The sequence below is a fragment of the Dioscorea cayenensis genome, chromosome 8, assembly GCF_009730915.1.
Source record: "Dioscorea cayenensis subsp. rotundata cultivar TDr96_F1 chromosome 8, TDr96_F1_v2_PseudoChromosome.rev07_lg8_w22 25.fasta, whole genome shotgun sequence".
In the NCBI taxonomy this organism is placed as follows: Eukaryota; Viridiplantae; Streptophyta; class Magnoliopsida; order Dioscoreales; family Dioscoreaceae; genus Dioscorea; species Dioscorea cayenensis.
The window spans coordinates 3,762,697-3,832,931 of NC_052478.1; the positions used below are offsets into that span (position 1 = coordinate 3,762,697).

Here is a 70,235-nt window from a genome sequence, read left to right on the forward strand (position 1 = left end):
AGAACATACTGTGATTTTTTTTTTTTTGCAAAATAGATAAATCATAATTTATTAAGAAATAGGAAGAAAATATAACAGTCTTAAAGTAGAGAAAGTATAAAGCAACAAAATAGAAAAGACAATCTAGTAGACGCGAAACACACATAGGAAAAAAATAAAAACATAAACCAAGGTGCAATCTAGGGAATTATGCTTCCCTAGATAGCCAAACAAAAAATAGTCTAGCTGATCCCATACTGATGTGTGTCTCTCAGGGGCTACTCGGCTCACTTCCTCTAGGTTCAAAGAATTTTAAGCTTCTCTTCATAGCAAGGACTGATTTCTTAAGTCTCTGTCTTTTGTGTTTAAGTGTTGTAGAAACCTAAAAAATAAATATATAAGTAAAATTCTAATAATCAGGGTATGAAAAGATAGACTGTGATTCCTTACCAAACACTAAAAATATAAATGAATACAATAAATCATTATATTTTTTGTCTTGAAACGAGATACATCTTGCTCAAAAATAATTAATATATCTTTAGAGTGGTATTAGTTTATTTTCAATATTATTTCTTTCATTCCCCAACACATAGAGTTAAGAATAACAATTGATTATTTTCTATTAATGCTACTCCATTACCCGATTCGATCCTTTTTCTTTTTATCAACTATTCTCTATTCTCATATTACACAGAGTAATGTTTGGTAATGTGAATAAGAAAAAGATAAGACATGATTCTTCAAAATAACCACCAAACAGCATAATAATAGAAAAAGAAAGAATGAAATATTCTATTCCCTCATTTTTTTTTGAAGAGGCCTTATTCATGATAACAACTAATCAACCTCTAAAGTAGTTTTAACTTATTCTAAAGATTATTCCTCTCTCTTGAGAAATTGAAGACCAAAATAATGGTTGTTAATTCCTTATTTGTTTTATTTAGGTATCCAATTCCATTCTTTTATTTCATATTCACTATTTTTTTTTGTTATCTAATGTTTAGTAGCACGAGAACAAAGAATAAGAAATATGAGAATAAAGATACTAAATATAATAATCAGAGAATAAACATCCATTATACTGGAAGCTTAATTTGGCGCACAAAGAATAATATTAAATATAAGTTAATATCAGATGGACTAGCTATTCTGAAAGTTAAATAAAACATTTTATTAAAAAAAAAGAAAACAACATTATGTTCTTTCCAAATTAAAAAGAATAAAGCACTTCAATTAAGATAGAAAAGGTACAATAAAACCCCATAATAAACTCACAGATGAGCAATACAATAACTAATTAGCTATCACAGTGCAATAACTAACTAGCTACCACTAGATGCGGTAAGAAAGGAACCGAGACAACAAAAGAAGAAGAAGAAACACAGCAGAAGACAAAGGCAAGAAGCCCCTCACTAGACCATCAAACCTCGAAACCTAGCCCGTGCTTGGATGATGCACTTTTTCTGCAGTCTGAGTCTCCCCGAATACCTCCACTTGAGGGCCTAAAAACCCCAAACTCCTTCTGACAATAGAGATGGCATCCTCAAAGTTCTCTTTAAGTCCCTCAGCGACCGGAGAGCACCGAGATAAAATCATTCCCTAATTTTCAGATGTAATTATGAGAAGTAGCAGCTTATTCTTTTTTATTTTTACTGAAAATTAAATGCTACGGAAGAGAATTATCACACTTGCTCTTATTTGAATAGTTTACATTAAGTCTTCTAAAGCTTCATTCAGGGAACAGTGAGATATAAAGAAGTTAAAGCATGAAAGCATACTTTTATTTTTCATGAGGAAGTCTAGTTCAAAGGAATCACTAACGTGCAGTCATAAATATAGAGAATAGTTGATAGTTTAAATTTTCAAATGATACACAGCTTTGGGAATCACTTGTTAAAATTTTGAGTCTTTCTGAGATGGGAGATGTTTGATGATGAATAAAAAATTGTGTTTTATTTTATTTAGTAAATAGATGATAAATACTAACGTTTTAATAAAGTCAAGATGAGCAAATATGAAATTAATAATTCGACACATATGTCATTGGCATAGATTTTATTTATTTATTTATTATTTTCTGGTGGGTGTATTTCAAATCATTTCCAACCGTTTATCATGATTTGACATAAATTTGTATCATTTTTATGAGTAATAAAAAAAATAAAAAAATGTAATTTATGATACGATAGAAAGTTTTTTTTTTAATAAATATGAATAAATGACAATTTTTGACCATTATTGAGGAGAGGAAATGGACTTAGAATCTTTCAAGTATGAAGGAAATGAGTTGCCATTCCATTCTCTGCAAGAAATGAAGGTTGTGCAACATGAAGACGAACAATATAAGAATTGATGTTTTCTTAAAAATTATCTACTAATTTTATATTAATTCCTTTATTGCAATAGTCACTCTTTTGAAAATTTTTCACAACAATACATAGAAATTGGAAGTTAAATGTACAATTATGAATATGCTCACAAACTTATAATAATAATTATTTATTTTAAAATAAAAATATCTAAGTTCAAAAGCAGACTAAAAGACTTATTATCTAAAATTATTTAGTTTTATTTTGAAAACCAAGAGTGCCACGATAAAAAAAATTTTAAATGCAAAATTTGTTAATAAAAGAATAACAACGGACCAAATTTCTCATCCCGAATTGAAAATATGTGAATTGAATGATTAATTTTTAATTTTGTGTGCATGCTCCTGATATATATAGTGGTTGTGGTTTTCAAAAACTTAAAAAAAAAACCATTCTTATGTTAATGATTGGCATATCTGAATATTGAAACACCAAAAACCCTCAATTTATGGCTGACAACTCAGTTGATTAACAACCAAGATAAAGAAAACTTCATCCAGTTGGCAACCAAATCCCATAACTTAGAAGTGCGATAATCCCGGCGGTAATCTCACCGCGAAAACCCATAACCGTCAAACTTGAAGCCACGACCGCGAGAAATAAAAAAAACCGTCAGTTGACGGCGTTAGACTACCTGGCGACTATAAATAGCGAAGCTTCGTCGGTCTCGTGAACAGCGACGAGCAGCGGCGAGAAGCGGTGGAAGAAGAGCAGCTGATTTCTCGAGTGGCAATCGCTCGCCGGAGATCGAGATCTCAGGGATCTCGCTAATCGGACTTCGAAATCGCTGTAAGGTGATTAGCATTTCCTTCTCTTGCCTTTTTCTTGTTCGATCCTGCGAACTCTTTTTAATCGCTGGTTGTTGTTTCGCATTGTTTTGGTGGATCGGTGTTTGGGCGGGTGGGATCTGGTTTGTTTTGCTCGGATCTTGCTTTGATTTGGTTGGAAAAAGTGAAAATGTTTGAGTGTTTTTTTTTAAATTTAATCTTTTTGTCTTTCGGTGTGAGAAGTACTGCATTTTGACTGTCCTGCGTTTGAATTTGATTGCATTTCCTTAAAATCAACGAGATAGACTTAGAATTCCAGCGGTTGTGGTTCTTCTGTGGGTGCCATTGTGTAGATCTTCAGCAAGTTGTTGTATTCAGGTGTAGATGTTGGTGGATCCATTCATTACTCAGTGTCTTTGTGCATTCAATCGGTTGGTACACACTTGTGGTTTTAGTTCTAATGGAAGATTAGCTCTTGCTGTTTAGGAAAGTGCACTTTTTGCATCTGATTGATTATTCATTCAGTTGGGGCGCTGGCATTTGGTGCTATCCACTCCTTGTTCTTCTGTCAAGAAGAAGTGAGAAGCACTTTGGCCACAGCCTCAAGTTTCTGTGACATTGGCTGGCCGCTTGCTTGCAATTTTTCTGGAATTGCTTTCTTTGCATGTCTATGTTTCTTTATTCATCTCCAGCAACATTTACATCCTCATCCTGGCTACTGCTGCCTCTTTGTTTCATTTATCTTGTGAGCCCTAATTCGCCTTGCAGTTGTTATCAGGCAGTTTCACTATAGCCTCTATTTAGGATTTCATGATTATGTATTTATATTGAAAAATGGTATTAGTCACCACATCCATTTTGAGAAAGTTTTGGCGTCTTAAAATTGGAAGATGAGAAGATAATGGGAAAGACTTTCTGCTAAACATATAAGTTGATCCTCTTCTATGAATTATTTTGGATTGAAAGTTGTAGTGTGATTGTGTGAGTGGCTCATTTGGTACATTTTCACTATACAACACTTGTTGTATATGAAGTGATTAAAAAAATAGTAGCTATATAACACTTGTAGTATATGAAGTGATAAAAAAAGAGTAAATTTTTACCCTCATAAATACTAAAATATCCGTAACTTATGGCCATTTTTTTGTAGAAATTGACTGAAACAATTGATGATTTAAAAATGCCATATGATTTGATTTTCATTTTGTTTTCAACCCATCATGTGCTGACTAGTTGATGAATTTTCTCTCTATATTGCAGTCTGATGGGAAAAGAAGTTATAGAAATGTCTGCTGATGAAGAATTAGATAGTGTTCTTATTTCAACTGATGGTCTTTCTTCCAAACTTCTCGAAGAGTCTGCATTAGACAAAGTTATGATGGGCATTTCTGATTCCAGCATTCTTGATGAAGCTGTAGAGACTAAAGCCGAAGAAAAATTATTCATAAAGGAATCTCCTGATAAAGCTGCTTTAATTCATCAAGATAGAATTTGTAACAATGGAAATGGAATTGCTGCTGTGAACAACTCAAGTGTCCAGCCTGATGCACCAGAGATGGTATCAGTAACTTGTGAAGCTCAGTCGCCCCTTAATCAGAAGCAAGACTCTAGCATTAAACCAAAAACCAAAGCTGCCTCTGGAACTTCACGATCGAACTACACTGTTCCCCAACCATTTGCTCTTGCAACTTATAAGCGAGCCTTGGGTGGAATTCGGGATTCTATTCCTGATGCTGCTGGTAATGGAAACAAGCCTGCTAATCAGAGCAACAAGCTGATATCAAACATGACAAAAAAGAGTGAGGTAGATTTTCCTTTTCTTCTTCCTCACCTAGAACAGTCTTTTCTTGGAAATTATTTTCTAACAGTTTTCCAATGGTCAAATGAAATTGTCCATTTTTAGTTGGTTAACTTTGATCCCTTCACATTTAGCTTAAATAGTTTAAAGAGATTCTGAAGTACATGTCTTTTTTTCTTCTACACTGGTTCTGAATGCTTGCTTCTGAAATATGTTCTGGAGGAAGCCATTTTCTAATTGTAGTCTGGGAAGCAACTTTCCTGGAAACATAGTTTTTGTCCTTTTCTTTTAGGTGTCCAACTGTATGAAAATCAGCATTCTATACGGTAGTGGTTCTGTGTAATACACTACCTTTGGCAAAGTATTTGAAGCTTTTCTTTTCTTTTCTTTTCTTTTTCACTGAACAATATGGAAATTAGCAAATGTCGTGTAAGTGCACTGTTGTGTCTGTAATAACCGTTCTATGTTTACAATTTTTTCTGCAGAAAAAATTGTCTCTTGAATCAAGGAAGCCTCTTCAACCTGATAATACAATGCACCACGATGATGAGGATGCTTGCTCTGTTGCTTCTTCGTATCCTTTTGTTGTTTTATTTTTCTTTGACCAATGTTATTTTCTCCTAGAATTGCTGGGGGTTTCCTTAGTTTACACAGAACCACTGCATCTGTACGAGGAATGAAGGTTGGATCAACACTGGCATCTGCTCCAGTCTTTAGAGTCTCGGAGCGGGCACAGAAGCGGAAAGAGGTAATGTTTGTTGGTCATTATTTATTTTAATTTATGATGTTCAGAAGGCAATTAAGGAAGATCTTTTTCTGTCGTTGTTTTTTCCCCTGACAGTTCTACTCAAAATTAGAAGAGAAGCACCAGGCTTTGGAGGCAGAGAAAAACCAGTCTGAAGCCAGGACAAAGGTATGTTATTTTCCCAATCAAACATTCCGACTGTTGGGTCCCTTCATTTCAATTTAACTTGTATTTGCTCTCAATCTTCACTGTCCAATTGCATGTTTAGAATTTTAGGTGTTCCATGTAAAGCTTGTGGAATTGGTTTCAGATAATTGATAGGATTGGTTGTCTTAAGTCCTTTACTGAAATAGAGGACTATTTAAAAGGTATAGTATAACAAAAGGTTCATCTTGTGAATCAGATAACCAGTTGCTAAATTTGTTTTGGCGACAGCGGTTACTCTTATTGGCGTTAGTGAGTCAGTATATGCTCTGAACTAAAAGTTTTTGCTGGATCATCAGACTAATTTTTTAAGGCCACATTCCCTTTACTTGCCCCTTGGATGATACTTTTTACTCCCTCATCAATATTCAGGCCCTTGCAGTTGAAGTTCTTCTGAGAACACATTAGGGTAGTGGTGATGGAAGGAGCTGCGTCATTAATGTTAAATTGCAAGTTGTGTGTTTTTGGCGGAACTTTAAATCCCAACTAAGTTATTATATGGTTTTTACTGGATGCACAATTTAATCTTATTTATAAATTCTCATCTTTTCCAGGAAGAGCGAGAAGCAGCTATAAGGCAATTGAGGAAGAGTTTGAATTTCAAAGCAACACCAATGCCTAGTTTCTACCATGAGGGACCACCTCCCAAAGTTGAACTTAAAAAGGTAGTCATTAAAGTTACTCTTTAGTAATTAAAGTGTTCTAGAAATAAAATATTATAAGCAACATTAAGCTTGATGAACACAGTGCAATGCTCATAATGGACTTACAGAGTTGCAGTTATATCATTCAACATGCCAATATTTCTGGCTCAAGTTTACATTTCCTCTCATACCAAACTAGCGGTTAACCTGTCATTTACCTGAACCAGATCCTTTAGGAATATCTTGCACTTGTGACTCGCAAAAATATTTGGTAGACATGACTTATGCTGCTGATCATCTGTTACCCACTTTTTAGTCAGATTACTGGGTTAACATTTTAGATGAAGCAGACAAATATGCATTGTGAATTCACTATTTTCTTTTTTTAATTTGAATTGACTACAAGCATATGCTACCTAAAGAAAAACATGGCTTGCTTGAGGAGGTGGTAACTTTGTATAATTTTTCTCAATTATGGCCTGCCTAAAAGCTTTGATCAAGTTCAACCAAGAGTGACAACTGTAGCGGTTTACTTTGCTGTTCCTACTGTATCTAAGATATTAAAAGATTGATTATGGATGCCCTATCTAATTCCCAGAGTAATGAGCAATCTTCACATCAGATATTACAAAATCATTTGCTATATGATTGTTTGCAGATCACAAATTTTACTGATTCCTGTATAAGTTTTATTCCCAAGGCCCAAGTACTTGGCGTTTTACATTTTTCTCCCAAACTTGTGAATTATCCCCTTTGGATAAGATTCTCTGTTACAACAATGAGGTTGCACATGTAGTTTTCCTTTCACAACTGAGAAATAAATTGGCAAATCCACATAGCCTTATGTAGTTTCTTGGCTGAAATATATCCATATGTTGTAAATAGATGGGACTACTACAATTGTTGGATTGATGTAGTTTTTTTATGATCAGATAGCAAGATATAACTTAGCTCAATAAAAAGATGAGCTACTTATTGATAATATCTAAACAAAGGGGGAAAATGGTTATTTTCAAGTATATGGTTTGGGCTTTTGGATAGTTGTTAAACTGGCTAAAAATGCTTGATGAACTTGAAAAGTCTGAACCTTTTTACTGCAACTACTCTTTTCTCTTTGTTGGGAATAGGTACCACCAACTCGTGCAAAATCCCCAAAGCTTGGTCGAAGGAAGAGCTGCGGTGATGCAACAAATCCATCTACTAGAGATAAGCAGGCAGGAGACCGAAATAGGCTGAATCGTCATAGTTTGGGAAGCATAAAACAGGAGGCAAACAAAAACAATGGTCGAAAGAACAGCAACTCAAGTCATAAAGAAAAAGAAGGCTCCAAACCAGCGAAGGATGATTTGAAAGACCTTGATTGTGAAGTAGCAGAGCCCAAAGCTACCGATGATGTCTCTGTGAACGATAGTGATGATGTCTCTGTGAAAGTTATCGATGATGTCTCTGTGGAATCCTGATTAGGAATCGGTATATGTTTTAATTTGGCTCCTGCATCACAGAATTGATTGTCTAAAGATGAAGTGTTGGTTGTGACAGTTGCTTAATTTCCTATATGTGAAACTCTTCAGCAAGACTTGTGTGATGTATGATGTTGTAAATTTTGTAAGTTATATTACTACTCTATGACTTTGAGTCTGCAGGGTGGCTTCTTGACTTGGTTACCCATAAATATTCTGTTATAAATTCTATCATTGCTCTCTATTCCCATCTCTTGTAATTTTTTTGAGGTACAAAATGATAATGTAATAGTAACACAATGTGAATATCTGAAATCTTTAATATGATAACACATAAGCACCGCAAATAGCTCAAATTAAGCTTGTGCTAAAACAGAAAATTTATTCAATGATTAAAAATCCTTGTTTTTTTAAAAAAATATATATATTATTTCTGATGCGAAATATTGATTTAAGCTTTCAAACTTTTAAGCGGGAATTATTTGGTAAATAATGAAGTGAAAATTTTAAAATTTACTCCAAAAGGCCAGCTCAAACATCTCAAAGCTCGTCCATTCTTTGCGCGAGACCTCAACCCTATCGATACAAACCCTTGCCATGACCCTGGCTCTCCTCAGCTCCGCCCTCAACTTCAAACCCTCGAACCCCTTCTTCTCCAGAAACCCTTGCCTTCCACCTTCCCCGATTCCATTGCCTTTCATCTTTGCGGATGTCAAACCCTCCAAGAAGCAATCCATGGATGGAAGGACAAGTGCTCCTCGAGGGAAGAGCAGTAATACTAAGAAGAGGCCTTCGTATGGGACTTCAAGGAGATCAATAATCAAGAAGTCATTTAGCCAGGAGCAGGTTGTGTTCACTTCTCCGGTGAGGTCAGACCCCAGTCGTCGGCATAATCGGCGGTGGAATCGCCGGTCTTGTCTGTGCTGCCACTCTTGAGGAGAGGGGGATTCGTTCTACAGTCTTTGATACGGTGAGGAGCTTATTGTTATTCTTAATGCTCTTTGGTGGTTTTTCAGCTTGAAATGAATCAATGATGTTGATATATATATATTGGTCATGATTTTGGTAATTCATGCGGTTGAGAATGATAGAGAAAACACAGAAAGGATTATGTGTTAAAACCAATACGAAGCTTAGCTGAAATTGCATAAAATTGAATTTAGGAGGCTGGCTGGTTCTTGATATCAAAATTTATACTTAGTACCGTTTGATTGGACAATTAGCATTAATCCATTTAAGTTGGTTTAGAAATTTTTCATCCAACAGTGACTGAACGTCCATGTGGATGAGCTTTTATATATTTCACTTTGAGAAAAAGTTCTTTCTAAGGCTTTGGATTGGAGCTTATGGCAGAACTAGCCTTTTTCTTTTCCTTTTTATTGACCCTTTTTGCAGGAGATGCTGAACATAGATCTTGTGGTCCAAAAGTGCTTTTTGAATAAATTAAAAACTTTTGGCAGAGTCTTCAAAGCCATATAATATTCTTTAACTTGACTTCTTAGGAACATGGTTTTACTATGCTAAGAGGCCGTTTATGCTGGAAATGTCAATGATGATGTTCAAGAATTATATCCCTGATTGATGCTTATTATCTGCATGGAAAGTTAATTTGGAAATTTTATACTCTTTAGGGTATGCATGGTTTGGGGGGGAGGATGGCTACCAGATTGATTGAGTGTGAACAACAATTGGTATTTGATCATGCTGCTCAGTTCTTCACTGTTAGTGATTTGAAATTTCAGAAATTGGTTGAGAGATGGTTGAGTCAGGGTCTGGTTCGTGAGTGGAAAGGTCTAGTGGGAGAACTGGAGGTGGGTGGTCATTTTAAGCCCATACCTTCCTCAAGTCCAAGATACATAGGCGTGAATGGGATGAAACACCTTGCAGATTCCGTTCTTTGTCAGGTTAGAATTCTAATTTTATATTATTTTTACTACATGCCTTGATAATGATCAATATATATATATATATATATATATATATATCTACGACTTCAGTGAGTTGTTATGCATTTCGATCTTTCCTTTTTCTACTAAAGGTCAGATAGTATATTTTTCTCTGTACCTTGGAACTTCCTTTGCATACTCTTTCAACTTCTTTCTCAGTAGTTATAGCTGGTGGAAGTGATTAGTGCCTCATGTTTCCTCAGAGAATTTTACAGAGTTGTACTTATTTTCTCTGAGTAAGGCCCAAGGGCATTGATATTTTAAAAAATTTGTGATATTTTCATAAATGTCAAAGATGTCTTATTTTCTCCTATCATATACCTATGCAATAAACACATCTCTATTTGTCAAGTATTAGATAACTCATGCCTCAAAAGTATGTAGATGAAATTTTGCATGCTTTTTATTTTTATTTATTAACCAGTTATAGTGCCTTGGTTTTACACAGTTCACCTTTCTATCACCTGAGTCATGAGACATTGAACTTGCCTTTGGATTGATGAAAATTGAAGAAAAATCAAAGAAAAGAAGAGAGAATTTTCTTGTGTTTATTTGGATGAGGAAAGAAGTTTTGCGATAAGCAAATGAGCGAAAGTTATTACTCTAAAGTTCTGTGTTTTTTCCTTGATCATTTTTCTTTACTTTTCTTCTTTCCTCCATTTCCTCCATTTCTCCTCAATCCAAGCACAACCTGAATGAATGCAGATTCATAGATATGAAAATAACACATTTGAAAATGTACATAGTATAGTTGTGTGTGTCGGTGTGTATTTGATGGCTGTTCCATAATAAATTTATTTGATATTTTTCTTTGAGCATTACAACTTAAGTATTCAGCATCTGAAATATTACATTCTCCTACTGTTTGGCTATTTCTGAGTACATTTTTTTTCATTCTTTTTATTTGTACTAGAATTTTGTCAGTAACTGTGCAGTATGACTTATTTATATTTTTCTAAATTGCAATTCCAATTCAAATGCAGAAAACCATGGTCAATATTGTGAGACCATGTTGGATTAGTCAGCTTGATCCATTTAATGGGAGGTGGCATTTAAGCGAGAAAGGAAAACTACATGGACAGTTTGATGCAATTGTGATCGCACATAATGGTAAGTTGGTAACTAATCTGAATATTTTCCCCTTTTGTTTCCATGAGAACGCATTATTTTTGTCATTTTTACATGATTACCACAAACTCATTTCTGAAGAAATGAAACCTTTGAATCATATAATCCAAAAAGGCTAAGTTAAAGTTTGCTTTATTAGTTAAAGCTTTACTGTATCCAATCTTTGCTTTCATTCTATATAATTCTGTCAATCTAACTATTTAAAACGTTGAATTCAAGCTCCTTAAAACTTCTTATTGGGATGATAAGTCTAAAAGGATGAACCATAAAATGTTCTTCATTCAATTTCATGCCAAAATAATGCTTCTTGGTATGCAATTGTCAAGCCTAGTGTTGAGGTGCGCTACCATTGCTGCAATGTACTTAGAGGAATCGATGCAAACCTTTGAGGTTTAAACTACATTTCTATTGGGTACCGTATGGACCCTTTTTAAATTGTCTTCTGTTTTAGGTGTCTAGATGGAGGAATAAGGGCCCCTCTTGTTTGTCAAAACCTTGCCAAACCACCTAGCATTGGGGTCTGGCTGTTGCTTATCAGTTGTATTACTATGTATTGGGTAAAAAATTGATCCATGAACAAATTTCAAGCTTGAATTTCCTCTGAAGCTAAACCAAGATGATCTCAAACTTTGCGTTTCATATCTGTAAGTGTTATATATTCTTTTTATGCCTAACAGACGAATACATTTTAGATTTTGTTGTGAACAGGAAAATGTGCAAACCGTCTGCTTTCTTCTTCTGGCTTACCCTCGTTGACTAGACAAATGAAGGTATGCACAAACCTTAAACTGGAATGAACTCAACCTATTCTTATAGTTGTTGTTTTTATTACTCAACTGTTAGTCTTTGGTTTTTGCAGAGGCTGGAACTGAGTGCTATCTGGGCACTTCTTGCAGCGTTTAAAGACCCTCTTCCGGTTTCATGCAATGGAACTTCCTCAACTTTTGAAGGGGCTTTTGTGAAGGGTATTGATTCAGTTTCTTGGATGGCTAACAACACTAGCAAACTGTTCCCATCTCATAACGGCTTGTCACAGTGCTGGACATTTTTCAGCACAGCTACTTATGGAAAGCAAAACAAGGTTCCACAGGTCGGTATTATACTGACTTTGTTTTTATTGTGCCCATCAATATCATATTACAGATTTTGCATATAAATAACATTATAGTTATTATTTTTAACTTAGAGTTCTAGGGCCACATGGACAAGTTATCTTAATTGAATCTAAACACAAGATTGTTGAATTTAGGTGATTTGAAGATTAAATTGAGCAAACATTTCAGGGACAATGAGTGGCTTGAGCCTCTTTTTTTTTTTTTTTAATATATAATTAATGGACTTTAACTTGCATCTTATTATGCACTAGGAAAGCATTCCTGCTATCACTGCTGAGAAAGTGAAGAAAGACATGCTTGGGGGAGTAGAAACTGCCCTCGGTTTAACCAAGGGAACACTTCCGCTTCCATTTTACACAAGAGTACAATTATGGTCCGCATATATAATCAGTTCTGAAAGTTAATTTTGACGGATTCTACTTTCAAGTTAGTTCAGTGACATGTTTCTTTTCCTTTCTATTTTAGGGGTGCGGCACTTCCAACAAACACACCAGCAACTCCATTTATTTTTGATCCTCAGGGACGAGGGGGAATTTGTGGTGATTGGCTTCTTGGATCAAGTGTAGAATCTGCAGCCCTAAGTGGCATGGGTCTTGCCAATCATGTAAGTGCATGTTCATTTTCTTTACTTGAGATATTCAGCGTATTGCATACTTGAAAGCTTCTCGATAAAGGCCGTCACTTATTCAATCACCAGTAGTACTTCTTGCCGATCTTTAAAAAATTCTAAGTAATGCCATGGAAAAATTAAATGATTTCATTGAGTAAAAAAGCTATTTTATTTTGGACATGTAACACTAGTCAAATATTGAGAGCTCAATAGAAACTAATTCGCCTCCTTCATAGCTCATTCTTTTCGGAAATGCAGATTGCAGACTATTTCCAAAGTGAAGGAGCTCATTCTGATGAGTTTGCAGTTGGTCTACAAGATGCATTTCAACCTGTGGCTGGTCATGATATTGGTCAGTTCCCCGGCACCAACTATGGAGAACAAATATCTAAATCTCCAATCACTGTGGCTGTGTAACGAATCATCAGTAACCCGGTTCATATATCCATTGATGACTATACTTGAATAGGGTATGTGATTTCCCCCCCAAGGATATAAATTTATGTCTAAATCATTTGGTTGATGATCCAAGGAATTGATTTTATTTTTTAACATGAATCATTGGACCTTGGACTTGCACAAAGAAAGTGCCTTGGATTACATGTGAACTTGGGGTAGGGTTTGATGAACATCATTAGAACCAAAAAGTTTCCATGCTGAGATATAGGTGAACCATTACATAAACCATTTGGTTGGCCTAAAAAAAGAAAACTGGGAAAAAAAAAATACATATTTTACACTCCAGAAAGCAACCCCCGACTTACCTTTCTTTTGTTCCACTGAATGACTAACATTTCTTACACTCCACTAAATTAATGCAATCTTCCTGCAAGCATTTTAACATATCCAAGAACACATGTGAATATCTATGGTTGCGTATGATGAGATGCAAAAACAACATGTGAGCTGTTGCTATCAGGATTATCATCATAATAGCCTGCCAGCTCAAGGCCTGCTGTAAAATTCAGAACACTCAAAATGAAAGAAAACGCCTTCTGCCTATGAAGCCCTGTAGCAAGCAAAACTACAGAATGCTCATTCATGTGAAAAGCAATCACATTATGTGCTAACCACATGAGCCTAAGGAAATCTGAAATAAAGATGCCTTCCACATTACCTATTCATGCAGCGCTTTGACTCGGGCAGTGAGTTCTCTAACTTGATTCCTTAGCCTATCAGGGTTGCAGAAGAAATCGACAAATACTTGCCGCTCCCGCCCAACTTCATGAGGGTGATGCTTTACAATCTACAGAGTTAATACAGTGTATAAACATATTGTTATTATGTATACTTGTTGTGTTGATGACTTGTTTCTGCTCCACTTTTAACAATCTTTGCATTTTTGCATTGTTTTCTCAGAAAAACATGACCAATTAAACATTTGATCTCTCAATGTCACAGCAAGACTTATTGATATGGAAATGTATACCAGCATGACAAGGACAAATACCTCAGCCTTCTGACGGTGTACATCAGTTACTTCCTCAACAGACGCAGAGAGTTGTGAATTAACTTTCTCCATTTCATCAAGTGCACGCAAAAGGGCTGGGAATGAAAAAATAAAAGATTTGATACAACAATCCAAGAAAAAAACCTGATCAATTCATACACCAACCAAAAAAAAACATCCTGCATTATCCTTATGGAATTTTTACAAGACTTATTGTGTCTGTTGTAAATATTTGATTCAATCAGCAGGAAATGAAAATTTCCGTGTTTCATAAACAGCTCAATTTTCAAGCTTGTGTGGCCCTTCCATTTTGCAAGCAATGATTTTCAAATTTGGTATTTGTGAAAACACAATTTATGGTCTAAGATTCCAAATATTACTCTAAATTGTCAACATGAATGCAGAAACTGATGATAAAAAATAAAAAATATAAATTGGTTAGGAGAAGCAACTACCCTTGGAGTCAATAGTGGATCTGCGATAGTTGAAGATGCAAAAAGAAGCTGCTCCAAATTCTGAATTAATGTGCATCTGTAACACCGAAGGATTAATTTTGCACTTGCCTCATTTGAATAAGCCTACAGAGAAAATTGGCTTGCTTCACAAGATAACAAGAAAACATGCCAACTACTCAAAACACAGTGGGGGGCACCACATCCACTTCAACACAAGAGGGCATAAAAGGCTATCTTCACAATGAAGAGTTGTAATGACAATTCCCTCCCTAAATTAAAGGTCGAGGGTTTGAGACATATCTAGGACAAAGAGGTTTCTCCACATTTAGAAGAAGAAACACATGCAAACACATTCAGATTAAAATGAGAAGATGGCATCCTGCATAATGCTATGAAAAGGATAACTTACAATTTTAATGTGATTCGGTGCATGGTACTCGAAACAACAGATTTCAGTTGGGATATAAAAAATTTTCCCAAAGAAAAGGAGACGGGAAATTGATAAAAATGAGAAGATGGTTTTCTGCATAATGCTATGAGAAGGATAACTCACAATTTTAGTGTGATTCGATGCATGTTACTCAAGACATCAGGTTACAGTTGGCATATGAAAATATTTCTCAAAGAAAATGAGACAGGAAATTGATACGAAAAATAACTCATTCGATAGTACATCCAACTCAATGAGATTTAAAATAAGGAAAATCCAACATAATAATATGATTTACTATTGTTTAAGTTGCTAGATTGGCTTCTCCCCTATAACCTCTCTCTACATGAAATTCATGACACTACTCGGTAAGGTTGATGAAGTTGCAACTATTGTTCTTGATTCAGTTGATGATACCTTGTCTTCTCCATTATAACCCTGTTCATAATATCTAATGTTGTTTCTTTTCATAAACATTATGCGGTCTTTTAATTTGTGTGTTAAGATAATCTTAATGAAATCCTACATGGTAATGGTAGGAGAACAAAAAAATGACTCAGCAACTAACAATGCCAACTTTTTGAAATTCAAAAACCTGTGAGGGTTTCTCCTTTCCAAATTGAAATTCAGACTCTGTGTGTGTGTGTGTGTGTGTGTGTGTGTGAGTGTTATCATATTAAATGTACATATATGTTAATTCCTTACAGCTCATTAATGCATCTTCTGCGGTCCTCTGGAAGGGAATTGTCAAGCTCAAACTGTAGGGAAAGCAACTCGGACTGAAGTCCTGATATCTGCTGGATTATACCTTGAGCTGACACATAAGTCGGTAGTACAGCTTGAACATCTGCAAAGAAATAAGTAATAAGCTGGAAAATAATCTTCAAAAAAGCCAATTGCCGCACACTTATTCAGTTAAGAGTATGTAACAATTTTACTTGAATGAATGCTTAGAAGGTCCCGAACACCGTGCAGAAATGTATCTCGATCATCAACAGCCCCTTGCTCTTGTACATCTGAAGCAGCTTGTATTAAAGATAGGCAATGACCCTAATGCAGTGAACCCAAACCTTTTAAGGACTCACAAGCTATCAATCTGGTGGTAATTGCAATGAGAGAATGACAATAAAGGGTACACAACAGCGTAATCTCTATCAAGCTCATAAGCAGATGCTTTGGAAAAGGCAAGAGTAACTTCACAGATGGATTGGCTATTCTTTTCATAAAAGCCAATAATAGCAGAAAATGCCTTTAAATCAGTTCCACATAAAGCATTACCAACACAAGAAAAATATATGATGTCAAACTATTCTTAGATAGTTCCTTACCACACGACCATTGGCTGCTGATAGATAACCTTGTAACTCTGATTCGATAACCTTAAGCATGGAATATGCACCAAGCATAGCCTTTTGCTCCAGTTGGCAAGCTACTTTCAGAAATTGGTGTCTAGCAAGCTGATTGACAAGATGGTGTATGAACTGCATGATATCAAGTGAGGCCCAATAAGTTTCCAGAAAATAATGACATAACAAGAATATAGCTTTCCATGAGAACTAAGAATCCATGGAATCAACTAGTTAATGATAACACAGAAGTTGAGAACATCACACTAAAACAAAACCATTAAGTAAGACTACAGACAGACTTGAGGCTTCCCGTGCATGTGCGCGTGCACACACAAAGATAAATTAGATTGGTGGCCCACAACATACACAACATGTTGACATATGCTTTGACTTTGATTTGTCTCCCCCATAATATATGGCACAAATAATAAATTTCATCAATACAACACAAAAGATATGCTTTGACTTTGATTTCTCTCCGCCATACTATATAGGCACTAATAAGAAATTTCATCAGTAAACACAACACAAATTAGAATGCTAACTTTGTAAGAAGCTCATCTTCTGACCAAAATTTTGTTGATTGGGAAAAGTAAACAAACTTTCCAATAAAGTGGCTAGCAGAATCGTTTCTTTTCTTTTTTTTTTAATGCCTAGCAGTAATATTCCATGTTCATGAGTTACCATTTTTTGCTGGCCAATGTAATATTCCTGGCGCATCACTTTTAAATCATAATCCCCTGTAAGTTCACAAATGAGAGAAAATATGTTACACAGATGCCTAAATATCCCAAGATGTATATGATGCATACCAACATACCCTGTAAGATATATGTGTCTTGGAGCTGAGCAAGCTCTGAGCACAAGCGGGGAATCGACTAAACAGGAAAGAAGAAAATGCAAAGAATAATGAGCATAACCAAATTAAATTACAACAAATAAAATAAAACAAGTAAAAGATGCACTTAAATAAAAGTTCCATCACTCAATAAGATTACTTTCATGAATATTCAAACTGGAATATAATAAATTATATTCATGTATCACATAAGTCAGTGATTAAAAAAGCTATTAAAAGATTTAGACAAGTCTAGAGACAAGTTGATTTCACTTTTCAAAATATGTTAAAATATTTGAAGCAATAGCCATTAACAGTTCAGCATGCTTCTTCATGTAGTAATGTCTAAATATGGAATACGCCTCTGCCCAAAATCTTTTCTTTTGGGTTAAGAAGGTTAAATACTATGAAAATCCAGGTTGGAATCATACTTCAATGTTTTAGCATAAAATTGACCAAAAGTAACAATAGAACATCCATATTGGAAAACAGGTCGGAAAAATGTATATAACCTTGAAAGAAAATAATCAAGATCTTATTCAGTACAGAAAAATGTATATAACCTTTGAAAGAAAATAGTGGAGACCTATTCAATACAGAAACCTTGCTGAAAGCCCAGGAAGCTTAGATATTGACTCACCAACATCAACAACCTATTTGCCTATAAGGTAGGCTCACCTTCTAGTTTTCTAAACAGCCCAAAATATCATATACCAGTCTTAAAAAAATCAAAAAAGTTTTGCATTAAATTACAAATTAAGTCAAAATAGACCACATGCTGCCTGAAACTAGCTCAACCTAGGGCCATGTTTTGTTTGGTCGGAAAAAGACTTGTTTAATGGACATGACCACTGACCAACACTAAGTGGCATCCTCACCCTGCATGTTAACCTAGGAAACACAAATCTTTCAAGTGTGACTGGAAATAAATAACAAGTTGGGTCCATTCAAGAAAGAGAAGGGAAATTGTTAAATTCCACATGTCAGTAGTATTTAGGTTGTTTGCTTATACACCACTACAAAACTAGATATACAAGGTGTTCGAGCATATACCCGCATCAAAGTTGTAATTGCACATAGCCCCTAAAACATTAACTAGCAGATATATGCCCCAGAGTTGAAGATTCTACTCCTGTCTAAAAATCAAAAGAAATATACTTCTTTTCTTTTGCATATTAGCCTACAAACAATGGCAAATCAAGGGGGGCCACCGCCCCCCTGAGTTTTGGGATTCTTTGTATATATATACATATATTTCTATATATATATATATATATAATTTAAAAGGTATTATATAGATATATTTGTTTCTGTGCATATAGAGAGAGATAGAGATAGAGAATTCAAAGGTATTATATATATACACACATATTTACATGCATATAGAACTCAAAGCTATTTCAATATGTATGTAAAATTCAGCCCCTCAAAAGTTATATATAGATATACATCTTTCTATATATATAGGAAGAGATAGAGATAGAGAAAGACCTCGAAGGTAATATATATATATATATATATATACATGCATATAAAATTCAAAAATATTTCATCATGTATGTAAAATTTAGCTTCCTCCTCTACACACACACAAAACAAACAAACTTCTTCCCTCTAAATAGGAATAGCCACAAGGTGGGATGGAGAGTCGCTCCCCACCCACTCCCCTGTGCCGGATAGGGATTCTTCATCCCCGCCCCAAATTGAGTACCAGAAGAGAAATAAAAATTTTAAAACCTTAACAAAACAAATAAATACGCCTTAATATTTCAATGTACACACTATTAAATATATTTATATTTATTAATAAGTTCACTTTTTTTCTTTTAACCTCTTCATTAAATTAATATTTATTAGTAAATTTAATTTTTATTGGAGTTGGGGATCCAACAGACTAGGGAGTGTTTTCCTCATCCTCACCGCACTACAAGATCTAGGAATTTTTTTTCCTGCTTACCCCATCCTATCCTGGCGGGAATAACTAAGGATCTCCCCTCCCTCCGTGAAAAGGCGGATCCCTGCAGGACCCACCCCATGCCAATCCTTACTCCCAAAAAAGTTTCCTCTCTAGGTTTGATTTCTGGATCCACCGCTGCCTACAAATATAGATATTTCTTTCTAGCTCCTTTATCCCCCTCGGAATGAAGACGGAAATCTAAGGTGAGAGAAGAAAGTAGTAATGAAGAATAAAAACTACTTTTACTGCAGTACATATACAAAAACCAAAAATGTTTCAATAATAATAGAATTAGTTGGAATACTTAACATAAGCAATGATAATAAGCATGTACCTCAGTCAAAAACTTTTGCTCTTTACGAGAAAGGTTTGCAAGTTCAACCGACAACTCAGAATTTTTTCTCCTGCAATATAAAGAAAAGACATGTCATCCAAAATTCTTCTAGATCAAAGGGGGACACTTGCAGGACATAGAATACTTACTAAAATAGAATCTTCTTTGCAGGAAAACTTTAGCACCAAAAAATGAAAATTGTATAACATTAAAGAAGGACCTATAAGAATGCTTAGAAACTCAGATCTCCTGGTTTGTAACAATGGAGTCATCCCTCTTTCATTTCTGCTTATCAACTGAACGGGCCTTTCACAAGATCCCTAGAGATCTAATACTACCGCTGCAGACTTATGTAAAGCTTAACCAGCACTAGTGAAGTGATATGGATTTGGAAAACTTTACTTTATGCAACATGTTGTAATGCCTTGCAAGTAATTGACATGATCAAAACATGTTGTAATGCCTTGCTATGTCATGAACAACACAAATGATTAGGCAACAACTAGCATTTACGAAATTGAATACATTGTTCAAAGTAGGACTAATAACAAGGAGAAAAAAAAGTTAATACATGAATACATTAGGTTACATCTTGTAGAAATACCTGAGAGACTGTATATCTCTGTGAATATGAGCCTCATCAGATGATATTTGTGATTTGACCATTGAGAGAATGGCTTGCTGCTTAGCATTATCAACTTGGGCTTCTATCCATTGCCTTTCACTTGTTGCAAATCTATTGAAATTTACAACATCAAAAGAATGACTTGTAAAAACATAATCACTGGTCAATAAGAAAATAACTAAAAAGTTACTAATCACTTCTTCTGAAAATAAAAGATTCAAAAAATATTAAAAATCCTAAAGTCACAGGGACAAAATAAGACAAGGAAGTCATAATATTGGAATCACAAGATTTTGATGAACACAACACAAGATTTATAAAGAAAAAATTTCTTTTTTTAAGATTGTTCAAACCTAAAGGATTTACCACTAGAAGCAAGCAAGAATTACAAAATACAAGATGAGCTCAAAACACCAAGTCTTGAAACATTGAAATTGCTTGCTGCTTACCCCTTGAAATCAGTTTGCATATAACATTATCAAGTACTGTCAAAAGCACATTAATTTAGCTATTCAAGAACAGATGTAGAGAGAGCAGCAAGTGGCTAGGATACAAAAGTGCTGATAAAAATATTTTTACATGGACCGAAGACGTTGCAGTTCAGCCACACGATGATGATGATATTTCTCAGAATCTCCTGTATTTGTACCATTGAAATAAAAGGCATCATTTGCAAGCTGATCAAAGCAATAAAAGTTGAATATAAAGATGAGGCATACAAGTTTAGACAACTAATATATGACTTCAATGTTACATGAAATAAATATAAACCAGTATGCAGCACAATTATTAAAATGATGCATACAACACTAGATGACATTAGTCAACTAATATATGAATTCAATGTTAAATACATAAATAAATATAACCCAGCATGCAACACAATTATGATCAAATATGTATGCCTGGCCAAAGCAGCATTGCTCCATCAGAATACACATCTAAAGATCTATGGTGTGTCTGATTGAGTTTCACTAGCACCATGTCGCCCACACCTCTGACTAGGAAAAAAACCTCAACAAAGAGCAAAAGAGATACTATAACAAGAAAAAACTAGGCAAACAAGGCAATGAATAATCAGTTGCCATATATGATATCAGGAAGTTTTCTTGTAAGAGAACAAACATATTGGAAATTCCCAAGAATCCAACAAAGTGAAGATTGAAAAATTGGACATGGGAAGAGAGGGTTTCTTAAGCTAATAAATTTTCCATTATCTCACGTCACTTGAAAAGTGCATAAAGCACAAAGCACATAACAAAACAAAGGAAGCAATTTATACCTCGCATCAAGCAATTAGTGATGTCATCAACGCTCACCCATGAACATTTAGACTTACCCTCCTCTGCAACAAGATGCAGCGGCCCCTGATTCAAGAAAGTACCCATTCCAAAATAACACTATGAGCACAAAAGACTACATGTCTTATAAAGAGTACAAATTAATAATATTTATGCACAAGGCCAATCATTTGAGACAATCATTTTGCTTAAATCAATAAACAATGCAAAATAATTGATATTTAAGCAAAGTCAAGAAGCAAGTGGGGTATATTTGTATTGCTTAGGTACATCATGGATTCATCTTCTAAACATATAAGAATTACATATTCCCTAATTCTTTGCTCTAAACATATAAGAATTACATATTCCCTAATTCTTTGAAGGTAGCTCGACCCACCACTAAAATAGCAAAACCCACCTTGTCAATATATTAAATTTCCTGGTATTTTCTGTCACACAAACAGAATACAGTAAATGCATTATTTATCATCAGAATTCTCGATTGGTTTAACTATCTTCATCCATGACTAGTTCATACATCATATTTTCTGGAAGCCTGTTGCCTAATACAGTGCAGACATGGTAATGGTGAAAAGACAATGGTTTATAATCATCCTAATTAACAGACTGAAAATTATTTCAAAATACACATGCACACAGAGATTGAAAACAGCAACAACATTTGATGGGACTAACAAAAAAAAAAAGCTATTGTAGCCCATGCATATAACTATAACAAGGAAAGAACATCAATATATGTTGGAGTTGGACCAATCATGTTTGCTTCTTGACCACATGAATTTGAAATCAGTAGAAAGAAGAATTATTTAAATTTGCCAGCATTAAGAGATGATTCTCAAATATATATCGATAAATGTATATATGCATATTGGTAAAACAATGATAACCAGCAAATATGGCTGCTCATAGTTTAATCATCATGGATAATCCATTTCAGTAATTAAAGCTTTTTGATGGTGGAGAGTATAAAACAATAATAAAAAGCATTATGCATGGATAATGTGAAAATGGTAAGCAACCACAGTGAGGCATAGAAACCATATTCCAGTTTAACATATTAAACCCACTTGAAAAATGCAACTGTTATGTTCCCACCAGAGCTTAAATAAATAAAAAGTACCTTCTCAAACTGTTTTGAAAACCACTGGTTCAGTTCCTTGGTGCAAGCTAGATCTCTGACTGAATAAGAATGGAAATCAGAATACGCCAAGTAAACACCATCCTCTGCACAGTCAATAGTAAACTTTACTAGACAGCCAACTAATAAGATGCAACTACTCTCACTTATGACCTGCTACTATGGTAAAAAATGACAAGAGCTTAGACTATTGCAAACCAAGAACGGAAAGGTGACTTAATTATGGCTTCAGCCTTCAATAAAAATAACAATGAAGAAAAGTATACCATCCCCAGAATGATAGTGAGCTAACTCTTGTGTAGTAGAAGTAATTTTTCCAAGAACTGCATTCATCTAAAAAGAATTCAAGTTAATAAATGAGAAGTCCTTTAAGTAAAGTATTCCAATCCTTTCAATTATAATTTTCACCACAGAGGAAGAAAAAGAAATTAAAAAATCAAAATAAGTTCTGAATTATGAATGATAAGAAATAGAGAAATAAACCTTCAGAAAAAGAGGCATTCAAAATCCAAATAAAATACATTAACCCTTCACAGATACCAAGGCAGACAAGAATATTCCTACCAAGAAAAAACAGCAAATGTGACCATGGTTGCTGCTCATCAGAAACAAGGATGCATGTATCATGAAAAAAATGTGGCACAAAGAAACAGCAGATAATAAAGGATCCAATAATATGATGATTATGAAAATATAAGCATGTTTATCAGTACCAAATTGTTGCAGTTCAAACATCATATTATGCACCCAATTTCCCATGTAAAATCAACTTACAGGCAACAAGGAGACCAATCACTTGGTGCACTTAACACTTTGGTCTTGTTTGGTGGGAGACATCCTGGGCCCTGGCCTATCCCAGTTATCCCACCACCTCAACACCCTGTTAGGGTTATTCCACTAATCTATTTTAACTAGTTTAATCATTTATATAATTATAATTAGTAATTTATTTTATAAAAAAAATACTATTTATAGACATCAATCAGTGTTAGATTTTATCATACAAAATATCATGCATATCTATGTTTCTTAAAAAAAAGGGGGCCATACACTAAAATGGCTGAAGTTCATCAAATCATTCTTTATATTTGTGTAGGGTCATCTATCAATCAGAAATAGATACTACTTGGTATGACCATATTTCTTTAACAAATTTTATTGCATCATATAATGTGAAGCAACTCTAAAGTTATTTGAATATATTTATTCAATGAATTCTTACATGCATGCTTCATCATCCATTTGATGAAGTCAGTCTACTTCTTCACATTGAAAACCAAGCCATTAGCATGAAAATCACTTACTGTCTACTGAACCATGCATCCATTACCATTCATCACCTGAAGAACTTTATAAGTTCTCCTTTACTTCCAAACTTCAACCAATTTACTAACCAGACAGCCTTGAGGTGCTAATTATATGATTATTATGAAAATCAATATTATAACACATAACTTAAAATTTCTGGAGGCACTAATTATATCATTATTGCAAAAATCAAAATTATAATACATACCTCTAAATTTCTGGCAGAAAGCTTTTCATCTAAAGCAATAAGCTGTCCATTGACAGCAGAGGTTGTGGCAATCCTAGACCTTCTGCCCTGTATCATAGCAGAAACTTGACTTGCTAGAAGATCAAACTGAGATTGCTGCCGCGCAAGCTGCTTTTGCAATTCTAGAACCTCTGCTTTGTAAGCAAGTTTTGCCTCCCTTAAGGAATAGAGAGAGAGAGAAGCAATTATAATGCATTACTTCAGCAGAAAAGAGGCATTCAACAGAACCAGGAACATACAATACAACTAAGGCAAATGTCTTCTTCATTTAAGAGGAAAAGGCAACAATGCTACCAGGCTTATTCGTGTTACATATTACTCTTACAGTGGGCAAGAGAATATTATAAAAATGCAAAAAAACCACTCCCATACAGCACTTGAGAGAGAACTGAACAGGACTTGCTCAGTCATGAATATTGTATAGTAGAACCCATCCTGGTTTGGACAACAAAGCACTTGCCATCCAACTAATGTCAAGTATCCATCTAATTCCATCCTGCCCACCGATACATGTCGGTGGCTAGAATTTTCACTTAATAAGTATCTTTCTATATCACTTAACATAAACCAAATGTGCATCGGATACAAAGAAGATACGAATTAAAAGCATATCCCAGCCAATTAACAGCACACATTGGTCACTTCACATTGCCATAAATTAATGACAATCCAAGTAAATGCATCACTAGTCGCACTGCTAAAGAAATAAAAGGGCAAAAACAGGAGAGAAAAAGAAAGAAAAAAATATACCAAAGCAATGATTGCAATCCACTTCATGATCACCTGACTAAAAAAATTGGCACATATGTAGTTGAAGTAGAAACTACAGCAGTGTGTATACTTGAACAGTACCCATGACAAATGCATACAAATTTATGTTTTCCTTAAAACAATGGAAGCTACATATATTCTTCAACAGTGCAGCATCAAAGTATGATGATTATACAAAATATATATGGCAAGAGGAAATCATTAAAATAAAGAACAACAAAAATCTGCCGAAACCCAACTAGTAGAAAAAATTTAATCCCAAAGCTGCAAACTACTGCAATGGGAATAATGATGATAAAGGCCTGAGCATTAATAATTGGCATACTTTCAAAGAAAAGGAACTTCGAAGAAAAAACATTACCTGATATCAATTAGTCGTTCTTCAGTCCCAAATACTGCTTCTTGATTATCTCTTCTGTTAGAAAATGCAGAAATGCTATCGAAAGCAGAATCCAAGTCCTCACCCTGCATGCTAAAGTACTATGAATAGAATTCACACCTTTTGTTCTACTAAAATGCTAGAAATGAATACCAAAAACTACAATTCCTTACATGCAATATAGAGAACTAGCTATTGTAAGTGGAAAAGCTGAATACTGGTGTCTTAACCGGTAATTAAACATTGTATGCAGACGGAGAAGAATATCAAAGAAAAGGTGAGAGAAACATGGAAACATCAAATGGTGTTCATACGAGATATCCAAACAAAGCATCACTAATTCATTTGCTGACAGGCCACATCGCAAACTTGAAGTTAAAACAACTATTTATGTCAATAGGCATCATAAGAATGAATCCTTTTCAGAAATGCCAATAAGAAAAGCCTAGTTCAAGACTTCAAGTTGTCCAATTGTCACAGCAGATGGTTGTTCCATCAAAACCTATCATCCTAACCTATCTTCTGACCAATTCATTGTCCACTTAGTATCCTGCCATAGCAAAGTTGTCTTTTTCTCAGAGATATGATGAGGGAAGTCATCATCAACTTATTGACTAGAACTACAAGGGATCTTTTTAATGCTTTGTATGCCATGAATGGCCAATGAAATTGCATAAATCCATCATTTTAACCATTGTCAACGTGTACTTGTTCAATATGAAATCCATAAAAAAAAACCAGATTACTTTTCTGAATACAAATTAGAGGCAACTCAAAAGGACATTTTTTCAGCACTCAGCATTTGCGTGAATAGTAAAATAGTTAATGTCAATTTAAGTCATCTGGAAAAGACGTAATAACACTATTTCCAAACCAATATGGCCAGGATCTTTCTTTGATCCTATTCATTAGCCTAAAACAAACTGGTCCCAGGGAATACAAGTCTCAATAGCTGATAAAAATTAGGTGAATTTTGAAATCATCTCCAATCAAAATAACCAATAGTAGCTAGACGGAACGAGATGTTTTAAAGCTTCAGATAAATCTAAGTAACAATTAATGATTCAGATATTCAATTAAAGTAAATAGCACTTTATCATGATCAGATCATTGCTGCACTGCCTTCCTAATCCTAATCTAGTCATGAGGTTGTACAAGACATCCATATTTATAACTAGGCGTTAGATGAAATGGACACAAAACAATTCAATATACCTAGATATACCTTAATAATTTTCTAAGTTCAACATTCAAGTATTCTCGTATTTAGAGGTCAATTTGCAACATTTGATATCTCCAGGCTAATTTTTATGACCAAGGGAAGTAGTGCATGATTTTTTTTTTTTTTCACATTTCCCAAAACATCTTCAAGCTTTCCCCAACTAACCAGACCCTTGGTGCTGAAGAGTCTCTTTGCAACTTGCCGATGCAATTTAAATTTTTAACGCAAACAGACAACAGAAACAAAGTATATATAATATTTGGTGAACTAAAAAGAATATGACCTCTAGTAGCTTCCCCTCATGCACAAATTGCTCATACCTGAGAAAAGATCACAATAATGGAGCAAAATTGCAACAGAAATTAAAATCCAGAAAACAGGGATTCTTTTCATATAAAATAAAGAAAGGCAACAGAAAATCTTTTTCCCCTTCAAAATTTCAGAAGAAACCATAGCGATGCATGTCATTAAAAAAAAAAGGTTACATTAAAAAACCAAAAGAATTAAGCAAGAAAATTAGCAGAATTGAGAACACAGGTGAAATTGTTTCAAGGTTTAAACAAGATAATATAGAAAAGCAATCTGAAAACAGCACCGAGCTTCATCTCACTTCAGGGGAAAGAAAAATTAAGAATCTAAATAACAAAGGAACACAACAATGTTCAACAAATGTTGCCAAACCCCAAAGCAATTGCAATTGATTTACTAACAGAGATTCAAACCAAGAAAACCAAACATGTGACAAAAGGCTATTATTGCATGTAAAACAGAAGGTCATCAGGGCTTCATTTCAGTTCACAGGAAAGGAAACTTAAGAACCTAAAAACAAAAACCCATAATAATCTTCAAGTAATGGCATCAAACCTAAGGCAAACTCCATATGATTTACAGTGAGAAACTTTCTCAAAACTGAAAACTTAAGAACGGGATCAAAATCCATTGCAAAAAATTGTGAATGACATATAAAACAGAAACTCATCAGAGCTTCATCTCAGTTCAGAGGAGAGAAAACTCATTCTAACACACAAAAACCCTCAATCATCATCAAGCAAACAACATCTGATTTAAAGGAAAAAGAAAAAGAAACCATAAAAACCAAGAACTTAACAAAGAAAACCCTCAACAATCATCAAAAAAAAAAAAATAAAAACCCCACCAAACCCTATAGCAAACTACATTTGATATAAATAAAGAAACGAAGCAAGAATCTAACAAACAAAAACCCACACGAATCATCAAGAAAAGTCACCAAACCCTAAAGCCATCCACACTTAATTAAAGCGAGAACGTACACCAAAAATCCGATCAAAAACCACAGTGAATTGCCAAAAAAAACAGGGCAAGCTAATAAAAACCCTCTTCTCGGGACATACAAACGAAGAAGACGAAAGCAAAAGAGAAGAAGCGTAGGTTAAATTTATACTGGGAGAGCTCGGATGGGGAGAGAACATTGGAAGGCCGGAGACTGGAGCAGAACCAGTCAAGAAGAGGGCGGACATCATCGTGCTGGAAGGGCCACTCGAAGCTATCCGGATCCAAGGATTCGTGGCCGCCGAAGCCCAGCTCGGCCAGCACCGCGCACAGCCGTGCCCCGCTCATCGCCCCCCCTTCGCAGTTCACTCTACTTCTTCGATCGAGTGGGATCGGAAAATGCCGGCTGTCGCAGAGCTTTTAAATAGAAGATCCGCACCGCGGCATTGCCTGAGCGCGTCTCTACACTCCAACGGAACCAAATAATTTGTAATGATTTCCCAAATAACCAAAAAATAATAATAATTTAAGGAATTTTTGAATTTATAATATAACGTTTTCTTACCAAAAAAATTAATTTTAAAAAAAATGATTGTTTAGATATTCCTAGTGACCAGAAGAAATTATATTTAAATTGGTATATAATTATGATGAAGGTTTTTATTTGTATACAAATAAGAAATTCAGTATTGAAATTAAAAATATATATATGTAAATATGGATGCCTCGCTAGTATACATTGGTATCATATTTTTGTATACATATATAAGCCCTTTGGTTAATTTCATATATGTGTGTTTTACCTCTCAACTTGTAGAAAGAGTTAAATAATGGTTACTCAAGGAAAACATTTTACGTGTCTTTTTAAAATTTGATCTTTTTTATTTTTTATATTTTTAGTAATATAATTTTTATAAAATATTAATTATTATTTTGTTTATGCTGATCAAATGGTAAAGTTCTCGCAAAATGGTAAAATTTTAAAACGATGTATGAAATAATTTTACTTGTATAGATGTAAACAAACAATTATTTTCTTTGAAAGAGATAAACCACAAAATACACGGATGAAATAATCATTTAATTATTTTTATTGGGTATAAAATATCAATCATTTTTTATTGTCAGATTTTTTAAAAAATAATCATTTTATCTTCTTCCCTCTTATTCTCAGCTCTTCTCCCCGGTTCTACTCTTTTAAACACCCTCTTTCTTCCTCTATGATAAATAGATAAATATGTTTTCAATGTGATTAATTATATATAATTAAGAAATACATAAACAAATATATTATATGTTAAAATACATAATCAAAATAAAGTTCTTCATAATTATCCTCGTATATTTTTTTAAAATATAAAAATATAAAATACATAAACTGCTCATCTAAACCATTGTGAGAGTTGATTCTCGACCTCTCACTTGGGAAAGAATGGTGTTACCATCATCCCTATTTCAAAGATGGTATATATGTAAAACAAAGTGATTTGCCGTATTTTACAATAAATAAATCAATAAAATCATTCAGATTGCTTGATGTGAACTCTTTGAAATTAAAAACAATAAAAGTGATTATGATATATAACCATCCATCATTCCATTCATATTTGACATTGAACTCCACCCAAACATGCCTTCCAAACAATTTAAAAAACATACATTAAAGAAAAACCCAAGTTCATGAATCAACACTCTCCTAACCATTTCTGAAAGTGTAGTTTCTATAAATAGTCCACTTGGAAGAGGCTTTCCAAAATGACAAGATTCATAATCTAAATTATCTAATCCTTCTTTTTGTATGTCTAATAACCAAGTGACAATCAAAGCCATCCAACCATCAACCAAGGAATGATCCACATTAAAATCTCAGAAAGATCTTTAATGGTAAAGTGCCAATTAATGTGGCACTATAAATAGGAAGGAGACTTTGTTTAGCCTTCAAAAAGAACATGAATAACAGAGTAAGTATGGGAGTTGACAGTGGTGATCATGAGGAAGTGCCCAGTTGGGGAACTTCATTGCCTGTTGAGAGTGTGCAAGAGATTGTCAGAAATGACCCTTCAAATGTTCCTGAGAAATACATACATGACTTTGATTACACCCAAACTGATGTTGTTTTAACTCATCTCTCTTCTGATATACCTGTAATTGATCTCTCTTTGCTTTCTTATGGTGATGAGGTTGAGTTGCAGAAGCTTGATATGGCATGCAGGGATTGGGGCTTCTTTCAGGTATTGACTATAGTGAAATGTGTGCATTTGTATACAGTGATGTTGTTTGTATAAATTAAGTTATCATTTAATTGGATAATAAATATTTTTAATTAATAAACTACTTATCAACTACAAAGCATTTATCAGTGTAATTCTAAAGTTTATGTTAAAACAACATGTGTTGATTTATTTAAACTGAAACAATGTTCTGCAAACATTGCCATTTATATTTGCATGATATTTTACAGATAATCAATCATGGAATAGAAGCTCAGATATTACAAGAGGTTAAAGAAAATTCAGCAAAATTTTTGGAACTTCCAATAGAGGAGAAGAACAAGTATTCAATGGCTTCTGATGATGTGCAAGGATTTGGGCAAGTTTATGTGGTTTCTGAAGAACAGAAGTTAGATTGGGCAGACCTTTTCATTTTGGTGGTTTATCCAACCAAATTCAGGAAATGGACTTTCTGGCCAACTACACCTCCAGAATTCATGTATGTTATCTTAGTCCTTTAATATTCTATACATATAACCAAATTCAAAGTCATGCATATGCATTCTAGATTGCTGGTCCTCATGTGACTTAATGAACAACAGAAAAGCAATAGAAGCTTATTCCAGTGAAGCAAATAGAGTAGCAAAAGAACTGTTTGGGAGTCTATCTATATTGCTAGGAATGGAGAAAGAGAGCCTATTGAAGCTACATGATGAAGTGATGCAAGCTCTGAGGATAAACTACTACCCAACTTGTTCCATGCCTGATAAGGTTATAGGAGTTAGTCCTCACTCAGACACAAGTACATTAACTGTGCTTTTGCAGGATGATGAGGTCACAGGCCTTCAAATCAGACATTCTGGTGGTTGGGTTCCTGTGAAACCAATTCCCAATGCTCTTGTTTTGAATGTTGGAGATGTTCTTGAGGTAAGAACAATAAAAAGATTTCTTTGAAAAATATATTGCAAAAATATATAGGAAACTGTGGAACATGTCATTTGATGCATTGATATTTTAGGTGCTGAGTAATGGAAAATACAAAAGCATTGAGCACAGGGCAATGACAAATCAGAACAAGGTGAGGATGTCAATTGCTTCATTTATTTGCCCTCAAGATGATGTCCAAATTGAGCCTCTGGATACAATGGTGAATGGCACTAAAAATAAAAGAATGTACAGAAAAATAAGGTATGGAGATTTTCTTAGGTATTCTCTGCAGAGAAATATGGATGGAAAATCACATACTAATCTCATCAAGTTAGAGAATGAGTAATGCCCTGCAAGCGATGAAGAAGTTCTCTCTAAGTTTATGTTTTGTTGATGTTCCAGAATAAGAGGTTTTATTGTTCTACATTATCTACTTTTAATTGCTTACTCTATGTATGTATGTATGTTTTTAAGTTTGTGTGAGAAGAGGTTTGATGTTCATGAAATTTAGTTTCTTAATTTATATTATGTTAATAAGTTTTTATTTCACTTAATTCTTTCTTTATGAAATTAATATAGCTGTTAAAATAAGATTAATTTAATATTCCTCAAAACTTCCATATTAGCAAACATACAAATACTATCCTCTATCCCCTATTAGAGATAATAATTAAATATTATTAACTTTATCTCAATTAATTCAATAAATATTGGTACATTCAGGTCTTTTTCTATAATTCAATCAGCTTATTATACTTTCAAGTGTGATCAAGATATTTTGGCATTTAGTTAAATATTATATATTTCTTACGTGACTAATTCAAACTAAAGAAGGAAATACCATCCATCCTTTTCAATACTGAACTCATACCAATCTAGATCAGATTACTTATAATTATAAAGATAAAATGGTTCATAAAAATATCATTGAAAATAAAGATTATCTCCAACAACCCAAAACACTAAAGATAGACTCTTCAGACATACTAAATCCCCAAAAATACAGTGAGATTCCATGAAGAGAACATCTCCTGTCTATATATTTGTTGTTACAAAAGTTTGCAGGGAAAACAACTAGACAAAACATGCAGACAGGCCATAACTGGGTGCACAAAATGCAACATCTCTCTTTCAATGAATTCATGCATGTGATCACTCACTCAATGTATATCCTGGTTGTCCCCATTGGCTCTGTGCTCTCCATAACTATTTGCTTATCTGCCAATGTACAGACTTCACACTTGCTAGTAGCCACAATGACAAATTTCATCTTCATTCTCTTTCAAATTAACGGTAATTTCAGCACCATGCTAAGTTATGAAATGAAATTAATCACAAGAGGAGAGTTTGCAGATAAGTTTTACTGACCTGATGCTAGGTTCCTTGTTAATTTCTTTGCTGCCTTAGATTGCTGCTGAACTTCCGGCTCTTCTTTTAACTAAGAAACAGATTTTACAAGAATAAAGTGTAATCGACCAGAAAAAAAAATGAAGGGGTGAAAAATGTTTACCTCTTCAGCTATAGGCAATTGAAATGATTCATGAAATGTGCATGTGAGATTATTAATATTTGTTGCATTAGGTGCGATCGGAGGCTGGTAGCATAATTCAGATTGATTCAATGTATGAGAGCAATGTTGCTGTAACATGTCTGCCACGCTCATGTTTGCTTCTGATCTGGCACCATTGACGGCAAATCCCATACCCATCTGCGATGGCTGCTGCATAAGCTGCAGGTTTTCTGGGAGATACATGGGGTGAAGACTTAGCCCATTTCTCATTGACAGTATCTGTGGAATGAAACCAAATAGAAACTTAAAATTATAATGGAAATAGAAAATATGGCGCATTAATTCATTGAAGTTAGGATTGATATGAACCTAGTAGAACAAATTAAACACTAAACATATATTAGCAAAACAAGCATATTATAGAGCATAGAAATGAAAAGCTGCAAAAAGGTTGATATATAATCTGACACTATATTCATAAAACATTAAAACACAACTTGGTTTGCTTACTGTACTTGATCAAAAGAACAAATGTGATCCTATATGCTAAACTTTTGAGATGTTAGTATTTGAATCAGAAAAGGAGAGATGTGCCAACTGATGTCAAATCATAAGAAATCAGGTATTTTTTTTCAATCTAGAAAGGTCAAATAATTAATTGTCATCTTAGAAAGGTCATAATGAGTGCCCAGAACTACTTGAGTCTTGAGTCCATGTTTTTACAGGGCAGGGCTCAAGAAGTTAAGTGTGCAAATTTCACATGAAATAAGACTGATAACTGTCATCTTGATGCTGGTTTCCACGTATGAAAAGAATGAACAGACACTTCAGAACAAAAGTCAATGACATTACCTGAACTTGAAGCTGCAGCTGCTTGAGGTATTCAATTGCCTCGTCAAGCATGGATGCTTTGTCAGTCTACTCAAAATCAAAAGATCTTAAAACACTTGAAAAAATCAAACAAAGTACACCACCAGACAAAAAATAATTTTTTTTCTTAAAAAAAAAAAAAGAAAAGAAAAGAAAAGAAAAGAAAAGACACACCTTGTTTGAATTGGGAATCAGATTCTGCAAAGCCTTCATTTTCTCATTAATCCTGCTTCTTCTCCTCTGCCACTCCAAGATTCCAACTTTATCAATATAAACAAAAACAAGAAGTTACCCCTTTAAAAAAAACACACCTTTTCTGACAAGTTGTGAACTTCTGCAGCCCGGCTTCTCTTCAAGCCAGAAGACCTCGAGTTCTCCAATTTCACCGGCTCCTCTGAGAACTCAGCCCCTCCCTAAACCAGCATCAAAACACAATCAATCAAAATCAAAAATAAAATAAAAAAACAAAGATAACAAATCAAGAACACACACACCTCACTCTCACAATCATAGTCACACCACCCATCAAAATCCAAGCTACTATCAATGGAGTATAGGGAAGACAATGGCATTTCTGAAGAGAAGATGACCTGCTGTTCTTCTTTCTCTACAGTTTCAGTTGAGAAAAAGGCAAGCAAGGGTACAAAAGAGGAGCAGAGAGGTGCATTGAATAAGAGGTTGCGTGCGTGCGTGCGTGCGTGCGTAGACAGTGGTATTTGCTTCTGCAGTGATGCTTGCCGCTAGTGATGAAGGTAAAAAAGAATAAAAAAATAAAAAAGTAGAGGGAGGCAAATGAAAACTTGGGACGTGCAAAGGTGTTTTTACTTTATTTTTTTAAAAAAAAATTTTGGTTTGTTTCTTGGGAATGAGGATGCTGTTTTAATCAAGGGGGAGGTTTGTCGTTTATTACTTTATGGCCGTTTTCCCAATGCAAACATCTTTGAAAGTGGTATTTTTGGATGGGAGGGTAGTAACTTAATAAAGTTTAAATTTAATTAAAATATTTATTTTATAATTTTTAATTATTGCATGTATTCATTTCAAAGATTAAGTTTTATGCTTAATTCTTTATAATTTATCTATTTTTTAAAAAGAAAAACTGAATTGTCTCTCATGTTTATAGAGTTTTATGAAATATCCAAAAGAGAGGTGTACTATATATATATATATTAATATATATAAATGACTTTACGCGCCATAGAACATCCACAGCAATTAGTCACAGTATCAATTAAGGTTTAGACATAATTAAAAATGAGTAGAAATGGATTAGTTTAGATTTTTATTTTAAAAGATTAATATTTCTTCAGAAACTATGCTCACTGTGCATTATATTTTTTTTACTATATTATTGTTCATGAGTATAGTAATATTTGTTCAATGTACAGTGCATAATGATTGAATTGAAATCCAACTATCTGCATCAATATTTCATAAATTTTTAATATATTAACATACTGATTGATATATATATATTAGAACAATAAGCAAGTTAAAGTATACTGACCAATCTTAACCTAATGCATTGTTCGAGCTCTATTCAATATATATATATATATATGCATGGACGTATATATTCATAGGCTCTCCATGGTGAAAGGAAGAGTCCAGGGATTCAAAACTGTACTTAATAGTAGATATAAGGCCTCTAGTTTGTTTGCTCTACAAGCCAAGAGTTGCAAACAACTAAAACAAAAACATTAAGATTGAACACATGATAAGAATTGACAAGGGAAGTTGCGGCAACTTTTAAAGATATTGTTATTTCGATCTAACCATGTATTTTAACAAATAGCCCCAATGAAAGTTTCCCATGCATTCCTCATTTAAGGGAGCAGGTTAGCTCTCTTAATTTGAAGACCAAACCTTAGACAAAGTGGTAGGAAACCTACTAAGGCCATACATTTGAATGAAGTTATATATGCCAAATTAAGGGAACAAAATGGCACTTCTTCAAAACCAAATGATCTACATTTTCCGCAATGGTATGATAAAGCATGCATATATATATTTTAGTAAGCAAATCATTACTGTCATATTTAATAAGATTATCAAAGGTTATGATTTTGTTATATTAAGCTAATCAATTAAAAATAACATTGCATGTGTATAGATCTTTCTAAATAATTAACCCAAAAGGACATTGAAGACCCCTATCGTTACCAAAGCAGTAGAATGTTTAAATGGCAAAACCTATTACTTTCAAAACTTCATGTTACAGAGAAACAGCCCAAAGGGCCTATTAAACTGTTAGGGGTGTGCACAAGTCTCGGTGTAGTAAGTGAGGTCGGGGCCCACGCACACATAGACACTGGGACCACCCGCACAAAACCACATCTTACATCTCCAAGAAATGTACTCTCAGTCGAGAATCGAACTCTCACCACTCAGTGAAAAGCTCTATAGATGACCCGTATACCAATAGACCATTTGGTCATTGACAAAAATTCAAGTTTTAGAATCACTTATAAGTGAAAAAGAGAGCGAGAAAGCCATAATCAACCAAGTAAGAAAAAAAATGATGCCTTGTAAAAATGAGGAGTAAATAAGAGAAAATAAACCAAATCAAGATAGAAATATTGAATAGAGGAAAAAATAAATAAATTAGAAAGTCATGGAGAAAAGCATATATATATTTGTGGAAAATAAAAGCAAAGAGAAATCCAAATGTTTGATTGAGCATTACTGTTAAACGAGCTGTCAGTCCAAAAAATAAAAAATAAAATAAAAATAAAAACTCCAGTCTCCATCCCAAATAATCAATAATATACAAACACCGAAAGCTGTGATGGAGGTTCCGTGGACAGCATTCACGAGACACGTTTTTTCTTAATTTGAACAGCAAACTCATCCAGTCACAAATCTTAAAACATAAAGAAAGTTGGATTTGTGACTTAATATAATTCCAAAGCTACAAGGCATCTACACCAACAAACCTTTGTCTAATTTCTTAGTCAAGTGGCGCACTCACCTGTCTTCATTCATTTTTCTAACTTAATAATTAAGTTCAACATTAGTTTTTCCATCCATCTTTCCCTTCAGTGAATATTTGAGAAATTCTCCGGATTGTATCTTTTTATATTTTTGTATTTTATCGATCATATATATATAGTCTTCAAGGGCTCTATCTCTCCACATTATCTTGAGAGCAAATACATGAAGCAAGTGACATCCTTGCAAGGTTCTTATTTGTCACTGTCCTGTGCTCAATGCTTATGTATTTTCCATTGCTTAATTTCTAAACAATAAAAGGAAAAAAAAAAGAGAAAAATGCAAAGTTTTTTTTTTTTGGCCGATAAACACATCTATTTAAGGAAAGTCAGAGACATGCACAAATATGAAATTAATGTCTCAATACACTTGTGCTTTTACATTGCGTATGTTTTGGGGTTTGATCGTAAATCTTTTCTTAACCGAGTACCTTATAAAAAAAAAATTCAATATTAATAAAGTAAGAGATCATTGGTTATAATAAAGCAAAGTGAATACCGACTCTACTATTATAGAATACTTATAATATAAAATTCAAACTATTTATATATAATTTAATTAAAAATATATTTTTTAATAAAATATAGACAAGCAACGTCATGGATATACACCGCCATGAAATTAGTATATTAACACACATGTATCTTCACTCTAAGTGAGTTGAAATTTAAACTAATTTTCTAAATAAAAAATATATAACATATTAGTCAAATAATTGGAATCTCATAGACCCCAATAATTTGTTGGCCTAATAAAAAAACATTTGGCCCCCTGCCTCAATAACATCCCCAAGAAAATTATTTAGTACTGGTTTTCACTGGTGTCCATCCACTAGAATGTCTTATTTGAAGACCTCTAACTTCATCATCTTGTAAAAGTAAAGTCAATGAACTTGCGTCAGAGTGCAGGTTAACTCCAAGTCTCCAACGACCTTGTAAGAAGGCATTGAACATGTTTAGTAATAGTTCACTCACGTGACTTGCAATACCTCACCATGCAACTTAATCAACCTGTCTTTGTTAATTCCTCCCAACAATATTGACAGAACACTTTGAACCTCTTTTTCAACATTGCTGTCACATGAACAAAAACCTTCCTTAGCTTCTCTCTTCATTGATATGAAAAATTATTATTATTTTTTATAAAATGTGATAAACATGTGATACATTGAGAAAACCACTAACTAGATATTTAATATTTCATTCCTTTATTAAGCCAAAAATTTGGAGTTCGAATACACATGTGGTGAGAAAATTTAAGAGCATAAAAATTCGACTTTTTTTTTTCTATATTAATCTTTTGCCTAATAAACAGAATTTTATTTAATAAAAATCAATTATTTTTAAAAGTTTAAAATGAATAAAACTCTATTATCATGATAAAAAATAACAAAAAGTTGAGAAAATTAAGATCTGTATAGGTGAAATTATATGTTTGAATGTTTATTTGTGCAAATGCTTATTTCTTCATGCTATGAATATATAAAAAATATTGTGAAGCTTTGTATTTGAAAATAATTTTTCTACTTAAATTTTTTTTAGTTCAAATAATTATCTCAACTCCCAAGTAATTTATATTGCATTAAAATTTACCATTAAAAAATATAGTACGAGAACTTAATTATTATCATTTATCGTGATTATATATAGTACTGTCTTAATGTCATAAAATTAAATTTATTCAATGGACTCCCCAACCAATTCATAACCATTCCACGTTATCACTTGGGTTCTTTGTAAGAGCACGTAAAAGCCATAATTATTTATATAAAACATAAATTAATGATTTTTTTAATAAATGTGGACAAGTCCATGAGCTCTCACCATTGAGTATGAGGAATTTGAACCTTAAATATTTACTTCGAAAGAAAATAAACTATCAATTGTTCTATCATAAGATGATTAATTGTTTACTTTCCTAAATATATTTAAATAGGCACAAATAAACTTAATCCATCTATAAACGCCATTATTATGAATAAATAATTTTTTTATATATATTATTTTGAGTATATGTGGCATGTGTTCATTTCTCCATATAATAGCTCATCTCAAATAATGAATTACTATAGAAATAATAAACCATCGTAAATTGATGCAGCTATACATACGTCTATCCTTTTAACGACACTAATTATCTTTGTAAAATAAATAAATAAATAAAAAAGCCCCAACATTCTGCATGCCACATGAATAAGAAAGCAAAGAAAAAAATCAATAAAAGGAATTTCAAGAAGACAAATAAAACAGAATATCAGATCAAAACCATGCATATATTTCTCTGGAACATTTAAAGGGTCCTTTTTTGCTTCTCACAATCTCTTGCACACTCTTTTTTACAGGCAATGAAGTGGCCCCATTTAAGCACTTGCTCCATTCCCAATCTTTCTTTCAAAATTCCATGGATTCACATTTCACCAAGTATGCATATTTATAATGCCACATGCATGGGAAATGTTTTGGAGCTCTTTCCATACTTAATTGTGGTGGATTCCGTTTGTGTTTTGGTTGTTGATTGACACGTCTGAATATGCGTATAAACCGCAAGTGCACCGGTGTCGAAGTAATAATTACCCGGTGAGTCGGGTAGTCGAATCCACGAGGGAACGGAGTATTAGTAATAACCACTTCTCAATTATCTAGTCGGAATCAATGAATATGATGAAGTGAACTAATTGCAAAAGCAAAAGCAAACAAGTATGCAAGAAATAAAGTAGAAGAGTCTCAATCACTAAGGATGAGGTACTCGGGCAATGATCCCCCTAAGATCTTCCTTGAGCTCAAGATTCACTAAATGCTCTAGAATCGAGTCTAATGAGTCGAGGTAGTCCAACGATAACCAATCCTTGTCTCCAAGCAAAAGACACTAGTCCCCTACAAGGTCCCGGCGGAGAAATCGAGCAATCTCACGCCTCACACCAAATATGGTTGTAAAGAGAATATGGAATACGGAGATAGGAAACACTCAATCGAAGGGGAAAGGGGACACTCCTCCATCTCAAGGCTCACCCTCTCAACCCTTTTTAATCTTGGAAATCTAACTCTAATGGAGACCTCTCACATCAAAGTATTAAATCATGCAATGTAAATCAACCACAAGGATTAACAACACTAGCAAGCAATTAAATCACAAGATTAAAACTCAAAACAACTCGGATTAACTAGAAGCATTAAGAGAATCAATCCAAAATATAAATCTTAGGGTTCACATGCCCAAATACCCACTAGGGTTTAGCCCTCCATGGGCCTAGTTACAAAACAATAATGGATACAATGAAAAGCAATAAAACCCATAGAGAAAACCCCCTCGAATTAGCGCGGATTGGCCTTGATTGGTAGTTCTACATCTTGAAGGGTTCCTCTCCGAAGCTAGGTCGCCAATGGCTCCCCAAAATGCTATGACGTCGAAGGAACCTATCAAAGTTGGTGAAGAACTCCCTCTCAATCGGCGAAGCCCTTCTCCTCAAAACCCTAGCCGCCTCTCTCTCAATGTCTATGCTCAAAGCTCCGCCAAAAAGTCCCTTTAGAATCGGCCAAAAAGTGTATTTATAGAATCACATCGCGTCATCACGCGTGCCCCGCACGCCCATGTGGATTTTTTCCACGCCCGCGTGGGTGCGCAGGAACTTTCACGCGCGCGCGGAATCTCCAGGGGCGCGTGAGCGATGAATTCTACTACAGTATTTTTGCTGCAGTACTTTTGCTACAATGATTTCCACAAACGCGATGATAAACATTCTCCTCTTAAGGCCATACGATCGGGCACACGATCATATGGTAGGTTATACTGCTTTTTCCTTCATCAATCGTCTTGAAAGGTCTTGAAATCTTTACAAAGAGGAGGAATGTGGAGACATGGTGCCTTTTGTGCCCTTCCATTAATAACTTGGCTTGCAAAAACTATGGAAGTTGGCACACATCTCCTCATACACGAACTCCTCTTGTGTCTTCCAACTTGATTTGTACAAGAACTCCCAATATTATGCCATGATAGCCTATCTTCGCTCACTTTTGAATTCCCAATGCCTTCACAACCTATATGCATAAAAGAACACCCAATACACGAAATGCGACATAAATCGTATAAAATATGATGCTCAATGTATGTAAAACATGCATAAAAACATGTTCACTCAAGCACTTATCAAACTTAGCTGCTGGTTTGTACTTAGCCATTGCACGAATCTATTTACAACCTTACAGCCCAACAGCTAAACATACTTAAAATAAATTAATAAACAGGTGAAACCGTCATTTCAAACAATACACTATCTACCAAAAAGCTCATAGCCTAATGATACCGGCCTCTTTGTGAAAAACTATAGTAAAATATTTAAAAAAATTTGAGTTCGGATCTCATTGGACGCAATGATAATAAGCTGGTAACGAATCCTTAATTATAGGTGCTAGCTTAATACCAAAATCTTATATTCCAACATGAGAGTAGGATCAATTTTCTGTCAGTGCACACGACCATGATATATATATCAGTTGTAGTTTTAATAAAAAAAAAAAAATATAGACATGTGACCAATATTTTATTGTAAAAAAGTCTAGTTGACCAACCAAGTTTGTAATTATTTTTTAGAATTAAACACATAATTAATTATAAATTAATTATTTTTAAAAATAGCTTAAAAATTATTCTTGCATAATCGATGCGCATATATCAACCATACATATAAACAAGCAATCAATTTTCTGTTGTTTAGAATGCTCAACGAGTTCCCAAAAGCCGTTTCTCATTTTTTATGATAGGGTGGTGGTGGTGGTGCCAATTTTTTAAAGTTCCAGACTTTCATCCATCCAATGAAAAAGTTTTTATATGCACCCTTGTCGAAGTGCAGAATTACATGCACCCTCATATAAATTATATTTGCATAAATATCCTTGCAAAATATCAATATTTGAACAAAAGCTCTTTTACTGTCTTGACGTCTTTATTACTCCATACATCAGTTAAATACATAAAATATTGGGTTATATACATGCATTTTTCTAGGGGTATAAAAGTATTTTTCGTAAGACATATACACACACCACCGCAGCCAAATAATATTGGTTGGTGAGTCCTCTTTTATTTATTATTATTATTATTTATTTAAATAAAAACTCCGTCCTCTTATTTTTTCATCTGGATTGCCGATGAGTACCCTACGATTATAAATGAGAGGCCCGATTCGAACCTCTCAACTTCGATTTATATTTAGGGTTCTCAGGGAGTTCGTGAGAGTCCATGCTCTCTCGGGGTTGCGTGCGGGGGATTATACGGGAGTATTCTCAGCATGGCCATTTGCCCTACCGAAAATACAGAACTCATCTTTCTAATTTGTCGCTTGTTGACTTTGTCAAAAAAAATAATAATTAATTAATTAATAAAAAAATCAGTCCCCTTATTTTCCAACTGATTTTTCTTTTCCAACTTAACAAAAATATTCACCTTTTTTTATGTGCATGTTTGAGAGATGGAAGTAGGAACAACAAAACCATCATATTGAAAATGAGTTCATACATAAATATATATATTTATATATAAGGACAGGACAAGCAAGGTTGTAATGAATGGTCCCCAAAGAAACACAAGTTGATGGATTCCTTGAATAACTTTGAACCTCACCTTGTTGAATGTTTTATGTCATCATTATTATTCTTTTTATTCTCCTTTTTTTCACCATGAGACAATCACTGAATCACCACCTCATTTCGCTTCCCTTGCTTTCTCTTTTCCTTTTCTAAGTTCCATGCTTTTTTTTTTAATATATAACCATAAAAAAATTTATATTTGTGCATGTGATCGAAGAATTAATATTTTGAGAATATTTATATTTTCTATAATCCATATTATTTATGAACAAACAAGGTTAGTGGCTTCTATAGACCTGAAATTAATATCTCAATATATCTATGTCTTTTATCTATATGCGTTGAGGTATAAACCTGTATTCTCAACTTAGACATGAACGCCCTATGTAAGGGACATGGCACCACAAGACAAATATGCTATTTTTTGGTTTTTTTAATAATATTTTTTATTGAAAAAGACATATTTATCCTCCGATTATTCTCACGATATAAACAAATGAACAAATTCACTAGTTTCAATATATATACATTTATGAAATATGAACAAGCTACATCAAGAAAGTGCACATATCATAGAATTAATTTCTTAACGCACCAATGGTCATTCTGCCCGAATTAAAGATATAATATATTTCAAAGTGGTAAGACATAATTTTACACCATATACAAGAGACTCAGTGTCAATAAACTAAGTAATTACTGGTTGCAAAGCAAAATTTTGTTGCTTTAGAGTAAATAAAAATAAAATAATAATAATAATTATTATAATTTTACATAAACAAAGAATTTATCGTGTAGTAACATTTAAATATATATATTTTTTTTAATATGGACAAACAATATGAAGGATTTCTCAACTTTTAAATAAAATAAAATACAAATTCTCCTACCCAGAAATGTTTAATAAAATTATTATTATTATTATAAAATAGCAAGATTAAAAATTTTTATTTGTTAAAATGAAATCAAACCTATAAAAGGAGTTTTCAACACAAATGTTCACATATGGTGGTGTTTGATCATCTAAAAATCAATTCATTGCATAAGCCTTTTTTTTCCCCTTTTTCACTCCGTGCAGGGAGTGCTTAAGGGTAACGTTTGTTGGTTTGTTCTTTTCTTATTTATTTATTTATTAAAAAAAACTCTCTCAATACATCATAGTTGGACATATTTGATATAAAAAACTCTATTCTTTACCCTGTAATATTGCATGGAAACCATTGAATATAGCACAAGAACTAGAATACAGCAATTTAAATATATTTCTAATCTGACTTTATTATTCAATGTTCTGATGTGATATATATATATATATATATATCAATATATGGTTGGTGCAAGTAAAATTTATTTGTATTGGTGAGTATTAAAAAGTTTTTGTTTTTTTGGTTAGGAATACTGAAATCTGGCTCAAGGTTTTATGGAAAAGAGTTATAAGAAATGGAGTCTATCAAAGTTTTGGTCCTTTATTTATTTTGTCTTATAAAATAAAAAAATATTTATTTTGACTTTTGCGAACCTCTACCAATAAAAATAATATATTATCAACTTTATATCTCATTCAGGACAACCCTATGAGTTTTAATAATAATAAAATTAAATTTTGATTCATTTTGATATTCATAATGAACTTATAAGACAAACTATAAGTTGATATAAACTATTTTTCACTTATCTATAAAATTTTAAACATATATTAAGAAAATCATCGTTAAGGAGGAGAAACAAATTTTATTTATATAAGGAAAACAATCAAAGAACTAATAATACTTCTTAAAATATTATGTTGACAATAATAGTATGAAATATTTACCTTTTAACATACTTACATTATGAATCTATGATGTAATAATATTTTAATATTTATATTCCCTTTTTCAGTGATATAAAAAATTTTATCAAGATAAAAAAAATTTAACACTATCTTCCATATAAATCTTTGTAGAATCCTTAATTGGTAAGTTAAATAAACACAAAATAAACAAAAATTTATAATTCATAAAAATATTTATTTATTTATATTAAATTTTTTTCTTTGACAAGGAAACACCGATGGACTATATTGGGTTATAATATACAGTTGTAAAAAAATAGGTTTATATATAATTTTTAAAAAAATAAAATTAAGTACAAATTTATCTGTGTTGTCTTAAAATTCAAAGCTCACTAATAACATATTAATTTTGGACCGTCTCAATCTTTTTATAGTGGTGGTTCCCAAACTAATAATTGATATCTTCTTTTAAAAATACTTGCAAAAATTAGAATTATTAGTATAGAAAATTATTTATTGTTAGGGAGATGCATTATATCCATATAATGATTAATATCTATTTATAGTTAGATATATGTCAAAAAGTTGAAATGATAAAGCGCATAGAAGCTCGTTAATTGCAGCCTTGGTAATCATGATTAAGAAAAGACCACTATATACATTTAAATATATATATAAAGGGAAAATACATCATAAAAAAGTATATAGATAATTTTAAAATTTCAAAAGGTTGTAAATGCAAAAAAGAAAAAAAAACTATAAAAAATAAATAATTAAAAAGCATATCCACTCTCTAAGAAGCTCTTTTAAAACAAAAACATATGGCATCACAACTCACGAGCCATAACCCAATTACTGACCCACCCAAACCAAACAAACTTTAATTTTAATTTTAATTTATTATTTTCAAATTTAAAACTCTTACCATTTATCTCCACAAAACCCAAGAAAATATCAAAATTAAAAAAACACACTTTAATTAAAAAAATAAAATAAAAAAATAGGGGTGTGGTGCACCATAGGGCTACGAGTTAGGCGTCCTACGCCGACTGGTCAGCAGGTCGTATGTCACCTCGGTAGCAGAGAATAGCACTAAACCCCCCCTGTTTTTCATTAATACTAAAAACATATTTTACAATTTAATCCTTATAAAATATATAATTAAACTAACCATAAATAAAAAATATATATGAAAATAAATTTGGATATTTATGGGAGTATTTATGGAAAGTATTGTTAATAGTATTTTATTACAAGGCATTGAGTGTTTTTACTTTAATAACATGTCTTTATTAGCAAAGCTCCATTTATCAATATCATGTCAAATAGAATTGGCCTCCAAAACTCCCCCAAATTCCTCCCATTTTCCCATCCCCAACCCCTCTTTCTCTTTGTTACCAGCCTCCTCCTTCTCCCTTTCTCCCGTTCATCTCTCCATTGGTAGTGTTTGATGCAATCGATCTCCAAAGGTTTGATCTTTTTGGCTTTTTGTTGTTTGGGCTGTGGAGTGGGGTGCTGGAGAGAAGAAGAGGTTTTTTTTAAGAGTTTCTTGGGGAGATGAGAAAGAGGGGAACCTGTTGATCTTTTGGATTGCTGAATCTTCTCGTGTTTCTGGTGTTTTTCAGGTGCGCTGGCTGAATCTGATCGTCTGTGGATTTTATGTGTATTTTTTTTCTTTTTTTGTGAAAATTGCTGTTTTGCCGTTGCTTCCTTGGAGGATTCATTTTTTTTTTTTCCAAAAATATTTTTTTGATTGGTGTGCTTGTATAAAGTTCCCCGTCTTGCTATGTTTTGTTTTGTTTTCTTTACAAATTTTGTCTGAGTTTTGGTTAAAATTTTTTTGCTGGGGCTTATGACAGATCAGTTTTGCCGGCCTTTTGTTGTATAAAGCAACACAAACCACAGGAAATTAGGATCTGTTTATCAAAGTTGTTAGATTTTTATTCTTGCATCATATGAAATTCCATCTAGTTTGTAAGTTAGGAAACAATCGTTAGTGTTTTTTCTAAGAAAACTCAACCATTTTATAGTGCATGGTGCATTCTGAAGGGTAGAGTGACTCCCTTAGACAGTTCAAATACGCAATGGGATTGTTTTTACTGAAGATTGAGAGATTGATTTGAGGTTTAGGAACAGCTTTTGTTTGGTGAAGTCACTGTCTGAGGTGATGGCATTGAAAGTTTATTAGCTGAATCATAAAGGTTGAAAAGTCGCATTGCTGAGCATTCTTAAGGAAAACTTAGTGGTTGTTTCACATGGTTTTAATCATGTGAATTAATACGTCTTGTAAATTAGTCATATGTTTGAAATGCCATCAATTCCTGGTTTTGAGGGGAATACTTTCATCTGTAGGCAGTCTTTTCTAATCTTTGTTTTAATCAGCCTATGTATGATTAGTTTTTAATGAATGGGGCCACCTAGTTTACCAGAAAAAAAGAAAAAAAATTAAAATAAAACAGGGAATGATGAGGAGTCTTTATGCCTAGTATGATTCAACAATTAAATTCCATTCAATTGTAATGTTTATATCTTTCTCATGACTTTTTTACAATTTTTTTATTCTGAATGTTGTCACTAATGGATTTGTCAACCCCATGCAGTGTGTCATAATGGATTTATCTTTGAATTGTTTGTTCATTGCCAACTGACCAGTGATTTCTTTAGCTTTGTTCTTCAGGTTGTTGATGTTCAGGCACCTTGTATAGCCATTGTATGTATAAAACTTTCTATCTAACTTATTTTAGGTTCTTTACTGCTTTATCTGTAGGACAATACCAGAAGCAATCGTAGTTGCCTTAATGCAAGGACAAAGGGCTTCTGTTGAATCCTTCCTGGAAGCAATTGAATTTGACCATGGGGCTAGCTCAAGTAATACTGCCATGGATCAGCAAAGTTACTGGAATAATATGCCTAATCCAGTAGAGGCGCCAAACATGCCAGAGTATATCTTGCCTCCAAGTGTTGCAAATTCATCGTCTAGAAATTTGGCTTCTCAAGGTCCTACCAACCTGAGCATTTGGCACTCTGGAGAGCCTAGTTCTAGTGGACACTCACTTAACCATGGCAGTCATGATGGAGCAAAGGCGGAACATGTATGGCCATCTTCTCTGACCATTAATGCTGTAGGGGGGCCAAGGGTAGACACAAGACAATTTGAAGCTGCAAGCACACTATCCTTGGAGAGGGTGAATATAACCCTTAACAACAACCATATGGTTGAAGCACAATTATTTCCAGAGAATTTGAATCATAGAAATCCCCCTCAGAGTCTGGCCCAAAATGCTGGATGTGTTCATATTTTTGGTCCTGCTCCAGAATCAGAGGCGCACACTTATCCGGATAATCGAAGTATGTCCCCATTAGCTCCTTTCCCATCTTCAAGTGGTTCATCAAATCCCTGTGGAAGTTCTTCGGGTTGTGCTGGATTTGCATTAGAAGAAGGTGATGGTAGATCAGGTGTGTCATTGGATGGTCGGCGGTTGTCCTGTAAGAGGAAAAACATTGAAGGAATTCCTGGCCAGTCTTCTGCAAGTGGCAATGCAAGTTGTTTTCCCCAGAATGAGAACAGTTCTGTGCATCATGTTTCTTCTTCTTCTCATAGTGGAGCTATTAGCATAAGTAATATATCTAGCTCATCTGTTGACATAGCTAATATTAATTCATCTGAAGAACAGTTAACTGAAAGATTTGGTACTCTTACAAGAGGTACTGCTTCCGAAAGCTATCCTACCTTAACTGTGGCAGGAAATGCTGAGAGCTCACAAAGAAATTTTCGACTGAGAATAAACCCCACACGTCAGCCTGATACCTCACCACCTAATATATGGGCTCCTAATAATACCTCTAGGATTTCTAATGTTTGGTCCTACCATCAGTCGTCATCCCAACCCCCTCCATTTAATCATTCACTAGATTCCAGGCCAGTGTTTGGTGGTTCAAGCTCACAAATTCAGCATCGGGCTCCAGCATTTCCTCCGTTACCACCAAATCCACCTGCTGCCCCATGGAGTGGAACATCCAGTTTGAGAGCAGGCAACTTTCCCAAGTTCAGGGAATTCAAGTGAGAGACCAATTGTTTCTAGGGGGGAAATGAACTCTAGAATCTTGTCAATCATGAACAATATATCAGAGCACACTCTATTTGTTCCTCCAAGTGATAATATGAGGCATATGCCTCAAGACCCAACACACTGGAGTTTAGCAAATACAAGTTCAAGCATGCCTGGAAATGCTGTGCCTACTGCTAGGGGTGGTTCTGATTCCGAGGCTCTTACACCAACTGCGCCAACTTGGGTTCCCAACCGTAACTCCCCTGCTCAACAGCGCTTATCAGAGGTAGCGCGTAGGTCCTTGTTCTCAACTGGTGGTTCTGAGCCTGGAATTATTATCAGTAATGCTTCTGGGCAATCTTCTGGTCATTCAGTCGCCTCACAAGAAGTTAGTCATCATTCTGGGGCTGGTTTTCGTGCTAATCGGCTATCATTGTTGCGGTCAGCAATTCAAATGGATAGACAAAATGATGGTGTTCTGGGTGTTCCCATTGTCAATGCAAAGTCTGGCAGCAATGAGAGAAGGGAGAAACAGAATGATGTCAGAGGTATGCTTTGAAGATGTCTTACTTCAAAATTGTTTTTCCCCCTTCCATCAACGCTATAAATGTTTTCATAATAATATTTCTATTCCACTTTCACGATAGTAGGTCAATACGAACTGCTCAAACAGTCACACTGTGTTGGGTTCTTTAATCAAAGATAACATTTAAGCAAATATTAGCAAAAGCTAGAAGCTGAAGAACATCTATATTGTTGCATATAATCTTTATGTTTATCTGAGGATAGAGATTTATTGTCATGCACACCTTGATGAGATTATGTTAGTGGCTACAAAGTAGATTAATCAGCTGATGATCATAACTTGACTGAAAGTGACCTTTGCAGCCAATAAACATGTTGTATCTAATATGGGTACTGATTTTACCAGGTTCATACATCAGTTGAACATGTTAAGATTCATATATTATCATAATGAGGAATTACTGATTCTACTAGTTCATATGTCATTTGTACTAGATTCATATATTAATATAATCAGGAGTTTGAAGGACTAGCAATGCGGGCTATGAAATTGTCCTACATTTTCTTTACTGTACCTACAGTTAGTGACATAGCCATAGTTAATGCTTTTTCTTCAAGACTTGTATTGGCTTTTGTTTCTTTTCATGCTTATAGGGTGCTATATGGTAATGTTTTCTCTGCAGATTCGTAATGCGTTAGATCTCATGCGCAGAGGGGAGAATTTGCGATTTGATGTAAGCTTTTCTACTGCTTGAATTTTCTCTGTTAAGTTCCTTTTTTTCCTATGTTGGTCAATGAATTGGCACATAGATTTGAGCTTTTATAAATGAAGCCTAAATTCTTGGATGACTTATCAAAATCTAGTAGCATAAAGCATACATAATCAAACAGATGCAACATAGCATACTAATGATGATAACTACCTTATGTAATGTGTCTTTAGGATAATTACCTAATATTTTTTTTTCATTTTATTTTATTTATTACATTTATGTTTTGAGTTAGTGACGTTTCCATGGATAGACTAGTAAGTACATATATTTATAGCTCATTATGTCTTAAATGGTTTAACAGTTTGATTTGGGACAAGTTTTTATTGGCGAACTGACCCAGCTATTAAATCATTTTAACATAGAATCACAAAACGGGCCTGGACTGATCTAATATGCAAACAATACCAACCTGAGGCAAATGCTTAATCAGTTTCAGTATAACGGTTTACACTATTTAATATACCTCCTTCATCAAGTTTTTAAGGCTGTGATCGACTTGTTCTCAGTCCTAACGAGATTTTAGAAATTTTAATCTTATTGCTGAGGGGGTCCTGTAGTCCTATTTCTAGCATGTTGCTTGTTATTTTTAGGGAAATATTTTTGTCAAATCCTTTATGGGGAACTAGGATATGTAGCATGATGTGTAGCTATGTGACACAGGCAATACCTTTCTGTTTGTTTCGTAAAAAACCTTCAGCTTTGATATTCTGATTTTCTAGACATCTGATAGTCTGTTTAAATGATGTCTTAGTTATTTTTTCTTTGCATGCATTTGATTTCCACAAACAATAGGTCACAGAGCTGTGGATCTTTTTGATTTGTTACCTCAGTTTATTAGTAGAAACTATAGGCCTATAAAGAATGAGACTCTTGCATTAAGGGGCGTTCATTTCGGGGAAAGTGGGGAAGTGAGGGGAAGTGATCGACTCTCCCACGTGTTCATTTGTGGAGTGGGAAGTGGCACTTCCCGCGATGGATTTTGAACTAAACCCACTTCAGTATTTTTTTCACTGAAGTGGTGGGGGGGGAGGTGAGTCAATTTATAAAAATTAAAAATTGACTTCTTTTCACTTCTAAAGTCTTTTTTGAACTTATAGAACTTCATCCAACACCTAAATCCTTCGGTTCTATTCTCACTTTCTGACAAATGAACACAGAAGTCCTGGAAGTGATATCACTTACCCCACTTCAGTGAAGTGTCACTTCCTTCACTACCTGACTTCCCCTCACTTACAGTGAAATGAACGTCCTAAGACTGGACCCTCAACTGTCACATATCACGGGCTTTCATTTTTTTTTTTCTTGCTTTTCTTTATTTATTTGGCTTTTATTATGTCACTTTAATTATTAAAATAAAAAACTGATTGGAATCAGAACTCTGACTGAAACGATTGATGTAGTTTGATTTTGACATGAATGAAAATCAGAATACAAAAACATTGATATGCCATTTATGAAGTAAGGCCAGTGTGCACACTCCATATCAAGGTTGTTTTATTTTGCAGCATAAACCTAGCATATTGGATTGGCCTCACTTCCCTTTAGATAATATAGGTACATAAGGTATAGAATTTTAACCTTTAGGATCTCAACCGTGTTAGATCGTTGAATTGGTAATTATACGATAGGACTTCTTGATCTCCATCTGTTTTGACTTGAATTGGTGGCAAACTTGCTAGGATGTTTTTCTTCTAGACCATCCAGCATTCTTTGGTGGAGCCGACCTGCATGACAGGCATAGAGACATGCGACTTGATGTGGATAATATGTCGTATGAGGTAAGTGAATTTAGCTGCCTAGCACACGTGAATATGTGTTTTACCTCGTTTTTAGAATGAACATATTGCATTCTTCAGGAGTTATTGGCATTGGAAGAACGGATAGGAAATGTAAGCACTGGACTTGGCGAAGAGAAGATCATGAAGCACCTGAAGACAAGACTCTATTTGCCGGTCACCCTTGAATCGCCTAGTGAAGTAGAACCATGCTGTATTTGTCAGGTAAAAAATCATATGCTCTGTCATCTACATTATGCCTTACCGATCGCTCTAATACAGTTTACATTTGGCAGGAGGAGTACGTTGACGGGGAAGATCTTGGGACTCTGGATTGTGGACATGATTTCCACACTGGTTGCATCAAGCAATGGCTTATGTGCAAGAACTTGTGTCCTATTTGCAAAACAAACGGTCTAGTTACATGAAGAGAAGGTGATATTCGGCTTCTCACTCATCTCAAATCTGATGAGGGTGGCCATTCAAGGGCAACTTCTTTGCACTTATTAGTTTATTTATTAAATCAATGACTCAAGAATAATATTTTCTTGACCTATTGCTATTTTTTTCCCCATTTCAAGTTACTAGCATTCAATGTTCAATGATTTTGTTTGATATCCTGCCAATTTGAAATAGAGGCCATGCAGGTATACAAATGAGTTGAAAGAAAAAAATGTATATATCCATGGCGTCATCTTTGCACAAAACAACTTGGATTCTTAGCTTCATTAGAGTTTTTCGGATTCGAGCTATACATAGTTGAAAATTATTGTCAATCAGGAATTTTTCGGCCAGTTCTGCAAGTATTTGCTTACAAAGCTTAAGATGAGCTGGCTGAATAATGAGTTTGGATGTTTAGATTGCAATAGCTACCGAATGTGAAGTTCAATTGTTATTAGGTTGAAAGAATGTGAAACAACCAATGACCAGGTTTTTTATGTAGGGTATTTAGTGTCATGTTGCAAAGGTGGATTTAAATTTTAATTTGTGCAGGATGAGAATATAGATGTGTTGAGATAGTAACTCTAAGTTTGCTTTACGTCACTGATAAATATGGTATTAGCTGTAGGCGAGAGTTGATACATACTACATTAGTTAGCTGTCAGATGTAAAATTAAAATCTAAGTTTTATACCTAAAATTATGAATATCTGCTGGGAACTCTAGTTGCTCACTTGCTTGTATGTCATTAATTTGGAGAAAATCAGTTAAATAATTTCTAATCATGGTTCTTATGATCTGAATTAATTGTATAAGAAGATAAATAAAGTAGCTCTAGATATTCTCTTTCTCAAAGATACTGAATTATCCATGCATTCAAGTCACAATGGGACGTATCTAAAATTGGATTTTATTAGATCTTTTGGACACAGTACATTTTAAGTTTCACGGAATGATGTAGAGATTTGAGAAGACAGATAAGATTTATTAATCAAATAAAAATAAAAAAAATTATTATAACTGAAAAAGAAAATTCATGGTTTAGAATAGTTTATATAGATATATACATATATTTCTTTTATATACGACAAAAAAATCTCTTGTAAGTCATATATAAATACTCGAATACAACTAAAACATAAAATCCAACCCGAGAAGAGTTGTCTCCACCCTTTTGGAATGGTGCACATTCCTTTGTCTATCATATAAACAAACATCCCAAATTCACGTCCAACCGGAAAGAGGGTGCATTTCAATTGATGTTATTAGTTAAAAGTTAAAACTTTGTATTTTTGCATTCGTTAGTGTCTTAAATTCTAATTCTAATTTTATTTTATTTATGATTTCAAATTTATATCAATTTGCAACCGCTGAGCTCGCGTATGTAAAATCATAATTTTTTTTTTTAAATGTTAACAAGCCTCCGAAAAAACTTTTAACTTATGAGTCGAGAAAAAAATGAAATATCATATATTCTATTATTATAGAGGTGGTGTTATGATTTTTTTTAAAATAAAATTATTATTTTTTAAATAATGATAATTTTATACTTATTATATACTAGATGATTAGTATATATCTGCCTAATCACTAACAAAACATGAAAATAAATAAATAAAAATTTAAATAATAATAAATATAAATATAAATATACGGATTTTATTTGCAAAATGACACATTCAGAGAACATTCACAAAACTATTTATACGCACATAATATAACGTGGAAAGAGTCAAGAAAGTCACAGATAGAGTTAAGATTAAAAATTGTATAGAGAGAAATGGTGCTATGTAATTAGATATTGATCTAAACAGCCATATTATTAAATATTGATTCAATGTCTTTTTTTAGGTGCAGTTTAAACTGTGCAATAAGTGTAATTAGTGTAGTACCTAATAAACTTGTGATATATTTAACAAAAATATATTAAAATATAATAACTTTTTCATAATACTTTTATTTTTTTTAATTAAACTACAAATATTAAATTTTCAATATTGAACTACATAAACTTTACCTATTTCACTTATCTTAAGTTTTCTCCATGTCTATAAATCTACGGATGTTCGTAGATGAAGTGGGCAGACACGTATACAAAATGTCTACCTATTTGTATTTTGTATTTTTTTCTAATAAAATAGCTTTAAGAGCTCTTTAAAAAAAAAAAAAATGCCTTAATAACATATATAGAGTATGATTATAAGTATCATGATGGCCATTCAAACACCGAAACAAACGAGCAGAGAGCAATCAATGCATGGCTCCAAACGAAAAAAATAGATATAAAAAGAAGAGAGAGAGAGAGAGAGAGATGGGTTGCAGACCTTCTCAAACTCAGCGGAGAAAACGTGGAGAGACGCAGCGCAGCAACACCCAATTTTAATTAAATTCAATTCAATGAATTCATCTTCGAAGATGATTCCAATGCCGTCTCTGGACGGCAGCCTCTTGGCCCTTTCCTTCTCAATCCCCTCCATGCTGATGCATTCCCTCAACCACCACCACCACCACCCTGCTCCTCCTCGTTGCCATCGCCATGGGCTGCGTCCTTGCGAAGCCCTCCATGAGTTCCCCCCAGCGAGGAATCGAGAAGATGAAGGTAGACAATGGGTATGTTGGTGGAGGTGGGAGGAGGGCTTTGCCATCACGGCCGCATGGAGGAGAGGAGAGGGAAGGGAATGGACCCTCGCATAGGATCTATCCGCCGCCGCAACCAACGCCCATGCCCATGCCCATGCCCGATGCCGATGCCAGTTAGGCAGGTTGCGGGTGGAGATGTTGATGATTTGGTTGATGGATGGCCGCGCTGGTTGGTCAATAATGTCCCTAAGGATGTTCTTGCTGGATTTGTTCCCAAGAGTGCTGATTCCTATGATAAGCTCGCTAAGGTCTTCTTTTTCTCTTTGGATTTTACAATTGTTTGATTTGTTTTGCAAAATTTTCTTCTTCTTCTTCTTCTTCTTCTTCTGTGATCTTAAAAATGTGATTTTGAGCTCCTTTTTTTGTTATCAATTGGATTTTAAAAGTAATATATATATCATCATGATAAGCTCATGACAATGGTTTATAAGATTTTAGGAACACTGAGATTGAACATGGGATTGATGGTTGATGCTGAAGTATATATTAACTTTATGCTCTGTTTATTATGAAAATTCATCATTAGTGCTTGTTTAGAAGCCTTTTCTTCTGTTCATTTGGTTATTTGCTTGACTACAGGATATGCATAAAATGCAAGTGTTGTATGAACTTCTTGAGATATTTGTTTGTGGCAACTGTCTTGTGTATTTAATTTACCTTCTATCCAGAGGCACTGAATTGGCGTGTAAATTTCTTTAGTTTGTACAGAATCATTTTAGGTTTATTTATGCAAAGGGATCTTGAAGTTGGCATTTGATCTGTAATTGTTGTTTTGGATATGATGGTTGCAATTAAATACAAATTTGGTAGGTATATATGTATGAGTTTCATTAGGGGGTAGCCTATTGAGCTAATTTAAAATGTGAGCATCCTCTTGCTTTTGTAGGTTGGCCAAGGTACATATAGCAATGTGTATAAAGCACGGGATCGTGACACTGGAAAGATAGTTGCCTTGAAGAAGGTTCGCTTTGATACATCAGAATCTGAGAGTGTAAGATTTATGGCAAGAGAAATCATGATACTGCAGAAACTAGATCACCCCAATGTCATAAAGCTTGAAGGGCTTGCCACTTCAAGAATGCAGTATAGCCTTTACTTGGTCTTTGATTTCATGCAGACAGACTTGGCTAGAGTCATCTCTCGTCCTGATGGAAGGCTCACTGAACCACAGGTTGTTAATGAGACGTGACTTAAAAGCTTTCATACATTATCTAAATCTAATGGAAAATACATGCTAATCATTGTTCATTTTTTCCTTTGTCAAATTTATACATAGGTTACTAATTGTGTATGTTTATTTTTCTGAGAAAAACATATTGATGGCAACCTTATGTCATGGCCTGCGTTTTTGAATTTACATGTTTACATGTTTTTTTTACAATACTTAGTTAATGATGTTATTGCAGATTAAGTGTTACATGATGCAGCTGTTGTCAGGCCTGCAACATTGCCATGAGAATGGTATCTTACATCGAGACATTAAAGGATCAAACTTGCTGATTGACAAACAGGGAATGCTGAAAATTGCTGATTTTGGCCTTGCAAATTATTTTAATCCCAACAAAAAGCGTCCTCTTACAAGCAGAGTGGTGACACTCTGGTATAGAGCACCAGAACTGCTCTTGGGTACCACAGATTATGGCGTTGGTATTGACCTCTGGAGTGCAGGTTGCCTTCTTGCTGAAATGTTTGCAGGGCGGCCAATCATGCCTGGAAGGACTGAAGTAGGTCACTCTTTTGTATACTTGTATTCACCTTTAACCCATTTAGAACTTTGACGCATTTTAGATAGTTTATTGCATTTGCTGGATTCGGTAAATTGATTCAAATTTATGGTTTATTATTTGAAGAGAGATCAATCTTAAACTTCTGTTCTGAGTTCAGGTTGAGCAGCTTCATAGGATATTTAAGCTGTGTGGATCCCCGTCAGAGGATTACTGGAGAAAACTGAAACTCTCTTCAAGTTTTAGACCTGTGCAACCTTATAAATCAAGTATTTCAGAGGCTTTCAAAGATTTCCCCTCATCTTCTTTGGGTTTGTTGACAATGCTTCTTGCATTGGATCCCTCATATCGTGGTAGTGCAGCTTCTGCTCTCCAGAATGAAGTAAGCAGCCATTGCTCACAAGGCCTTTCTGTGCCCCTCTTTAGGATAAATGATATAACTAAATGTTTCCCCTGTAAACCTGTTATGTTCACTATGATTTATGTTCAATGTGAAAGTGAATACAATATGGTCTTCAGTGGAGTTGTTTTAATGTTGCAATCCTAGTGTTTTTATCTGGTAAACTAAGAATTTTTGTTTTTGCTTTGTAGTTCTTTAGCATGAGTCCTTTGGCTTGTGACCTTTCTGGTCTGCCTGAAATTTACAAAGAGGAAAATGATGAACCAGGTCAACTACATGAAAGAAGAAGGTAAGTTTCATTGGTAACATTCACATGTTTTTTATTCATGTCCAAAGAAACTCTTACCAGTCATATTTTTTGCAATAACAATTTCAATTTCTCTTCATGCCACACCTTTCCTTAAAGCTTTCGATTATGGATGGACAGAGTGTTTGAATAATTTGTTACCAAATAAAGTAATCTGTACTCTATTGTATTATGATACTGCATATGTTTTTCTTCCTGGACAAAGCACACTTGTTTATGAAAAATAAATTTGTAAACTTTTAGGCATTTGAATTTCACATTCTTTCATAAGTAAAACATGATCTTATGTATATCTTCTTCAAATAAATCTTAATTATATTGGAACAGGCGCAAGGGTGGCAAATTAAACCGACGGTCTCGTACATCAAAAGAAGGAAAAAGAAAAACAGAGACCACTATGGTCCAACCAAAAGGAGATTCCAGATCTTCCAAGGAGGTATGTTTGTTTAATCATAAAATTAACCTGATGTTTTTTTATCCAAGTAAGGATGATATATATATACCCAGGAAAACAAATTTATTTTGTTATTGAAATGATTTTTTTTATGAAAATGAAAGTTCAATGTGATCATGAAAGGAAACCAAAATTTCTCACTTCTTGAGTTCTTTCTTAATCTGATCATAGGAAAAGGTTGCAGATCCTGGTAGATCTAGTGATGATTTTGGCAGTACCACAGGAAGCACTTCATCTGGTGTAAAACCAAGGAACCATTCTGTGAGCCCACCTGAAACTGAATCAATGGTAATATCATCTCTCCGTGAAAGACAACGCAGAACAGAGGGTCATCCTTTGGCCACTAAGAACATTAAGAATTTACCTCCAGTAACAATCACTGAAATAACTGATCTGGATGATGATAAAAGCATTGAGAAGATTCGTCATTATGGTCTTGATAAGAGGTCTGCCTCAATGTCAATTTATCGTAGAGTAGATGATATACATATACCAAAACCTTCCGTTTTTGTTGATTAAAACCAAGGACAGGGTTCATTTGTGTTGCCTTTCATATATGTATTTCAAGGGCTGTCTCCACACACACACACATATATATATATATATAGATATAGATATAATTTTTAAAGTTTCCAAGAATAATGGCATTGAATATGATGCATTCAATATTGTAAATTTGTTTGTTTCGCAATTAGCGAAATGCTCTCAGATGGTCCTGATGGAATTCTGCCGCTGAAATATACCTATCTGGCTAACAATTTCATTTTAAATTTTATTTGACAGTATTTTTACTATAAATAGCCATTGGCATCTGAACCATGGATTGGACTGTGTTCTTTTACCATAAACATCCATTGGTATTAATATTGTTCACATTTTGTTGCAAATTTATCATTTCGTAGCATGATTAACTCTGTTGATCTTTGGCTTACTATAAATTTCCAGTAAAACATGACGGAATAACGCAAGGCACACCATCAGCAGATGACGTGCAGCATAATAGATTGTTGTCAAATGCCTCTCAAAATGCTAGTTATTTCTGATTTTATTTCACACTAAATGTAGTGTATATGCATTTTTAATCAATGAATCACTGAATTCATTTTGGGCTTTAAAAAATTTTGATCAGAAGATATGTATATAGACAAAAACAATACCAATTACATGTTTCATAGTTTAGAGACCATTTCTAAAATTTTATTCTTGATTAAAAAAACCAAAGTAAATAGTAAATATGTTCTATATTTATATAAAAGGTAACTGCAATCAACCAGCAGGTTTATTAAGAATTTTAGATGGTAAAGGGATATTAGCCATTTTATACCATGTAACTTGAATATAAATTATCTATAACAGCAAATAGAAGACACTGTTGAACATGGATGTATCAGGAGCACATATTTGTTGCATATCATTTGCATGCACATGACATGGATATAAATGGTCAGCTCCTGAAGAAATCTGCACCATTCTCAACATCATCAGTCACCACGCTTCCGTTTTGTGCCATTAATATTCTGTACACCCGTTTGGAGCACATCTCACCTAACCTCCTATCTTCATTGCCCAAAAACCCCTCGGTTGTCAAATCTTTTAACAGGAATTCTTTCTCATGAACCTGCAAGGAAAGAAATAAATTCATTTTATACGAAGTTTTTCATTCTATCATCATTTCATAAATGTATGGAGATTACCGATCTATTAGGATCCATGTATATATTCAAGAGAGATCTCATAGTCGGATATTTCTTCCAAATGGCAATGGCAAGTCTTGGCTGCACTTTTGGAATAGCTACTAATGCTTTCAACCTGTGAGGCAAAAGTGATCAGAGTTGTCCGGCAATCCAAAAATAGTCGATTCATGGAGAAAACAAAACTCCGAGATCCATAGACAATGAAGTGACTCCAAATATTCAAGTTTCAACCATGACACGTATAATGTAGAAAGCAGTCAAGGAAACAGATGATGTAAATAATACATGTGTTTGTGGGTGTGTGCATGCATATATATATATATATATATATATATATATGTTTTCAACTTTAATGCGGATAATCATGAATAATTTCTGTTCTTTTGCAACTTTTCAAACAAATTTGGGGAATGGGTAAAAAAGCTAAAGTCTATCAAATTCTTTGGGATTAGTTAGAGTGCAATTGAGGCTTGAGCATAAAAGGAGATTTAGTTCAGAGTATGATCTTGAATTTCCAACAATAACCTATGTAATGGGCCTAACCAGATTACAAGCGGATAAAGAAGGGAACATGGTAAATTGAAACTTTGATATAAGTGACTCCCCAGATTTGTTAGAACGTATAATATACAACGTTGTATTACTAAAGCAAAAGATGGATCAGAATTAAGAAATGATGCATGATTAATATTCTCCCAACCTCCATTCCTTATAGACTAAGTGGACATAAGAGAGACGGGGAAGGTAGATGTAACAGTGACAAATCTTTAAAGGAACTTCCAGCCGTAAGTGTTGTTTCAGATTTTGCTAGGTGGAAACTCAACAGGTAACATGAAGGCACATGCGTTTGTCAACCATGGCCCAATAATCTTGATTAACTTAAGAATAAGGACTAAGGTTCATAAAGAAAGTTGCTGAGCTATATGGATGCTTCATCAAGCTTGGTGAAGAAACCTCAGTCTACAAAATTTGAATCAATTTGCAACATATACTAGGTTCAGATCAACCACAACAAAAACATAAGTCATTAAAGAAAAGGCTATCATCATAAGCAAAAAACGAACATTACTTACCAACAATTCTTTTTTATCAGGTTCTTATCAAGACAATCCTTAGAAATAATGGATCCATTGGCATATACAGATAGTGGAGTCAACTTCTTCCTGCATGTAAACCCAAATGTAAACCATAATTAACAGAAAAATAAAAAGAATAAATGATCGGCACAAGAAGGCAGCCACGTAAAATCAAAACCACATGAACTGATTGTGGTGTACAAAAGAAAATAAATCAAATAATTTATTCTGCCAGGAGCTCGACATAATTTTTTTTCCATGTTTTTTGACAAAAGTTTACATTTTTACATATAATATTAATATTTTCCGCACGGTCAATGCATTAGAAGGGAGGGATGTAAAAAAGAAAAAAAAAAAAACCCTGTACTTTTCAGGGTTATACATGGCAGGTCAGTTTTTCATGGGGAAACAAGAAATTATTAGATATTTTGAAGAGGTTTACTAGTAAAATGCTCTTCTAATTATTATTTGGTGAATATGGAGGGATAAGAATGTCTGTGTCTACATAGTAGATAATAAATGCACAAAACTCAAATAAGGAATAAGGTTTAAAACAATTTCAAAAGTCAAATCAAGCTCACCTAAATTGACAACTGGCAAGGCTAGAAGTTAGACCAACAACATGATCAGCCAATTCAGCTTCATCTACACACTGCCTCGAGCGCACATTTGTAAAATGAGTGGTTAATTTTGACAAAACCTACAGGAAAGGAAGCTTCAGATATTAAGCATCCACTAACAGTTAAAATCAATAAAACTAAGAAATTGGGCATCTAAGAAGAACAAAGCTTTCATTATGATACCGACCTCCTCGACTGGTGGACGTTTCCAGCAGCTACTGCTATTCGTCTGATTCTTATACTGAGCTTGTTCACTAAATAAATGACATGAAGTTATATATCAAATTATTCCAACAGTTTGAAAAGGTAAGGCCACCAAATCTAACTATTAAATCTTCTGGAAAAAATATGACATACAAAAACAAGCATGCTAGTGCACACACGGTGATATTCAAATCCAATTCCCTCCTAAAGAGATCAAAGACAATCACTATTAATATGAATAAAAGACTAAATGATAATAGCTAACTTCATGAACAGATAGTTGTTACATCTAGCTTCAAGCAAGGACTCCATGGATCTGTGAGAGAAACCATTCACAGATACTCTTCTACTAACTTAAGCTTGTGATCTAGAAATCCAAGTTAAACTATTCACTAAAGACAATAGAGAAAATTCTGTTAAAGAACAATTTGCACTCATACCTTAACATAAATAAGTTTCTAAATACAAACATGACAATATCATCATAGTGCAACTGAATTTACAATTATAATGGTGCAAATCATTCTAGAAATTTCTTGTGGTAAAGAAACCTAGACAACCATATTTGACAATTTAAAATCTTGTTAAAAACATAGCCAAATATAAATTTCATGTAATGATCTTATTTTGAAAACTAGATGTGCAACAATAATTGAGGAAATCTAGTTTCTTCCTTTTGATTCTGGTTATCTTTTCAACAGGTGATGTATTGCCATTGAACTTGCTGTAACACCTTTAAAAGAATAATACATTAGCAATGCGAAGTTGAGGAGTAGAACAAAGAGTCCACTGCCAAACAACAAAAGATAAAGTCAGGAGCATTGCCATAGCCCTGCACTCACCATTTATTAATGTACCTCATCAACTTGTTTGTGAGGTAGCAAATTGTGAAATTTGGATAATGAGTTCGAACTTTATGGACATTGTCCATGAAGGATCCACTACTTACTAGTTCACAAAACTCTTCTGCCTGACATACCAGCAGAATATAGGGCACTTCTGATGCCATGGCTAGCTGCAACAAAAATGCAACCAGAAATTGCAAGCAATCAGCATGAAGTTGTTAACATTCCACATATTCTTAAATGCGTACTGTTTCAACACTTTTAAGATACACCAGATATAAAAAGTTCAAAAGCTAGTAAAACAAGAGCACTGAAACACAAAAAAAAAAACAAAACCAACAAAAAAAAAAGCATTGTAAAAATGAAGAAAGAAAATTTTGCTTGGATCATATAAAGTTAAAACTAATCAACATCTCTATGATATACTGCACAAACTATATCATTTATAAAAAATTGACAACCTCATGCAAAAACCATCTTTCAACTAGCAAGGCAGGTCTATGTGTTTTTCAATACGATTGGGTTCAATTTGTTGTTATAAGCTGTACTAGTATCAATTTCAAAATTTCAAACCTTTACCAAGAAGAAGGCTTTTCACCACATCCTTTTAAAATCCAGAAGCTCTTCAAGTCTGGGGTCCGTCTATAGATCTTTTAAGGCCTAAATGAAAGTTATCAACACTAATGCATCTTCACAATGGCATGTCGGATAGACCCAAGATTACAGAAGAAGGCGCACTGATAACTTTTACTAATCAAAGTTAACCAGGTCTTCTATTCATTCATATTTTTTTATTTGCCCATCTAAGATTAGTTCTATATGCTAATGATATTCAGCACACAATCATTTCATTATGATGCTACAATCAGATGAGAGTAAAAGGTTCATCAGGCGAATGTAAAATACATGGATTTATTGAACTCAGCCATTCCAAGAAAAGAATTTTCACTGAGGAAGAGAGAGAGAGAGAGAGAGAGACTCTCTAAAAAACTTGGAACCATTACTACCTGAGCAATGTTGTCGGGCACATTCATTTTCCACAAAATTGATTTTTCTATTGGATTTGAGGTTATACGAAATGAGAGACCTTTCTCCGCTAATCTTGTCAAGAGATGTCCTGCATTGCACCAAAATAATCCGTTAAATAAAAAATATATCAGGATCACAGAGATTGATCCATTAAAGAAGGAACTAGAGAAAAGAAAATGTATACCGCCAACTGAACCATTTTCAACAACTCTAGCATCAATCTCAGCTACAATAGACTTCACTGCAAACTTCCCCTTTTCCCATTTTACCTTTTCCTTCTCCAGTTTCTTCATCTCAGCCGCTTCAGCCTTCAAAGCTTCCTTTTGCAGTTTCTCTTGCTGCATGATGGAACATGCTGTCAACTAACAAAAGCAACCCAGTTCACATGGTTAACTCCATAGATGCATGCTTGACCTAACCTGCCTTTTTCGTTTTCGTTCTTCAATTATTTGAGCTTTCTCTTCTTTCAACTGCTTCTTTCTTGCAATGTCTTCAACCTTAGACTTTTGTTTTATTGCATCAACATCAAGATTTTTTCCTTTCTGCTTCGTAGTTTTATTTTCTTTTCCAAGCTTTCTACATTTTTCCTCATTGGAGCCGATCAACTGACATGCACAGATTACAAAGTTCAATTTAGTCCTTTTCGTGAAACCTTAAATTGTACGCATATGAGTGAGCTCAAGTTTTGAAAAATTCATTTAAGATGAGATCTACTAGTTACTAAATTGCCAATCCTACAAAAGCTCCCCAACAAAACTGAATCAAACTTTATGTCACCATGAGATAAAAAATTATCGATTAAACATATAGAGAAATGAACAGGAACCTATATCGAATATTTACATAACTAAATAGTCTATGGCAATACAGTTATCAACATTTTTTAGATATTCAATGGCTCTTGTGAATCATTGCAACAAACATGGTAAATATCAACAGTCAAATGGAGAAATCAGGAAACAATTAACAATTATGGATTATAAGCAAACAACATTCAATATGTGGCTTATAATATGCAGTAACATGACTATTAATAATTGATAAGCAATTTTTAATATAAGAATGACAATAAATGTACAAAAGAATGAAGAAAAGTTGCAGAATTACTGAAGGAGAAAAGCCTTTAGCTGAAATATCACAATGTGAAGGGCCATCACAGTCAACCTCCAAGAAATCCCTGCTACCTGAAAAGGTACAAAATTACTAGTAGAAAAAAATAAGTCTGAATACACTATTAATACACTATTTAGTCTAAAGCAAAAAAGAATCCAACCTACATTCAGGTTGTGAATTTCCGCCAAAATGTCCAATTTCAGAGTTCCCAATGCTCTTTGTATTGCTCTTTTCATTGCTTCCTGAGGATGCCTGTTTATCTGAGAAGCATGGTCCAACACTGTCCTCTCTGGAGCACTTTGTCAATGGACTCACAGACCTACAAAAGCTGATACCCACTTCAAAATTCTCTTCTAAAGCGAGACTTGTAGCCTCCTTTCCTAATTCTCTCTGATTTTCTTTTTCAGAGAAACCTTCTGATTCATTGTCAGACTCCAAGCATATCAAGTTACTAATTCCTGAGAAAGCAATAGGGTGGAACTATCATTACCCATTACCATCAAGCAACCAAGTTAAAACATTTCCATGAAAGATGATTGTCACAATCAAGCAAACAGAGATACAGATAACACTAACATTTTTTCATTTCTTTTTTAATCTTAGGTTTCTCAACTCATGCATTCAAACAAAGCTTTAGTGATCTGCCACTATGATAAGGAAGGAAGATAAGCAAAGCAAAATTCGATAGCCAAAACTGTGTTAACATACTTGCTTCTATTCACAGCTCTATAAAGGATGCGAAGGCAATGCTCAAGACTGATAAAATTGGACTCAGTTCTTGTCAAAATGGTGTAGATAGCCGGTTATCTAGCAATGGTGCTCACATTCTAGAACAAGAAATTCACACTCTAGAACAATAATGTACTTATCAGGGTTTCCAGCAAAGTCGAAACCCTAACAAAGGAAGAAGAAGAAGAAGAAGAAGAAGAAAGAGCGGAAATGGATCGAGGAGTTCACCAGACAACTTCTGCGCGCGGGGAAAGGAGCATTTGACGATTGAAACAGAGGATTCCAAGGCCGAGTCGGATAGTATAGGAGTCTCCGCAACGAAAGAAGGGGTGCGAGTGCTCGACGGATGCGAGGGTTTCTGAGGGGTGGGATCATCAGCGATGACAAGAACGGCGGGAGGAGGTCCATTGTCCAGCCTCTTCTTGCGGCGGGGCCGGCGGAAGGGGAGAGCAGTCGTCGTCCGATGGGATCTCGACGGCGATCGGAGGCGACGCGCGGTGGCTCATCTCGCAAACATCTGAAACGCTTTGTTTCAATAAGTATTTTGGCGCTCCATTTTGGATGCTAAAAGAAATGAAACATCGATGAGAGGCTTGTGCGAGAAGCAAGACAAAGCCGCCACACCCGGCCCAACAATTCGGCCCAGAAACGAACGGCCCATTCACGTGCGAATCACGTGTGGTGGAGATAGAGAGGCGGTGAAGAGAAGAAGGATTGTCTCTCTTTGTTTCACTGTGTGTTCCTCGATGGAGATGGCATCTCCGCAGTGCCTCTCCTTGCGGCCTCTCTCGTATCACTCCCAATCCGCGGCCGTTCCTAGTCTTGGCCTTCCGCTCTCGCTGGCCGGAGGTTGTCTTCTTTCTCCTCTTCAGCTTCGTGTAAGGAGGAGAATGAGCTTTGTGGTGGGCATGGCTCCTGAGGAGGAGAAGATGACGCGCCGCTCACCTCTCGATTTTCCCATCGTATGTCTCATCCCTATTCTTATCAATTGCTTTGGCTCAGTTTGATTTCTTCTTTCTTTTTCTTTTTCTTTTTTTTTTAATTGATGTATGATCCGTGAACTGTTTGTTGGGAATATTTCTTGCGATTGCGTAGTTTTTGATTGGTTGAGAGTGTGCCTGTATATATATATATATATATATATATGATGGATTTGGAAGAGTTATCTTGAGAATCTTTTGTGCTTAGATCTATTTCGGGTTGTGTTTTTCCTTTGTTGTTGTTGTTGGAGATGTTAAGAATGCTGCTAGAAGTTAGTACCTGCAAATTACCAATAGGATTCATGTGTTGTTGTTGTTGTTGGAGATGTTTAGAATGCTGCTAGAGTTAGTACCTGCAAATTACCAATAGGATTCATGTGTTGTTGTTGTTGTTGTTGTTGTTGTTGTTGGAGATGTTTAGAATGCTGCTAGAAGTTAGTACCTGCAAATTACCAATAGGATTCATGTGTTGTTGTTGTTGTTGGAGATGTTTAGAATGCTGCTAGAAGTTAGTACCTGCAAATTACCAATAGGATTCATGTGTTGTTGTTGTTGTTGTTGTTGTTGTTGTTGTTGGAGATGTTTAGAATGCTGCTAGAAGTTAGTACCTGCAAATTACCAATAGGATTCATGTGTTGTTGTTGTTGTTGTTGTTGGAGATGTTTAGAATGCTGCTAGAACTTAGTACCCTGCAAAATTACCAATAGGATTCAGTGTGTTGTTGTTGTTGGAGATGTTTAGAATGCTGCTAGAAGTTAGTACCTGCAAATTACCAATAGGATTCATGTGCTGTTGTTGTTGTTGTTGTTGGAGATGTTTAGAATGCTGCTAGAAGTTAGTACCTGCAAATTACCAATAGGATTCATGTGATGTTGTTGTTGTTGTTGGAGATGTTTAGAATGCTGCTAGAAGTTAGTACCTGCAAATTACCAATAGGATTCATGTGCTGTTGTTGTTGTTGTTGTTGTTGGAGATGTTTAGAATGCTGCTAGAAGTTAGTACCTGCAAATTACCAATAGGATTCATGTGTTGTTGTTGTTGGAGATGTTTAGAATGCTGCTAGAAGTTAGTACCTGCAAATTACCAATAGGATTCATGTGCTGCTGTTGTTGTTGTTGTTGTTGGAGATGCTTAGAATGCTGCTAGAAGTTAGTACCTGCAAATTACCAATAGGATTCATGTGCTGTTGTTGTTGTTGTTGTTGGAGATGCTTAGAATGCTGCTAGAAGTTAGTACCTGCAAATTACCAATAGGATTCATGTGCTGTTGTTGGAGATGTTTAGAATGCTGCTAGAAGTTAGTACCTGCAAATTACTAATAGGATTTATGCAAGATTCCTATTGGTCAGAGATTTAGCGCCTCCACATATTTTTATATAAAACTCAGATTATTAGGTGGCGTGTTAAGTATTTAGAAGGAGATTCAGATCAAATTTTGATAGATATACAATCAATGGATATTTCCTTTTAAGTGTTTTAATTAGTAACCTCAACAAAAATTCACATATCACATCCTCCATGGACCAATTTGGTGGAATGATTACCCTATGTTGATTTTGCTCACTCTTGCCAAACATTTCCTTGAATTTGAGGCGCATTGTGTTATACCTAAAACTAATCATAATGTAGAGTTCTTTATTTATTTATTTATTTATTTTATGTTTAAACACTATCTAGTTGCATCTCTTTATTTCCTTAATTTCTAAAGTTGAATGTGTGCGTAAGATCTAATGGAGTATGGCCCTAGGAATCCCATAAATATATTAAGAATGTTTAGTCTCATGAGCTTTTTACACAAAGGTAGTTTTGGTATCATGGATTAGCATAGGGTTGCGTCTTCTGTTTGGAGGTTAGTGATCTAGCCAACTTAGCTTGGCTTACGCATAAGATAAGGCGAATGCATTGAAAGCACTTTCCACAAGTGAATAGCTATGCGATTTAAACTTGTATATTAAATTGATACCTTTAAAGCCTTGCAACTATCAGACCATTGCTGTTTGGGTTTGATCAAGGATGTGTCTACTTGATTTGTGAAAAATATAGAGACAATATATATAGTTTTATACAGATGTGAAGTATTCCATGAAGCATTTTTCAAATTTTAAGAGCATGTGTTAATGATACTCATTATAAGAGAAACATATTTTCCTGATTTCTTATTGCAGCAAACCTTCAGTTAAAGTTCAGTATTTTATATAATGGACCAAAGCAGCACTGTTCTTCTGTTTTGTATTTTTGAGTCTTATTAGTGATAGTGTTTTGATCTGTTAGATCCAATATCCCATACAATGGATAAAAATAGCACTGCCAGACTTGTGGTCTTCTGATATATTGCCTTGCCTTCCATTTCCTGTTTGCTGTTATCTGTTTAATTTATGGGACAACTGATGAAACAGCTGTTTGCGTATTTTAGGAGTGGGAAAGGCCAAAGCCGGGCCGGAGGCCCGATATATTCCCGCAATTCAGCCCTATGAAGACACCATTGCCCAATCCCTTACCTGAAGATCCTCCTGAAGAGGAAGAAGAAGAGGAAGAACAGAGAGAGGAGGAAGAGGAGGATCCTGAGAAGGAGAAACCTGAAGAGCCAGAGAAACAGTCAAATATGTGGCGTTTAGGAGACTGGTGGCCTTGAAGAGCTTTATAACAAATTCTAAATGAGGCCCATAGAGAGTTTATTTGAGGATGTATGTTTTATGTCAAGATCAACCTGCATTTCAACAACCCAATAAGGCCAACATTAGGCACCTAGATTATTCCTCAGGTAGGTGATGGTGGTATTCAAATTTTGTTCAATGACAAGAATGATGGCAACAAATAACTTTATGTTATATATATATATATATATATCGTTGTTGTCAATATGTTGTCAATATCTATTTTTTGCATTGGAAAGTAAAATTGAGTGGTGGAATCAAGCAAAGCTGGAAAAGTGAAATGTAATTGTTCTTACAAGGGGCTTGGTTCCTGCAAAATTTCATGCTGTCAGGATTGGTGGAAAGTGGGAAAATACATGTACTGGCAAATACTCACAAAATTTATTCTGTGAATTGGTCTGCTTTGGTCCAAGTGGCATGTATCCAATAATTTCAACTGTCTGGGATCAACTCTGTTCGGTGAAGGGATGGAAAGTCACCCAATAATTTCAAAGTCTGGGTTCAAGTGATAAAGGAAAATTTGCACATAGATAGTTGTTATATATGTATTCACAAGAGAATTAATTGTATTTTATGCTACATGTCACTTGGGTATATACCTTTGTGGTCAAAGGCAACTAATATTTTTTAATGGAAAAATAGACATTCTAATCTCACTGCCAAATCTAATCTCAGAGAGGGAGAGAGAGACATGAAGATAAAATGGAGTTATATATATATATATAGCATCAGTGTTTTTTCAACTATAGTTTTGTATTTATAGAAGGTATGTATATACTTACTATAATAAACTGGTATTTCATATGAGATCAACAGTATGAACACAAACAAAATGTGACTATGAGCAAATGGATAATATAAACTCCCATTGGTATATAATTCAAATAACACCATCTTGCATTGTTAAAGTTACAAAATTACACAAGTGCAAAAAGATGGTTAAAATTCAGGAAATTAAAAAGTTTAATTTCTACCAAAAGAACTTCAAGAAGACAACAAAGAAATCAAAGAAGAAGTTTTCTCCATAAAAAGGAACATCATCCCTGACGAGTCTCTCCAAGTGAGGGTCCCTAGGAAGTACATCACTGCAGTAAAGTATAGACGTCATGAAACCTGCAGGGCTCTTCACCATTGCCACCACCACCCTCATTAAAGACCTCCCTAACAATCTCATCACACTACTCTGCATGCAAAACAACATTCAAACATCTCTTTAGAAAACAACTTAATTCTTGAACAACAATGAATGAGAGAAAGAGAGAGTTACAGATGATGATGATGATGATGATGATGATAAGGTGCCTACCATATGGTATTTTTTTGGTTAAACCTTTCAATCCTATTGTGAACTTCTATATATTTATAAAATAAACTTTGAAAGATTGATGAAGATTGGGTTAAGATTACTGAGTTTTTCTTTATAGTGGAAGGTGGCGATATGAAAAAAGTAGGAGAGTTTTTTTTTTTTATTTGAAAGGTTGTTGAGAAGAAGGGGCTGGTTGGTGAATCAGTGGACGGATCCAATGGGCGCAAACCGCTTGCTAACCGCCCCTTGCATCTCTTTGAAATGCAAACATGGGCTCCATATCATCTCTTACATTTTTCAGGCCACTGCTCACTTGTGTTTGGACTAGGATTAAGGTTCAGTCAACTGTTTGATTTCTTTACTTTTATAGATTTATTAGAATTGTTATTTTGTTTAGGTGGATTTACACACAAGTTCTTTTTAAAATCTTGAGCAGTGGTTTTGTTAGATTTATACAACTAGTGTTCAGCACAGTGGTCAGTCACATGGTTAGTGGACAGGTAGGTATTAAGTTGAATATTTGATTATAATACATTAGCAGTACTGTTTGTGCAACATTCTCATGTTTATATTCTGCTTATAATACTGTTTAAGTGGGTGTAATCCGCCTCATGTGGGAAGTGGTACATCTCTCATCTCTGAGGTTGCATAGCATAGGGGCTAATTAGCTCGGTATAGTTTTTGTAAAATTTTAAAACATACATATGACTAGTTTTTATTGTCTCATATAGTGTTTAATCAAATTAATAAATTTCTAAAGAGTTGATAAACCACTATTGATATATTTCTGTACATGTTGATTTCTTGACAACCTTTCAGGTGGAGAGGAATGAGGGCGTTTGTCACCTGTTGTTAAAAAAAAAATATTTTTTTTAAAGTCATAAGCCCCTGTAAGCCACTAAAAACCTATTAAATAGAATATATTGATTAAGTCTTAAAACTAAACAGTTTTAATAAAATAGTTGTACAAAGACTTAAAGTGATCTACATCTGAATTAATAAAAATTAATTAGTTAATTAGTCATATTGTTTTCACTGGCCATGGCTTTTTGTAATCACAAAATATATATATATATATATATATATATATATAATTCTCTAACTCGTTTCCTATCTACATTTTCAAATCCGTCTAGTTCCAAACTTCCTAAACGTAACTCATATGTTTACTATTTAAATTTTAGAAAAATTAATCATATGCTTTCATAA

General features: G+C 34.2%; 8 protein-coding genes and 1 pseudogene across 9 annotated transcripts; 6 read left to right on the plus strand and 3 right to left on the minus strand.

Annotated features, from left to right (window-relative positions):
- The first annotated feature begins 3,004 nt into the window (after positions 1–3,004).
- On the plus strand, positions 3,005–8,213 carry LOC120267428 (protein WVD2-like 1). Of its 2 annotated transcripts, none has more exons than XM_039275074.1 (7): positions 3,005–3,145; positions 4,379–4,922; positions 5,402–5,490; positions 5,571–5,664; positions 5,758–5,829; positions 6,420–6,530; positions 7,637–8,213. In XM_039275074.1, the coding sequence occupies exons 2-7, from the start codon at positions 4,383–4,385 to the stop codon at positions 7,967–7,969; spliced, it is 1,239 nt and encodes a 412-aa protein (XP_039131008.1). In that variant the 5' UTR covers positions 3,005–3,145; positions 4,379–4,382; the 3' UTR covers positions 7,970–8,213. The 2 variants fall into 2 exon arrangements, with proteins under 2 accessions (XP_039131008.1, XP_039131009.1); XM_039275075.1 differs by having other exon boundaries at positions 3,005–3,140.
- A 300-nt stretch (positions 8,214–8,513) lies between these two features.
- Positions 8,514–13,494, plus strand: LOC120267550 (annotated as a pseudogene).
- Positions 13,495–13,675: 181 nt separating this feature from the next.
- Positions 13,676–28,303, minus strand: LOC120267159 (AUGMIN subunit 3). Its single transcript, XM_039274861.1, has 19 exons — positions 27,999–28,303; positions 26,859–26,895; positions 25,336–25,439; positions 24,165–24,360; positions 22,915–22,981; positions 22,631–22,734; positions 21,489–21,573; positions 20,786–20,843; positions 20,186–20,317; positions 19,582–19,651; positions 17,273–17,330; positions 17,137–17,192; positions 16,432–16,584; positions 16,042–16,153; positions 15,809–15,950; positions 14,674–14,749; positions 14,219–14,362; positions 13,886–14,014; positions 13,676–13,777 (listed from the first exon to the last, which is right to left on the minus strand). Exons 1-18 carry the CDS (start codon positions 28,172–28,174, stop codon positions 13,886–13,888), a joined length of 1,899 nt encoding a protein of 632 aa, XP_039130795.1. The 5' UTR covers positions 28,175–28,303; the 3' UTR covers positions 13,676–13,777.
- Positions 28,304–29,786: 1,483 nt separating this feature from the next.
- Positions 29,787–31,447, plus strand: LOC120267885 (protein SRG1-like). The gene is made up of 4 exons (XM_039275558.1): positions 29,787–30,057; positions 30,288–30,535; positions 30,639–30,963; positions 31,055–31,447. Exons 1-4 carry the CDS (start codon positions 29,794–29,796, stop codon positions 31,307–31,309), a joined length of 1,092 nt encoding a protein of 363 aa, XP_039131492.1. The 5' UTR covers positions 29,787–29,793; the 3' UTR covers positions 31,310–31,447.
- Positions 31,448–31,872: 425 nt separating this feature from the next.
- On the minus strand, positions 31,873–34,067 carry LOC120267482 (transcription factor UNE10-like). Its single transcript, XM_039275157.1, has 7 exons — positions 33,838–34,067; positions 33,655–33,756; positions 33,518–33,583; positions 33,326–33,391; positions 32,474–32,752; positions 32,332–32,401; positions 31,873–32,181 (listed from the first exon to the last, which is right to left on the minus strand). Exons 1-7 carry the CDS (start codon positions 33,913–33,915, stop codon positions 32,120–32,122), a joined length of 723 nt encoding a protein of 240 aa, XP_039131091.1. The 5' UTR covers positions 33,916–34,067; the 3' UTR covers positions 31,873–32,119.
- A 10,933-nt stretch (positions 34,068–45,000) lies between these two features.
- On the plus strand, positions 45,001–51,402 carry LOC120267160 (probable E3 ubiquitin-protein ligase HIP1). The gene is made up of 8 exons (XM_039274862.1): positions 45,001–45,315; positions 46,458–47,750; positions 47,845–48,032; positions 48,082–48,287; positions 48,948–48,998; positions 50,717–50,815; positions 50,894–51,037; positions 51,109–51,402. The coding sequence occupies exons 2-8, from the start codon at positions 46,489–46,491 to the stop codon at positions 51,238–51,240; spliced, it is 2,082 nt and encodes a 693-aa protein (XP_039130796.1). The 5' UTR covers positions 45,001–45,315; positions 46,458–46,488; the 3' UTR covers positions 51,241–51,402.
- A 2,183-nt stretch (positions 51,403–53,585) lies between these two features.
- Positions 53,586–57,322, plus strand: LOC120266982 (probable serine/threonine-protein kinase At1g54610). The gene is made up of 7 exons (XM_039274652.1): positions 53,586–54,140; positions 54,779–55,063; positions 55,299–55,616; positions 55,777–55,998; positions 56,208–56,305; positions 56,651–56,759; positions 56,949–57,322. The coding sequence occupies exons 1-7, from the start codon at positions 53,859–53,861 to the stop codon at positions 57,294–57,296; spliced, it is 1,662 nt and encodes a 553-aa protein (XP_039130586.1). The 5' UTR covers positions 53,586–53,858; the 3' UTR covers positions 57,297–57,322.
- Positions 57,323–58,040: 718 nt separating this feature from the next.
- Positions 58,041–64,748, minus strand: LOC120267161 (crossover junction endonuclease EME1B-like). The gene is made up of 13 exons (XM_039274863.1): positions 64,712–64,748; positions 64,316–64,588; positions 63,523–63,816; positions 63,353–63,429; positions 62,665–62,850; positions 62,430–62,583; positions 62,224–62,333; positions 61,214–61,386; positions 60,355–60,421; positions 60,129–60,247; positions 59,545–59,634; positions 58,472–58,586; positions 58,041–58,395 (listed from the first exon to the last, which is right to left on the minus strand). The coding sequence occupies exons 1-13, from the start codon at positions 64,746–64,748 to the stop codon at positions 58,222–58,224; spliced, it is 1,869 nt and encodes a 622-aa protein (XP_039130797.1). The 3' UTR covers positions 58,041–58,221.
- Positions 64,749–64,798: 50 nt separating this feature from the next.
- Positions 64,799–67,927, plus strand: LOC120266983 (protein TonB-like). The gene is made up of 2 exons (XM_039274653.1): positions 64,799–65,049; positions 67,480–67,927. Exons 1-2 carry the CDS (start codon positions 64,834–64,836, stop codon positions 67,696–67,698), a joined length of 435 nt encoding a protein of 144 aa, XP_039130587.1. The 5' UTR covers positions 64,799–64,833; the 3' UTR covers positions 67,699–67,927.
- Positions 67,928–70,235: the final 2,308 nt, after the last annotated feature.

Bases quoted from the DNA above. Each gene is read 5' to 3' on its own strand.
- LOC120267428 (XM_039275074.1), top strand. From the start codon at position 4,383: ATGGGAAAAGAAGTTATAGAAATGTCTGCTGATGAAGAATTAGATAGT. The intron at 5,665-5,757 runs GTAATGTTTGTT...TTCCCCTGACAG, and splicing joins GGGCACAGAAGCGGAAAGAG to TTCTACTCAAAATTAGAAGA. The intron at 6,531-7,636 runs GTAGTCATTAAA...TGTTGGGAATAG, and splicing joins CCAAAGTTGAACTTAAAAAG to GTACCACCAACTCGTGCAAA.
- LOC120267159 (XM_039274861.1), bottom strand. From the start codon at position 28,174: ATGAGCGGGGCACGGCTGTGCGCGGTGCTGGCCGAGCTGGGCTTCGGC. The intron at 25,440-26,858 runs GTCATATTCTTT...TTTAGCATGCAG, and splicing joins ATGAGGGGAAGCTACTAGAG to GGTGAGGACTTGGATTCTGC. The intron at 24,361-25,335 runs GTAATGTTTTTT...CTATTCCTTAAG, and splicing joins GAACGACTAATTGATATCAG to GGAGGCAAAACTTGCTTACA.
- LOC120267885 (XM_039275558.1), top strand. From the start codon at position 29,794: ATGGGAGTTGACAGTGGTGATCATGAGGAAGTGCCCAGTTGGGGAACT. The intron at 30,058-30,287 runs GTATTGACTATA...GATATTTTACAG, and splicing joins GGGATTGGGGCTTCTTTCAG to ATAATCAATCATGGAATAGA. The intron at 30,964-31,054 runs GTAAGAACAATA...TTGATATTTTAG, and splicing joins ATGTTGGAGATGTTCTTGAG to GTGCTGAGTAATGGAAAATA.
- LOC120267482 (XM_039275157.1), bottom strand. From the start codon at position 33,915: ATGCCATTGTCTTCCCTATACTCCATTGATAGTAGCTTGGATTTTGAT. The intron at 33,757-33,837 runs GTGTGTGTGTTC...ATGCTGGTTTAG, and splicing joins ACTATGATTGTGAGAGTGAG to GGAGGGGCTGAGTTCTCAGA. The intron at 33,584-33,654 runs GTGTGTTTTTTT...TTGGAGTGGCAG, and splicing joins TTCACAACTTGTCAGAAAAG to AGGAGAAGAAGCAGGATTAA.
- LOC120267160 (XM_039274862.1), top strand. From the start codon at position 46,489: ATGCAAGGACAAAGGGCTTCTGTTGAATCCTTCCTGGAAGCAATTGAA. The intron at 48,999-50,716 runs GTAAGCTTTTCT...CAAACTTGCTAG, and splicing joins GGGAGAATTTGCGATTTGAT to GATGTTTTTCTTCTAGACCA. The intron at 51,038-51,108 runs GTAAAAAATCAT...TACATTTGGCAG, and splicing joins AACCATGCTGTATTTGTCAG to GAGGAGTACGTTGACGGGGA.
- LOC120266982 (XM_039274652.1), top strand. From the start codon at position 53,859: ATGGGTATGTTGGTGGAGGTGGGAGGAGGGCTTTGCCATCACGGCCGC. The intron at 55,064-55,298 runs GTTGTTAATGAG...ATGTTATTGCAG, and splicing joins GAAGGCTCACTGAACCACAG to ATTAAGTGTTACATGATGCA. The intron at 56,760-56,948 runs GTATGTTTGTTT...ATCTGATCATAG, and splicing joins ATTCCAGATCTTCCAAGGAG to GAAAAGGTTGCAGATCCTGG.
- LOC120267161 (XM_039274863.1), bottom strand. From the start codon at position 64,748: ATGGGCCGTTCGTTTCTGGGCCGAATTGTTGGGCCGG. The intron at 62,851-63,352 runs GTAATTCTGCAA...TGTGCATGTCAG, and splicing joins CTAAAGGCTTTTCTCCTTCA to TTGATCGGCTCCAATGAGGA. The intron at 62,584-62,664 runs GTTAGGTCAAGC...TCCATCATGCAG, and splicing joins AACGAAAACGAAAAAGGCAG to CAAGAGAAACTGCAAAAGGA.
- LOC120266983 (XM_039274653.1), top strand. From the start codon at position 64,834: ATGGAGATGGCATCTCCGCAGTGCCTCTCCTTGCGGCCTCTCTCGTAT. The intron at 65,050-67,479 runs GTATGTCTCATC...TGCGTATTTTAG, and splicing joins CACCTCTCGATTTTCCCATC to GAGTGGGAAAGGCCAAAGCC.